This window comes from Choloepus didactylus, chromosome 14, assembly GCF_015220235.1.
Source record: "Choloepus didactylus isolate mChoDid1 chromosome 14, mChoDid1.pri, whole genome shotgun sequence".
NCBI lineage: Eukaryota > Metazoa > Chordata > Mammalia > Pilosa > Megalonychidae > Choloepus > Choloepus didactylus.
Genome location: NC_051320.1, coordinates 9,937,549 through 10,009,637, shown reverse-complemented (window position 1 = coordinate 10,009,637; position 72,089 = coordinate 9,937,549). Strand labels below are relative to the sequence as shown.

Genomic DNA, 72,089 nt, shown 5'->3' with positions numbered 1-72,089 from the left:
TGGAAAGAAAAAAAAAATCTGTCAACCCAGCAAAAACACCTGGGCAAAATATAAGGGCAAAATTATGAATTTTCAAAGAGGCTGGGGAAACATCAACAGTAGACTTGCACTACATGGAAATGTTAAGGGCAGGTCTTCATGCAGAAGTGTGCTTTCAGATGTAAATGTGGAAATAAAAGCACTGGAAATGGTAAAAATGTGAGTAAATATACTGAACATTGTTTCTTGTTTTTAATCTTTTAAAAAATAATTGACTAAAGGAAAAAATAGAAGCAACATATTATAGGGTTAATAACATATGTAAAATGATAAAACTAGCACTAAGTATAGAAGGGAGGATATGAAAATCTGTCATTGTAACTCTCTTAAACAATTTGCAAAGAGATACAATATTATTAAAAGTAGACTTTAATATTTTAAAGATGTGCATTGTAAATCATACAGTGACCACAAAAAAAGTAAAATGAAGGAAGGAAACATTAGTAAGGCAATAGCGGAGATAAAATTTAATGCTAAAAACAAACAAATATCTCAATTAATCCAAAAGAAGGTGGCAGGAAAATAGGGAAAAAGAAACAACAGATGAGACAAAGTAATAGAAAACAATTAAAAACATGGTAGATTTAAGTTCAACTATATCAATAATTATATAATATAATTATATAATAACTACATTATATTATATATAGAGAGAGACAGAGGGAGAGTCTAAACTCTGCAATTAAAAGGTAGTTATGGGAGAACCTAAGATGGCAGCTAGGAGAGACAGGGCAAAAAAACACCTCTGTGAAAAATACTAGATAAAAGCCAGGAAGTGACCCAGAACACCAGTTCGAGCAATGCACCAGCTGGACAAGGTCTGCTAAATCCATAGGGACCATGCACTTGGTAAAACTGGGAGTCTGCGTTCTGAAATGAGTGAGTAAGCCTGCTGAATGTCCAGCAGCCACACTGCAGTGTGGGGAAACCATGGGTTGGCATTGGGGGTGGACTAGTTCTTTTTAAACAAACACAAAAGCAGCTGCAGATACAGCAGCAAGAACCACACTGAAGCATGGCAGGAATGGGCTGTGTGAACACCTGAATATCTGGTGTGGAAGATAGCCTTTCTCACACTGGCTGCTAATGTCTCAGAGCAAGGCAGGCAGAGGTTAGCCAAAGGGGGAAAATAACCATGCCCCTTGAAGCCATCTTCCCAGTGGGGTGGGAACGCTCCTGCCTGGCACTGGAGCCACAGCCCAGAGCTGCACCAAAAAAACCAGTGCAACAGGAAGTGTTTCCAACAACACACATATGCCACAATATCGGGCATGGAAAGTAGCCTTTTGTGCACCCACAGCTAATTGTCCTGGAGCTGGGAAGGTGGAGCTATGTGAAAAGGGGGAAATTAACACGCCCCATACAGCCATCCTTAGAGCAGGCTGGGAACACACCCATGCAGCCTGGCAGCCCAGAACATCCCTTGAGGGATGGTGCGCACTTGTGATACAGCACAACCGTCCCTCAGCAGAGGCCCTAGAAGGGCATGGCTGGGAAGAGGGACCCACTCAAAAATCCCAGGGACCATACACCAATACCAAGGACTTGTGGATTAGTGGCAGAGACAACCTGTGGCGAGACTGAAATGAAGGTTTAGACTTTTACAATAGCCTTAAATCTCCAGGAACACCTGGGAGGTTTGATTATTAAAGCTGTCCTCCCCCTAATCACTCAATCACATGCCCCACATTCAGGGCAGACAACACCAAAAACACACCCAAACTTGGTGCACCAATTGGACCCCACAAGAATCAGACCCCCACACACCACAAAGACAAAGTTGGGGAGAACTGACTTGAGGGGAATAGGTGAATCGCAGACGCCATCAGCTGGTTAGTTAGAGAAAGTGTACTCCACCAAGCTGTAGATCTGACAAATTAGAGATTAGGCTTTGAATAATCCTAGATATCCTAAAACAACCCTATCAAGTAAAGCAAATGCCAAGATCCCCAAAACAACAGAAAATTTGAAAGCATATGAAAAAACCAGACAGTATGGATAACCCAAACCCAAACACCCAAATCAAAAGATCAGAGGAGACACAGTACTTGAGGCAATTAATCAAAGAACTAAAGACAAACAATGAGTGCATGGCACAGGATATAAAGGACATGAAGAAGAGCATGGCACAGGATATAAAGGACATGAAGAAGAGCATGACACAGGATATAAAGGACATGAAGAAGAACCTAGAAGAGCATAAAGAAGAAATTGCAAGAGTAAATAAAAAAGTAGAAGATCTTATGAAATAAAAGAAACTGTTGACTAAATTAAAAAGATTCTGGACACTCATAGTACAATACTAGAGAAAACTGAACAACAAATCAGTGACCTTGAGGGCCACAGAACAGAAAATGAGAAAACAAAAGAAAGAATGGGAAAAAAAAACAAAAATATCAAAACGGACCTCAGGGATATGATAGATAAAATAAAACATCCAAATATAAGGCTCATTGGTGTCCCAGAAGAGGAAGAGAAGGGTAAAGGTCTAAGAAGACTACTCAAAGAAATTGTTGGGGAAAACTTCCCAAAACTTCTACATAATATAAATACACAAATCATAAATGCCCAGAAAACTCCAAATAGAATAAATCCAAATAAACCCCTCCGAGACATATCCTGATCAGACTGTCAAATACTGAGGAGAAGGAGAAAGTTCTGAAACCAGCAAGAGAAAAGCAATTTACCACATACAAAGGAAACAACATAAGACTAAGTAGTGACTACTCAGTGGCCACCATGGAGGCAAGAAGGCAGTGGCATGACAAATTTCAAATTCTGAGAGAGAAAAATTTCCAACCAAGAATACTTTATCCAGCAAAGCTCTCCTTCAAATTTGAGGGAGAGCTTAAATTTTTCACAGACAAACAAATGCTGAGAGATTTTACTAATAAAAGTCCTGCCCTACTTCAGATACTAAAGGGAGCCCTACTGACAGAGAAACAAAGAAAGGAGAGAGAGGTATGGAAAGGTTCAGTACTAAAGAAATTCAATATTGGTTCCTTAAAGGACAAGAAGAGAGAGAGGGAAAAAATATATCTGACAAACATAAACCAAAGGATAGGATGGCTAGTTCAAGAAATGCCTTCACAGTAATAACATTGAATGTAAATGGATTAAACTCCCCAAATAAAAGATATAGATTAGCAGAATGGATAAAAAAAATGAACTATCAATATGTTGCCTACAAGAGACTCATCTTAGGCACAGGGACACAAAGCAATTGAAAGTGAAAGGATGTATATTAGTTAGGGTTCTCTAGCGAGACAGAACCAATGAGAGATGTAACAAACTGTCAACTCCAAGGAAGATGTCCGATGAACTCCTCGGGAAATGAACCGGCAACTTCGAAGAACTCCTCAGGAAATGAACTGGGATTTTCGACGAATGTGCTCGATGAACTCCTCAGGAAATGAACCGGCAACTTCGATGAGCTCCCCAGGAAATGCTTCACTGGGCAGCTGAAGAAGAAGTGAAGGTTCTCTAAACGTCCGCTTATAAGCCTCCAACTGATCACCCGGACCAAATCCAGCCAATTGCATTCTCTCATTGTAGAAGGTACACCCCTTGATGAGTCATCAGTCAGCTGCAGTCAATTGACTGATGATCCAACAAACCAGCCCGTTGGTTTATTACCCAGCCTCAAATATCCTCACAGCAATTGTCAGGCCAGTGCCCGCTTGACCAGACAGCTGGGTCACCTAGGCAAGTTGACACATGAACTCAACCATCACAGTCCACCCCTTGTCAACTTGGCAGTCGTACACATCACCTAAAACCATACCTTCAAAATGAACATTACAGCTTATGCCATATGATAAGGGGATAAGACAGAGAAGAAAGCAAAGATATTTGGTTTACAGACAAATACAAACATAATCATAACAAAATGAGGAGGAAATATTCATGTCATCATAGTCCTCGTTTCTGTAACTGGTCACGTGGCTGTAGTTCATATTTATCACGACCTTTTTCCACTACCCATTCCATGTTCCCTTTACCCTCAGCAAGCACTTCAGCTGGCCGTGGTTCTTTGCCTGGTGGGGTGACCCAAACCTTCATTCCTGAAGTTTCTTGGCCATTGGTAGTCCTGCCTGGATTGGGTTGTTGCAGTTTTCCATTGACTTGTATCACGGGGCATGGTAGTACTAAGAGACGCCCTAGGGGATCTCCTGTATTCCAGGAAAACTCTTCTTTACTTCCATTGTGTAGTTGCAGTGCTATTTCCCCTTGATAGTCAGGATCAATCACCCCAGCCAGTACAGTAATCCCCTTACTTGCCTGTTGATTCAGAGGCATAAGAAGCCCGAAGTGGCCAGGTGGCAGTCTTAACTTCCAGTTCAATGGGATTATTGTTGTGTTTCCTGGTGGAAGCACTCCTCCTTTTGGAACCAAGACCTGTAGACCAGCAGAGCTTAAACTTGCAGGGACAGGAAGCAAAAATTTCCCTAGTGGACCACTAGGAGTGATAGTGAGTGGTGCCACTCCTGTTTCCACCCCTTGATTCCTGGACCCATGAATCCTGGCTATGGGAGAAACAGCACCATAGAGTGGATGCTGATTCAGAGCATACACAGCCTCCTGGAGAACACTGCCCCAACCCTGCAAGGTATTGCCAACTAGTTGGCGCCGTAATTGAGTCTTCAATAGGCCATTCCACCCTTCTATCAACCCAGCTGCCTCTGGATGATGGGGAACATGGTAAGACCACAGAATTCCATGAGCATGTGCCCATCCCCTCACTTCATTTGCTGTGAAGTGGGTTCCTTGGTCCGAAGCAATTCTGTGTGGAATACCATGACAGTGGATGAGGCATTCTGTAAGTCCACAGATGATAGTTTTGGCAGAAGCATGTCATGCAGGGAAGGCAAACCCATATCTGGAGTATGTGTCTATTCCAGTAAGAACAAATCGCTGCCCTTTCCATGATGGAAGTGGTCCGATGTAATCAACCTGCCACCAGGTAGCAGGATGATCACCCCAAGGAATGGTGGAAGGAATATAAGGTTGGATCAGGCTGAATTTACTGATATGGGCCAACTAAGCAGAGATTCTGCATTCAATGTTGTAGCTCGAGGGGTTAGAAAAGGTGTTAACAGTTTGTTTGGGTGGCTGGCTAAAACATGGATCAAAAGGTGACCGGCATTAGGAGAGGTTGAAATTCCAGAACTGCCCTGGTACAATGTGGAGGAGGGGATTCAAAGGCTTAGAGAGATTGGAATATTAGAGTGGATTTATCATGGAAGACCTGCTCACACAGTCCTGGAATGTCCAGAGGACACACCTTTTACCAGGACTGTAAGGAATAAATTTGTGAGACTAGCTCCATCATCCCTGAAGAGCTCTGTAGTCGCCCTTCTTTATAGGTCAGATATTTCTGTAGGAACTGCTGTCACTGAGCTGGAATCCTTAAACACAATGGGGATAATCAGGTCCCGAGTCAGCAGAAGCCAAGTGGCTGCAGTCAATAGCCACAGACAAGGTGGACAGGGCTACCATAATGGAAAACAGGCTCAAAGCAGCAATCAAAATAATATGACTTACAGAGACTTATGGTGTTGGCTAGTGGATCATGGAGTACCAAGTAGTAAAATAGATGGGCAATCGTCTAAATTCTTGTTTGAACTATATAGGCAGAAGAATTCTAGGTCACGTGAACAAAAGTCTCCCTTGAATTACAAAAACAGAGAGTCACGGCCCCTTAATCAATTCCCAGACTTGAGACAGTTTACAGATCCAGAGCCCCTTGAATGAAGGGAAGGCCGGGTACCCTTGGGGAAGGACCCTGTTACACTGCCAAAACTTTATACTGTTAATCTTCCTCCCAGCCTTCCCCAGGGGGGGTCTACGGCCTTTTACCAGGGTGACTGTGCATTGGGGAAAAGGAAATGAGCAGATATTTCGTGGATTATTAGACACTGGGTGAGAAGTGACATTAATTCCCAGAGACCCAAAACATCACTCTGGTCCACCAGTCAGAGTTGGGACTTATGGGGGTCAGATGATTGATGGAGTTTTAGCCCAGGTCCATCTCACAGTGGGTCCAGTTGGTCCCTGGACCCATTCTGTGGTTATTTCCCCAGTGTCGGAATGCATAATTGGAATAGACATACTCAGCAACTGGCAGAATCCTCACATTGGTTCCCTGACTCCTGGAGTGAGGGCTATTATGGTGGGAAAGGCCAAGTGGATGCCACTAGAACTGCCCCTGCCTAGCAAAATAGTGAACCAGAAGCAATACCGGATTCCTGGAGGGATTGCAGAGATTAATGCCACTCTTAAGGACTTGAAGGATGCAGGGGTGGTGATTCCCACCACATCCCCATTCAACTCTCCTATTTGGTCTGTGCAGAAAACAGATGGGTCTTGGAGGATGACAGTGGATTATCATAAGCTTAACCAGGTAGTGACTCCAATTGCAGCTGCTGTTCCAGAAGTGGTATCATTGCTTGAGCAAATCAACACATCCCCTGGTACCTGGTATGCAGCTATTGATCTGGCAAATGTTTTTTTTTTCTCAATTGCTGTCAGCAAGGACCACCAGAAACAGTTTGCATTCAGCTGGCAAGGCCAGCAGTTTACATTCACTGTGCTACCCCAGGGTTATATCAACTCCCCAGCCCTATGTCATAATATTGTCCGCAGGGATCTTAATCGTTTCTCCCTCCCACAAGACATCACACTGGTCCATTATATTGATGATATCATGTTGATTGGACCTACTGAGCAAGAAATAGCAACTACTCTAGATTTGTTGGTGAGGTATTTGCGTGGCAGAGGATGGGAGATAAATCCAACAAAAATACAGGGGACTTCCACCTCAGTAAAATTTCTAGGTGTCCAGAGGTGTGGGGCCTGTCGAGATAGCCCTTCTAAGGTGAAGGATAAGCTGCTGCATCTGGCCCCTCCTACAACCAAAAAAGAGGCACAACGCTTAGTTGGCTTCTTTGGGTTTTGGAGACAACATATTCCTCATTTAGGTGTGCTACTCCGGCCCATTTACCGAGTGACCAGGAAAGCTTCTAGTTTTGAGTGGGGACCGGAACAAGATGAGGCTCTGCAACATGTCCAGGCTGCTGTGCAAGCTGCTCTGCCGCTTGGACCATATGATCCAGCTGATCCAATGGTGCTGGAAGTGTCAGTGGCAAATAGAGATGCTGTTTGGAGCTTTTGGCAGGCTCCTATAGGAGAATGACAATGCAGGCCCTTAGGATTTTGGAGTAAAGCTTTACCATCCTCTGCAGATAACTACTCTCCATTTGGGAAACAGCTGTTGGCCTGCTACTGGGCCTTAGTAGAGACAGAACGCTTAACCATGTGCCACCAAGTTACCATGAGACCCGAGTTACCTGTCATGAGCTGGGTGTTGTCTGACCCACCAAGCCATAAAGTTGGGCGTGCACAGCAGCACTCCATCATAAAATGGAAATGGTATACACGAGATAGAGCTCGAGCAGGTCCTGAAGGTACAAGTAAGTTACATGAGGAAGTGGCCCAAATGCCCATGGCCCCCACTCCTTCCACCTTACCTTCTCTTGCCCAGCCCACAGCTATGGCATCTTGAGGAGTTCCTTACAGTCAGTTGACTGAGGAAGAGAAGACTCAGGCCTGGTTTACAGATGGTTCTGCACAACATGCAGGCACCACCCTAGAGTGCACAGCTGCAGCACTGCAGCCGCTTTCTGGGATGTCCCTGAAGGACAGTGGTGAGGAGAAATCTTCCCAGTGGGCAGAACTTCGAGCAGTGCACCTGGTTGTTCACTTTGCTTGGAAGGAGAACTGGCCAGAGGTGCATCTGTATACTGATTCCTGGGCTGTTGCTAATGGTTTGGCTGGATGGTCAGGGACTTGGAAGGAACATGATTGGAAGATTGGTGACAAAGAAGTCTGGGGAAGGGGTATGTGGATAGATCTTTCTGAGAGGGCAAACAACATGGAGATATTTGTGTCCCATGTGAATGCTCACCAGAGGGTGACTTCAGCAGAAGAAGGTTTTCATAAACAAGTGGATAAAATGACCCGTTTGGTGGATACCAATCAGCCTCTTTCCCTAGCCACTCCTGTCATTGCCCAATGGGCTCATGAACAAAGTGGTCATGGTGGTAGGGATGGAGGTTATGCATGGGCTCAGCAACATGGACTTCCACTCACCAAGGCTGACCTGGCCACAGCCACTGCTGAGTGCCCAATCTGCCAGCAGCAGACACCCACACTCAGTCCCCGATATGGCACCATTCAGCCTGATCCAACCTTATATTCCTTCCACCATTATCCCACACTCTTAATATCCATTCCCACACATATTCCCCTGGTTTCTGTCTGTATAAGTTGGAAAACTCATACAGTTCTTTTGGAATATAGCGTACCTCCTCATGGGTCACACTTTGTACCTCACCCTTTGGGGCTTGTTGGGACTTGAGCCTAGTTATAGGTCTTGAAGCAAAAACTCGTGGTGGGGGTGGGTCATGAAAAGAGTTAGAATTATCTCTCAAGCCATTCACCTCAGGACATTCTGTTGCATTTTCATCTCTTAAAACAGGATTAATCTCTCCAGACAAAGGAGTGAGGGCTGCTTCCTCAGGGGAGGTGATTACAGGATTAGCAGGCACTGAAGGGTTAATCTCCTTAGGTGCGGGTTGGGTGGCAGGCTCCTTAGGGCAGACTGGAGGTAGGGAAGCTGTTTCCCCAGGACAGCCCTCTACAGGTAAATCTAACAATAACCCAGCAGAATCCAGGGTTCCAATGTCCTGACTGCCATTATTATCAATTCATATGTCCCCATCCCAAGTTTCCGGATCCCATTCTTTTCCAATCAATGCCTTTACTTTAACAGCAGACACCCTGAGAGGTTGAGATTTTAGTTTACGTTGTAAATGTGCTACTCGCACAATGAGAGACTGCGTCTGATTTTCAGAAACTTCCAGTCTGCGGGCACAGGAAATAAGATTTTCTTTCAGGGCACACATGGAAACCTTTACATCTGTCATACGGCATTTAAGTTTTGAATTTGAAGCCTTTAGCTCATCCCTTTCTCCTACAACTTTATCCAAAGTATCTAAGAGCAGCCAGCCAACATCATTATACCTCTTAATACTGCAAAACTCCGTGAAAGTGTCAAAAACACCGTCACCCAGAGCCTTGCTTCGTACTAGAGTATGATTAGGAGAATCAAATGGTGCTATTTTGTGTATTTCCTTTGCCAACTCATGCCATGGACTGTCAGTGCCCTCTTGATTACTGGAAATAGAGTCATTAGTGCCTCTGAATCTAATCAGAGTAGAAAACAAATCGTAAAAGCCACTCCTTCTCAAGAACCACTCCTGGTACCAAGTTGTATTAGTTAGGGTTCTCTAGGGAGACAGAATCAATGAGAAATGTAACAAACTGTCAACTCCAAGGAAGATGTCCGATGAACTCCTCAGGAAACGAACCGGCAACTTCGACAAGCTCCCCAGGAAATGAACTGGGACCCTCGATGAACATGCTCGATTAACTCCTCAGGAAACGAACTGGCAACTTTGATGAGCTCCCCAGGAAATGCTTCACTGGGCAGCCGAAGAAGAAGGGAAGGTTCTCTAACCGTCCCGCTTATAAGCCTTCAACTGATCACTCGGACCAAATACAGCCAATTGCATTCTCTCACTGTGGAATCACGCCCCTTGATGAGTCATCATTCAGCTGCAGTCAACTGACTGATGATCCAACAAACCAGCCTGTTGGTTTATTACCCAGCCTCAAATACCCTCACAGCAATCGTCAGGCCAGTGCCCACTTGACCAGACAGCTGGGTCACCTAGCCAAGTTGACACATGAACCCAACCATCACAGGATGGAAAAAATATTTCATGCAAGCTACAGCCAAAAGAAAGCAGGAGTAGCAATATCAATCTCAGATAAAATAGACTTTAAATGCAAGGATGTTATGAGAGACAAAGAAGGCCACTACATACTAAAAAAAGGGGCAATTCAACAAGTAGAAATAACAGTCATAAATGTTTATGCACCCAATGATGGTGCCACAAAATACATGAGACAAACACTGGCAAAACTAAAGGAAGCAAAGGATGTTTCCACAATAATTGTGGGAGACTTCAACACATCACTCTCTCCTATAGCTAGATCAACCAGACAGAAGACCAATAAGGAAATTGAAAACCTAAACAATCTGATAAATGAATTTGATTTAACAGACATATATAGAACATTAGATCCCAAATCACCAGGATACACATTCTTCTCTAGTGACCACGGAACTTTCTCCAGAATAGATCATATGCTGGGACATAAAACAAGCCTCAGTAAATTTAAAAAAATTGAAATTATTCAAAGCACATTCTCTGACCACAGTGAAATATAATTAGAGGTCAATAACCATAAGAGACTTAGAAAATTCACAAATACCTGAAGGTTAAACAACACACTCCTTAAATAAATGGTTTATAATGTAGAATGTAGGGGAACTAGTGATAGAGAGCAATTGGTGAAGGGAGAATGATAACCCAATAAGAACAAATAAGCTATCGTGGGTGAGTTTAACATTCTGGGAATGCCCAGGAATGACTATCGTTTGTTAATTTCTGGTGGGTATAGTGGGAATAAGTTCACAGAAATGTTACTATATTGGGTTATTTTCTTGGGGTAGAGTAGGAACATGTTAGACTCTCTTGTTATGGTTTGTTTGAAAGGTTTTTTTTGTATTGTATGTTTTAAAAAAATTTTTTTCATATAGTTGATTTAGAAAAAAAGAATTAATTGAAAAAAAATGAAAAAAATATGCAGCGCCCCCTTGAGGAGCTGGTGGAGAATGCAGGGGTGTTGGGCTTCCCCACCTCGATGGTTGCTGATGTGCTCACAGACATAGGGGACTGGTGGTTTGGTGGGCTGAGCCATCTCCCACAGGACTTGCCCTTGAGAAGACTGTTGCTGCAAAGGAGAGGCTAGGCCTCCCTATAATTGTGCCTAAGAGCCTCCTCCCGAATGCCTCTTTGCTGCTCACATGTGGCCCTCTCTCTCTAGCTAAGCCAACTTGAAAGGTGAAATCACTGCCCTCCCCCCTACGTGGGATCAGACACCCAGGGGAGTGAATCTCCCTGGCAACGTGGAATATGACTCCCGGGGAGGAATGTAGACCTCGCATCGTGGGATGGAAAACATCTTCTTGACCAAAAGGGGGATGTGAAAGGAAATGAAATAAGCTTCAGTGGCAGAGAGATTCCAAAAGGAGCCGAGAGATTCCAAAAGGAGCCGAGAGGTCACTCTGGTGGGCACTCTTATGCACAATATAGATAATCCTTTTTAGGTTCTAATGAATTCGAATAGCTAACAGTAAATACCCGAAACCATCAAACTACAACCCAGAACCCACGAATCTTGAAGACGATCGTATAAAAATGTAGCTTATGAGGGGTGACAATGTGATTGGGAAAGCCATATGGACCACACTCCCCTTTCTCTAGTTTATGGATGGATGAGTAGAAAAATGAAGGAAGAAAAAAAAAAGCAGAAAAAGGCACACAGTCTTCTTTTTTTACTTTAATTATTCTTTTCACTTTAATTTTTATTGTTATTATTTTTGTGTGTGTGGTAATGAAAATGTCAAAAATTAATTTTGGTGATGAATTCACAACTATATAATGGTACTGTAAACAACTGAATGTACATTTTCTTTTGTATGACTGCATGGTATGTGAATATATCTCAATAATATGAATAAAAAATAATACATTCAGAAAAAAAGGATTTTGGGGTCAATTTAAAGGTAGAACATCAATAAAGCAATAACTGAATCAATGAGTTCATAATGAATTACATATCCCAACACATTGGGTACCTTTGGAACTTACTATTTTGAAATCTGGCAAATAAAGGGGAAGAATCAAGAAAAAAAAAAAGGTAGTTGCGGTCAGATTGCCTTAAGAAAAATAAGACACAAGCAAAAACTGTCTAAAGAAATCTTGAAATATGAAGACAAAGATAGGTTAGAAGAAAAAATATGTATAAAAATAGCCCCTGCAATCAAATGAAACTTGAGTGACTATATTATTATCAGAGAAAGTCACTTCAGAATAAGAAATATTAACAGGGATAAAGAGAGACATTACATAATGGCAAATAGATCAATTCACCAAGAAGACATAACAATTTTAAATTTTTATCCACTTGATAATAAGCCTTCAAAATATGTAGAACAAAAATGACAGAAGTGAAAAATATAACAGATAAATCTACAATAATAGAAACTTCAACTTTCCTCTCTTACTATTTGATAGAGCAAGTAGCCAAAATAATCAGTAGTGATATAGAATACACTTATACAATACTCCAACAAACTACAGCTGAATACGTATTTTTCAAGTGCATTTGGAACGTTTAAATATCACTTTTAACAGATTCTGGGCATATGTCAATTCTCAACAAATTTAAAATGATTCAAATCATGCAAAGTATGTTTCCTTTCTACGGTGAATTTAAACTTAAAATCAGTAACCAAAAAGTATCTGAAGAAATTCCAAACTATTGAAATAAAAGAAAATACACTTCTAACTAATCTGCAGATCAAAGAAGGAATTTGAGGATAATTTAGAAAATATTTTTAAATGAATGAAAATGAAAGCACACCATATCAAAACTTGTGGTAAACAGCTAAAGCAATGCTTAGAAGAAAGTTTATAGCACACAATGCTTATATTGAAAAAGAAGAAAAGTTCTCAAATCAATAATATGTGCTCACTTTAAGAAACTAGAGAAAGAAAAGAAATCAAATCAAAGCAAGCAAAAGAAAAAGAAATAATAAAGATAAGGGAAGAAATAAAAAAATAGAAAGCAATAGAGAAAAATCAATGAAACAAAAGCTGCCTCTTCAAAAAGATAAAAAAATTGATAAACATCTAGTCAGATTTATGAAAAAACAAAAAGACATAAATTATTAATATTAGGAATGAAATACAAGATATTATTACAAATCCTAGGGACATTAAAGGAATAATAAAATTATTATGAAAACTTGATGAAATGGACAAATCTTCAAAAGGAATAAGCTCATTCAAGGAGAAAGAGATAGACCTATATCTATTAAGAATTGAATTAATAGTTACAAATGCTTCCATAATGAAAATCTGAGGCACAGATGACTTCACTGGTGAATTTTACCAAACATTTAAGGAAGAAATAACATCAACTTCACATAAACTTTTCCATAAAATAGAAGACAGAACACTTCTCAATTCATTGCATTAGTTCATCATTACCCCAATAACAATAGCAGACAAAAACACCACGAGAAAATATATAAAACTAGAGTTCAATATCCTCTTGTGAACATAGAAGCAAAAATCCTTATCAAAACATTAGCAAGCTTAATCCAAAATTAAATTAAAAGTTTAACATATCACACACACAAAAAATGTTTATACCAGGAATGCAATGTTGGTTCAACATTCAAAAATCACAAAATGCAATTTAATATAGAAAGAGAACTTCCTTAATCTGTTAACAGTCATCTACAAAAAAAACTTACAATTAACATCATATCTAATGGTTTTCCTCCTAAGATCAGGACAAGGCAAGGGTATCCTTTCTCACTGTCTCTGTTAAATACTTCCTAGAGGTTTTACTCTATGCAATAAGGCAAGGAAAAGAACAAAATCAGATAAATTGAAAAGAAAGAAAAAATGATAATTACTCACAGATGACATGGCATCTCTTGTGGTTTGCTAATGCTGCCAGAATGCAAAATACCAGAAATGGATTGACTTTTATAAAGGGGGTTTATTTGGTTACACAGTTACAGTCTTAAGGTCATAAAGTGTCCAAGGTAAGTCATCAACAATCGGGTAACTTCAATGGAGGATGGCCAGTGGCATCTGGAAAACCTCTGTTAGCTGGGAAGGCACATGACTGTCCTCTGCTCCAAGTTCTGGTTTCAAAATGGCTTTCTCCCAGGACATTCCTCTCTAGGCCACAGCTCCTCTTCAAACTGTCACTCTCAGTTGCTCTTGGGGTGTTTGTCCTCTCTTAGCTTCTCAGGAGCAAGAGTCTGCTTTCAACAGCCATCTTCAAAATGTCTCTCATCTGCAGCTACTCTCTCAGTAGCTGTGTGATCTTCAAAGTGTCCCTTTTGGTTGCAGCAAGCTCGCTTCTTCTGTCTGAGCTTACATAGTGCTCTAGTAAACTAATCAAGGCCCACGCTGAATGGGCAGGGCCACACCTCCATGGAAACCATGCAATCGGAGTTACCACCCACAGCTGGGTGGGTTGTGTCTCCACAGACAACCTAATCCAAAGGTTCCAACTTAATCAACACCAATATGTCTGCCCCAACAAGAATTCATTAAAGATAATCACATTTGTGGGGACATAACACATTCAAACTGGCACAGCATCTACATAGAAAATACCAAAGAAAGTACAAATAGATTGTTCATTCTACTGTGACACAATAGAGAGTACAAAGTACTAAAAAGGATGCAAAATCAATTGTATTTTTCCATATCAACAAAAAAAAAAACAGTTGGAAATTGAAATTAAAATACAAAATACCACTTAGAGTAGCAATATAAATATTGCAAATTTCTTTTTTCCTTTCAGAAAAACTGTCTTCAGGTATTTAGACAGGAACTGGAAAGATGATTAACAAGGAAAAATACATTTATATGAGGAGATTATGAGTGGCAAGGATGTATAGCTTGACAAAGAGACACTTGATTACATTTGATGACAGTTTACGGATTTGGACCAAGACCGTGTAAACACTGAAGACACAGCATCTATCAAGGAGGAAGTACAGGGCAGGTTGCAATGACTGTCTGCTTCCTCTGCTTCCTGCCAACCTCAGGCTCCACTGACTCTCCTTTGGCCAACCAGCATCACAGCTAGAGCCGTGCAAGTGCAGGGATCAGGAAGAGGAGAGAGGAGAGAAACAAGCTGGGAAGATACTGAGAATCATGCAAATTAACCTGACTTCCAGCAGATTCATTTCTGATAAGTCAGTGCTGCTCCTCTGTGTCTGAAATCCATTCCTGTTCAAAAGATCCTTATTAGGTACAAAAGAGTTCTTCATAATATCCTTGCAACTTCTCTGTAAATGTGAAGTTATTTCAAATTAAAACATTAAAAAAAGAAAAAAGGATCTTTGTTAGGGCATGTGTCCCAGGTGCTCAGCCCTCATGAGGAAAATATAGTCAGGTGTCCATTCAAAAGCAAAAATCAAACAAACCCACACAACTATCAGGTCTAAATTATAAGTACTGTGATGGTTAGGTTCCTGTGTCAACTTGGCCAGGTGATGTTGCCCAGGTGTCTAATCAAGCAAGCTCTGCAAGGACATTTGTGGCTGGTTTATTAAATCATCAGTCAATTGGCTGCAGCTGTGACTGATTACATCAATGAAGGGCATGTCTTCCACAATGAGAGAATTCAATCAGCTAGATTTAATCCAATCAGTTGAAGACTTTTAAGGGAGAGAAAGGACCTTCACTTCTTTTTTGGCTAGCCAATGTCTCCTGAGGAATTCATCGAACCCCTTCATCAGAGTTTTCAGTTTACTGCCTGCCCTACAGAATTTGGACTCATGCATTCCCACAGTTGTGTGAGACACTTTTATAAAATCTTATATTTACAGATATCTCTTGTTGGTTCTGTTCCCCTAAGGAGCCCTAAATAATACAAGTACAAATATAAATATAAATTTATATTTATAATTAATGTCAAATGGTTAAATTTTTTTCATAATATTTACCAATATTTAAAATTAGCTTGTTTTAGATTTCTTTTTATTTTTTTATTTTTTTACTTATTTTCTATTTCTCTTTCACCCAGAATATAAGCTCAGTGTGAGTTGGGTCCATAAATGTCTGGTCCTTTTGTGTATTGCCAGTGCCAAGAACAGAGCCCCTCCTTAGGCATAGTAAGTATTCAATAATATTGATCATTTGGTGTAAGTAGGAAGGGGTGAGTTGCTGAGTCAGGGTTTGTTTCAGTTTTCTTTCTTGCTTGTTTTTTGAGAATAGAGCTAGGTGGGGCAAGATGCTGGAGTGGTGAGATGTAGGTTTTAGTTACTCCTCCAGGGCAGCAGGTAGAAAGCCAGGAACTGCATGGACCAGACACCACAGAGTAATTTGACTCTGGGCATACTTCATACAACACTCACAAATGCATGGAACAGCTGAGATCAGTGAAGTCTGTAAGTTCTTGTGGCCAGAGGACCTGCTCCCCTCCCTGCCAGGCTCAGTCCTGTGGGAGGAGGGGCTGTTGGTGCTGGGAACGAGGAGGGAGAACTGCAATTGCAGCTTTTATTGAAAACTCAGACTGTTGTTCGAAACTCTAGACATAGATAGACTGAGACCAGACACCAGAGAATCCAGGAGCAGTCAGCTCAGTGGAGAGGAGATAGGGCTAGCAAAAACAGCAAAAAAAAAAAAAAAAAAAAAAAAACCTAAAAATAAAAACAGAGACTTTTTGGAGTTCTGGTGAACATAGAAGGGAGAAGGGCAGGGCTCAAACAGAATCAGGCTCTTATGCAAATCCAGAGGGTGAGGTCCCTTGTCTGAAGAGCCAGTTTCTTTGCTTTCTTGATTGTTCCTTAATGGCCCTAATATCCTTGTCTCTTAGCATTTCAATAGCCCATTAGATCTGCAAGGAGGGCCCTTCTTTTTCTTTTTTCGTTTTTTTATCTTTTTCTCTTTTTCTAAAACAATTACTCTAAGAAGCCTATTACAGAAAGGCTCAAAGACTTGCAATTTGGTCCCAGGCAAGAACAGAGCTAAGATAGTTCTGAGAGCCCAAGCAGTAAGTCCAGTGGCTGAGAAAATTTGCTAAACACCACAACTTCCAAAGAAAAAGGGGGCGTCCCCTTACAGCCATCTTCCTGAAGGGCTGGGAATGCTCCTGCCCCATGCCAGCACCACAGCCCAGAGCTGCCCCAAACAACCCAGTGTGAGAGGAAGTGTTTTCAACAACACACACACACACACACCACAATATCTGTCATGGACAATAGCCTTCTGTGTACCAGCAGCTAATTGTCCTGGAGCTGGGAAGGAGGAGCTGTGTAAAAAGGGGGAAACTAACATGCCCCATTCAGCCATCCTTTCAGCTGACTGGGAAAGCCCCTACACAGCCCTGAGGCCCAGAACTTCCCTTGGGGGATGGTGCTCACCTGTGACAGCACAGTGTTCCCTCAGCAGAGGACCTAGGAGGGCACAGCTTGGAAGAGGGACCCACTCTCAAGTCCCAGGGACCATAAGCCAATACCAAGGACTGTGGGTCAGTGGCAGAGACAAACTGTGGCAAGACTGAACCAAAGGATTAGACTATTGCAACAGCTTTAAATCTCCAGGAACACTGGGGAGATTTGATTATTAAAACCACACCCCATCCCTAACCACTCAGACACAAGCCCCACATTCAGGGTGGGCAACACCAACCACACATGCAAACCTGTTGCACCAATTGTACCCCACAAGACTCACACCCCCACTCACCACAAAGACAAAGTGGGGAAGAACTGGCTTGAGGTGAATAGGTGGCTAATGGATGCCACCTACTGGTTAGTTACAGAAAGTGTACTCCATGAAGCTGTAGATCTGACAAATTAGAGATTAGTGTTTGAATCAGTCTACATGTCCTAAAAGAACCCTATCAAGTTAAGCAAATGCCAAAAGGCCAAAAACAACAGAAAATTTTAAAGCATATGAAAAAAGCAGATGATATGGGTAACCCAAAACCAAACACCCAAATCAAAAAGATCAGAGGAGACACAGTACTTGGAGCAATTAATCAAAGACCTAAATACAAACAACAAGAGCATGGCACAGGATATAGCGGACATGAAGAAGACCCTAGAAGAGCATAAAGAAGAAATTGCAAGAGTAAATAAAAAAAATAGATGATCTTATAGAAAAAAAAGAAACTGTTGACCAAATTAAAAAGATTCTGGATACTCATAGTACAAGACTAGAGGAAGTTGAACAGTGAATCAGTGACCTAGAGGATGACAGAATGGAAAATGAAAGAACAAAAGAAAGAATGGGGAAAAATCAAAAAAATAGAAATGGACTTCAGGGATATGATAGATAATATAAAACATCCAAATAATAGACTTATTGGTGTTCCAGAAGGGGGAAAAAAGGGTAAAGGTCTAGAAAGTGGATTCAAAGAAATTGTTGGTGAAAACTTCCCAAATCTTCTAAGTCCCATAAATACACAAATCATAAATGCCCAGCAAACTCCAAATAGAATAAATCCAAATAAACCTACTCCAAGACATATTCTGATCAGATTGTCTAATGCTTAAGAGAAGGAGCAAGTTCTGAAAGCAGCAAGAGAAAAGCAATTCACCACTTGCAAAGGAAACAGTATAAGAATAAGTAGTGACTGCTTAGCAGCCACCATGGAGGCAACAAGGCAGTGGCATGACATATTTAAAATTCTGAAAGAGAAAAATTGCCAACCAAGAATTCTTTATCCAGCAAAGCTCTCCTTCAGATTTGAGGGTGAACTTAAATTTTTCACAGACAAACAAATTCTGAAAGAATTTTCTAACAAGAGACCTGCCCTGCTTGAGATACTAAAGGGAGCCCTACCAATAGAGAAACAAAGAAAGAAGAGAGAGATGTGGAGAAAGGTTCAGTACTAAAGAGATTCAGTATGGGTATGTTAAAGGACATTAAGAGAAAGAAGGAAAAAATATATCTGACAAACATAAACCAAAGGATAAGATGTCTGATTCAAGAAATCCCTTCACACTAATAACATTGAAGGTAAATGGATTAAACTCCCCAATCAAAAGATACAGATTTGCAGAATGGATCAAAAAAACATGGACCATCAATATGTTGCATACTAGAGACTCATCTTAGACACAGGGACACAAAGAAATTGAAAGTGAAAGGATGAAAAAAAAAAAACTTCATTCAAGCTATAGCCAAAAGAAAGCCAGAGTAGCAATATTAATCTCAGATAAAACAGACTTTAAATGCAAGGAGGCTATGAGAGACAAAGAAGGCCACTACATACTAATAAAAGGAGCAATTCAACAAGAAGAAATAACAATCATAAATGTTTATGCACCCAATCAAGGTGTCACAAAACACATGAGAAAAACACTGGCAAAACTAAAGGAAGCAATGGATATTTCCACAATAATTGTGGGAGAATTCAACACATCACTCTATCTTAAAGATAGATCAACCAGACAGGAGACCAATCAGGAAATTGAAAACCTAAACAATCTGATAAATGAATTGGATTCAACAGACATATGTAGAACATTACATTCCAAATCACCAGCATACACATTCTTCTCTAGTGATCATGGAACTTTCCCCAAAATAGATCATATGCTGGGACATAAAACAAGCCTCAATAAATTTAAAAAAATTGAAATTATTCAAAGCACATTCTCTGATCACAATGGAATACAATCAGAAGTCAATAACCATCAGAGTCTTAGAAAATTCACAAATACTTGGAAGTTAAACAACGCGCTCCTAACAATCAGTGGGTTGAAGAAGAAATAGCCAGAGAAATTGCTAAACATATAGAGACAAATGAAAATGAGAACATGACATATCAAAACCTATGGGATGCAGCAAAAATAGTACTCGGGGAAATTTATAGCACTAAATGCATACATTAAAAAGGAAGAAAGAGATAAAATCAAAGAACTAATGGATCAACTGAAGAAGCTAGAAAATGAACAGCAAACCAATCCTAAACTAAGTAGAAGAAAAGAAATAACAAGGATTAAAGCAGAAATAAATGACATAGAGAACAAAAAAGCAATAGAGAGAATAAATAACACCAAATGTTGGTTCTTTGAGAAGATTAACAAGATTTGCAAGCCCCTAGCTAGGCTGACAAAATCAAAAACAGAAGACCCATATAAACAAAATAATGAATGAAAAAGGTGACATTACTGCAGATCCTGAAAAATTTTTAAAAATTATAAGAGGTTACTATGAACAACTGTATGCCAACAAACTGGATAATGTAGAGGAAATGGACAATTTCCCAGAAACATATGAACAACCTAGACTGACCAGAGAAGAAACAGAGGACTTCAACCAACCAATCACAAGCAAAGAGATCCAATCAGTCATCAAAAAGCTTCCCTCAAGTAAATGCCCAGGGCCAGATGGCTCCACAGGAGAATTCTACCAAAATTTCCAAAAAGAACTGACACCAATTTTACTTAAACTGTTTCAAAATATAGAAGAAATTGGAACACTACCTAACTCATTTTATGAAGCTAACATCACTCTAATACCACAACCAGGCAAAGATGCTGCAAAAAAGGAAAACTACCAGCCAATCTCCCTAATGAATATAGATGCAAAAATTTTCAACAAAATACTTGCAAATTGCATCCAAAGACACATTAAAAAATCATACACCATGACCAAGTGGGGCTCATTCCAGGCATGCAAGGATGGTTCAACATAAGAAAATCAGTCAATGTATCACAACACATTAACAAGTCAAAAGGGAAAATTCAAATGATCATCTCAATAGATGCTGAAAAAGAATTCAACAAAATTCAACATCCTTTTTTGATAAAAACACTTCAAAAGGTAGGAATTGAAGGAAACTTCCTCAATATGATAAAGAGCATATATGAAAAACTCACAGCCAGCATAGTACTCAATGGTGAGAAACTGAAAGCCTTCCCTCTAAGATCAGGAATGAGACAAGGATGCTGTCACCACTGTTATTCAACATTGTGCTGGAAGTGCTAGCCAGGGCAATCTGGCAAGACAAAGAAATAAAAGGCATCCAAATTGGAAAGGAAAAAAGTAAAACTGTCATTATTTGCAGGTGATATGACCTTATATCTGAAAAACCCTCAGAAATCGATGATACAGCTACTACAGCTAATAAACAAATTTAGCAAAGTAGCGGGATACAAGATTAATGCACATAAGTCAGTAATGTCTCTGTATGCTAGAAATGAACAAATTGAAGAGACACTCAAGAAATAGATACCATTTTCAATAGCAACTAAAAAAATCAAGTACCTAGGAATAAACTTAACCAAAGATGTAAAAGACCTATACAAAGAAAACTACATAACTCTACTAAAAGAAATAGAAGGGGACCTTAGAAGATGGAAAAATATTCCATGTTCATGGATAGGAGGGCTAAATGTCATTAAGATGTCAATTCTACCCAAACTCATCTACAGATTCAATGCAATCCCAATCAAAATTCCAACAACCTACTTTGCAGACTTGGAAAAGTTACTTATCAAATTTATTTGGAAAGGGAAGTTGCCTCGAATTGCCAAAAGCACCCTGAAAGAGAAAAACGAAGTGGGAGGACTTACACTCCCTGACTTTGAAGCTTATTATAAAGCCACAGTTGTCAAAATGGCATGGTGCTGGCACAAATATAGACATATTGATCAATGGAATTGAATTGAGAATTCAGAGAGAGACCCCCAGATGTACAGCTGACTGATCTTTGATAAGGCCTCAAAGCCACTGAACTGGGACATAAAAGTCTTTTCAACAAATGCGGCTGGGAGAGCTGGATATCCATATCCAAAAGAATGAAAGAGGAACCCTACCTCACTCCCTACACAAAAAGTAACTCAAAGTAGATGAAAGATCTCAATATAAAAGACAGTACCATAAAATTCCTAGAACATAATGTAGGGAAACATCTTCAAGACCTTGTATTAGGCGGCCACTTCGTAGACTTTACACCCAAAGCACAAGCAACAAAAGAAAAAATAGATAAATGGGAACTCCTCAAGCTTAGAAGTTTCTGTACCTCAAACAAATTTGTCAAAAAGGTGAAGAGGCAGCCAACTCAATGGAAAAAATTTTTGGAAACCATGTATCTGACCAAAGATTGATATCTTGCATATATAAAGAAATCCTACAACTCAATGACAATAGTATAGACAGCCCAATTATAAAATGGGCAAAAGATATGAAAAGACAATTCTCTGAAGAGAAAATACAAATGGGCAAGAAACACATGAAAAAAGGTTCAGCTTCACTAGCTATTAGAGACATGCAAATTAAGACCAGAGTGAGATACCATCTCACACCAATTAGAATGGCTGCCATTAAACAAACAGGAAACTACAAATGCTGGAGAGAATGTGGAGAAATTGGAGCTCTTATTCATTGTTGGTGGGACTGTATAATGGTTCAGCCATCTGGAAGTCAGTCTGGCAGTTCCTTAGAAAACTAGATATAGTTACCCTTCGATCCAGTGATTGCACTTCTCGGTATATACCCAGATCAGAAAGCAGTGACACAAACAGATATCTGCACGCCAACGTTCATAGCAGCATTATTCTCAATTGTCAAGAGATGGAAACAACCCAAATGTCCTTCAACAGATGAGTGGATAAATAAAATGTGGTATATACACATAATGGAATGCTACACAGCAGTAAGAAGGAATGATGTCATGAAACATATGACAATATGGATGAAACTTTAAGACGTAATGCTGAGCAAAACAAGCCAGGCACAAAAAGAGAAATATATGTTACCACTAATGTGAACATTGAAAAATGTAAAATAAATGGTTTATAATTTAGAATGTAGGGCAACTAGCGATAGAGAGCAATTAAGGAATGGGGGAATGATACCCCAATAAGAACAGATAAGCTATTGTGAGTAAATTTAATGTTCTGGGAATGCCTAGGAATGACTATGCTTTGTTAATTTTTGATGGGTATGGTAGGAACAAGTTCACAGAAATGTTGCTATATTAGGTTATTTGCTTGGAGTAGAGTAGGAACATGTCAGAAGTAAAGTAGTTAGTTTTAGTTGTCTTTTTCTTACTCCCTTGTTATGGTTTGTTTGAAATGTTTTTTTATTATATGTTTTTTTTAATTTTTTTTGATATAGTTGATTTAAAAAAAAAGCTAATTAAAAAAATGAAAAAAGTATGCAGAGCCCCCTTGAGGAGCTGGTGGAGGAGTGTTGGGCTCCTCCACCTCGATGGTTGCTGATGTGCTCACAGACATAGGGGACTGGAGGTTTGATGGGTTGAGCCCTCTACCATAGGTTTTACCCTTGGGAAGACGGTTGCTGCAAAGGAGAGGCTAGGCCTCCCTATGGTTGTGCCTAAGAGCCTCCTCCCGAATGCCTCTTTGTTGCTCAGATGTGGCCCTGTTTCTCTAGATAAGCCAGCTTGGCAGATGAAATCACTGCCCTCCCCACTACGTGGGATCTGACACCAGGGGAGTGAATCTCCCTGTTAATGTGGAATATGACTCCCGGGGAGGAATCTAGACCCGGCATCATGGGATGGAGAACATCTTCTTGACCAAAAGGGAGATGTGAAAGGAAATGAAATAAGCTTCAGTGGCAAAGAGATTCCAGAGGGAGCCGAGAGGTCACTCTGGTGGGCACTCTTAATACACAATATAGACAACCTTTTTAAGGTTCTAATGAATTGTAATAGCTAGCCGTAAATACCTGAAACTATCAAACTACCACCCAGAACCCTTGAATCTTGAAGACGATTGTATAAAAATGTAGCTTATGAGGGGTGATAATGTGATTGGGAGAGCCATATGGACCACACTCCCCCTTGTCCAGTGTATGGATGGATGATTAGGAAAATGGGGGGAAAGAAAAGGCCCCCAGTATTCTTTTTTACTTTAATTGTTCTTTTTCGCTTTAATTTTTATTCTAATTATTTTTTTGTGTGTGGTAATGAAAATGTTAAAAAATTAATTTTGGTGATGAAAGCTCAACTATTTAATGGTACCGTGAACAACTGAATGTACGTTTTATATGACTGCATGGTATGTGAATATATCTCAATAAAATGGAATTTTAAAAAAAGAAGAAGAATAGAGGTAGACTTCCTTCCCCTTTTATAATCCTCTTCAATTTGTAATTGTTAGTTCAGAGCTGCCTTAACTGCTAGACTCTGAATTCCCAGGGAGCAGGGATGCTCTCAACCTGTTATCGTGGCATCCCAGCAGAGAGCACAGTGCTAGCGCAGAGTGGGACTCAATAAACACTTGAACAAAATAAAGTGTAGAAAATCCTTGGAAGCCAAATGGAGAGTTGTGACTGTGGCCACATAAACGAATTTCCAGGAAGGACTGAGCTCTCACCTTTGGAAGACCAGGAATATTTAGTTGTGCCAATCTAAAGCCCGATATTCCTAGGGTCTTACTATCTATGGAACCTCAGCCAAGCCACTAAAACTTTTGAATGGTGTTTTATCCTTTGTAAAGGGGCTAGTAAAACTTTATTCACATGGTTGCTACAAAGAAAAAATGCGATATTGCATGTGAAACTAAGCCCAGCACACAATACATATTAATTACTGATTGTACATATGTATCTTACTGTATTTTGATAATTTTGTCTACTGTACTAGAAAACACCAGAAGCAAGGAGCTAGTCTTTTTTAAAAAAAAAATTTTAACTGTAGTAACATATATACAAATTGAAATTTCCTGTATTAACCACTTTCAAGCATACAATTAAGTGACAGAAATTACACTCGATTTGTGCTACCATCACCAACATCCATTACCCAAATTTTTTCATCTCAGCTGCACCCATTAAGCAGTAACTTAACTCCCCCATTACATGCAAAACCCTGATAACCTGTAATATGCTTTATGTTGCTATGAAATTTGCTTATTCTAGGTATTTCATACAAGCAAGATCATACAATATTTGTTTTTGTGTGTGTCTGGCTTGTTTCATTCAATTTGATGTCTTCAAAGTTCATCCATGTTGTAGCATTTATCAGAACTTCATTCTCTCTTGTGACTGAATAATATTCCATTGTATGTATATCCAACATTTTCTTTATCCATTCACGTGTTGCTGGACTCTTGGGTTGCTTCCACCATTTGGCTATTGTGAATAATGCCAATATGATCACTGATGTACAATTATCAGTTTGAGTCCCTGCTTTCAATTCTTTGGGATTGCTGGGCCAAAATGTAATTCTATGTTCACCTTTCTGAGGAAATGCCACAATGGCTGCACCATTTTACAGTCCCATCAACAATATATGAGAGTTCCAGTTTCACAAGTAGCTAGTCTTAATCATCTCTATGTCCCTAATATCTGTACAGAGCTAGGCTCATGTGAGAAGTGTGGCAAACACTGCTAACTGCTCCTACGATCCATTTTCCCTCTGTGCTTACTAACAGAACACTGATTTTATTCCAAGGGACGAGGTGCATAGCTAAAATATGCACCTTACAGGGCTCCCCTTTAGCTAAGCATGGCCATGGGAAATGGATCTGAGATGTAAGTGAAAATTTGTTGGGGAATCTCCAGGAAAGCTCTTGCTTTCCTTACACAGGTTTCACCTTGACCTCTTTCTCCTTCCTTTCTTCCTGGAGGGAATACAGACAAGAGGCTGGAGATGGGGCAACTATCTTGTGACTAGAAGTGGCAAGGACAAAGACAAATTGCATCTGATAGGGATGGTAAAGTGAACAGCTTCATGGGTTTAATTTAACTTTGCAATTTTTGTTTTACTGTATCGGACATGTTTAAACAGTCACTAAAAAAAATTCCATTCTGATTGAAACCTGGTAAAATTACCTATATAAAAGACCTGACTGGAATAATTAATAATTCCAGGTATTTTTTTTCTTACAAAAATTGTCTCGGTGCTCCCTCTGTTGGCTTCTTGCAAAAACACACCTTTTATATGCTCTGAATTTAAGCTCTTTTCAAGGCTTCTTAAAGTTTCAAAGAAGAAAATTTGCCAAAACTCGAAATAGTTGGTATGAATTTTGAGAAAACATGCAGTGACGCTAGCCAAAACCTAAATGTTTAAAGATATCCATCCACTTATTCTTTTGTCCAAAGATATTCATCAAGTACCTATTCTGTGTCAGATTCTGTTGTAAAGTCAAGGATTCCTGGTAACCCAGGAGGACAGGGTCTGCCCTCGGGGAACTTACATTTCAAAGGGAAGAAAAGACAACAGTCAAGGAAGCAAGAAATAAAATACCTAGAAATTGTAATGGAAACAAACAAGGTGTTGAAATAGAGAACAGCAGTGAGTAGCTAGGAGGAATCTTCTCTCTAAGGAGATGGGATTTAAATTGACCTTGGGGATAAAACGAATCAGCCAAGTGCAAGCTGGGGAGCTTCGCTGGCCATGGAAAGAGCAGGTGCAAAGACTCCACGTGAAGGGGAGTTTAGCTGGGTGAAGGCTTCTCCACTGGGTGTGGAGAGCAAGGGGGAAGGTGGACAAGTAAGCAGGTGAGGAGGAGATAGTGAGGAGTTCAGACTTTATTCAAACTGTAATGAAACTATTCAAGAAACATGTTCAGGAAGCAGAATGAAGCAATTTAGACTTCAATAGGTCACTCTTGCTGCTATGTGGAGATGGAGTGGAAGGATGCAAGAATCTAAGTCAGAATGTCAACCCATTTAGTAGGGCTGGCAAGAAGTGGTAGGGGTTTTCTGTGGAGGAGGAGAGAGAGAAAGAGACTAGAGTACCAATTTAAGATCTATGTTGGAAGTAGAATCAAAAGCCCTGCTTATAAAACTGGATATAGTGGCAGAAAGAGGGAAAGAAACTGTAAACACACTTTTGGATGGGGCCATTTGTAGAAAAGGGAAAGTGGAGGGGCACTGGTTTGGGATGAGGCTGTAGATAGGCGACAAAATTTCTGTTTAGTGGTTTGTTACACTTGCGATACTTTTGAGACAGCCAAGTAAAGATGTTAAGTAGAAATCGGACATACAGGCCTAGAGATCAACGGAAGTGCCTGCTGGAGGGGAAAAGCGGTTACTTAAGGAAGACACCTCCAATTGGTTCAGATCACCAACAGAGAGTGTGGGAAGATTGCAAATCCAGAACTGAGGGACACTGACCCCCTGAGGTCAAGTAATATAGACTAAGAAGGGACAGTGGGTGAGCTGAGAGGAAGACATGTGATACCGTAGAAGACGCTGTCTCAAGAGGGACTGCAGAGAAATCAAGTAAGAAGAGGACAGTTTTTCATCTGGGCAGAAACACAGAGCTTGCTTCAATGGGTTGGTAGGTGGTGGGAGTGGGGTGTGTCCTGAAGAGTGGATAAGACTGGTGTGTCCTGAAGAGTGGATAAGAGGGAAGAAAGCAGAGACGAAATGTGCAACACCTTCTAGACTGGCCGCAAAGGAATGTAAACAAATGGATCTGTTCCTCAATATATTTAGGGAAACTTAGAGCCAAGGATTTTTTTTCTGTTTCAGTTTGTATTGTGTTTCTAAATTTTATTACGAACATACCCAAACATAGAGAAGAGATTAAAGGCAAGCGTAATGAGCACTGATATTTTGTTGCATTTGCTTTGATTTTGAAGATACACACTGATATTTTGCCAATTTGAAAGTAAGTTACAGAAGTCATGACACTCCCCCCCCCAATACTTATATCTCCACATTCTAAGAGTAGAGAAATTCTCCCATACAAACACAACATCCACATCACAATTTTTAAAATCCCTAATATTTCAAATGTCCTATCCATATTAAAATTTCCCCCAATTGTCCCTAACAGCTCTTTTAGAGTTGGTATTTCAAGATAGGATCCAGTCAAGTAGCATGCATTCATTTTGATTATTATTTTTCTTGAGTCTCTTTTAACATAGAGGATTTCCTACCACCTCTTCTGTGTGTTTGTATAACATTAACTTCTTGGAGAGTTCAGCGGGGTGACTGTTTTATAGAATTGCTCCACATTCTAGATTTGTATGATTGTTTCCTTATAGTACTCTTTTTCATATTTCTCTATCACTAGTTTTTTCCATTTTAACCAGAAGTTAGTCTAATGTTCGATTAGATTCAGGTTAAACACCATGGTCAAGAAAACATCATTGGTACCACACATGTTATAGGCATGTCGACAGATGGTACATGATGTCTGGCGGTCTTGTCATTAGTCTTGCTAACTTGGATCACTTGGAAATACAACCAGATGTCTTCTTTATAAAGGTCTATATTTCCTCATGTAATTAGCCAGTAATCTTGGAGGTGATTTTTTTGCATCAGGCAAATATCCTTATTCCCAAGAAATCTTTCACTGAATAGTTTTACCATTCATCAATAAGACTTGTTTGAATCAGTTATTACAAAATGGTTGATATCCTGATTCAAAATGGTGATTTTTCTAACTCTATCATTCTTTCTACATTTATTAGCTGGCACTCATCTGAAAAGTAGAGCATAAGGAAGTTTTTTTTAATCATTGAAGTTGAAGATATTAAAGAATATTTGAATGCCAATAAACAGTATGCAGTAGGATGTAGAAGAGGATAATTTAGAAGAGAATAGGATAGTCAAAAGAAGCCTTTGACAGCTGAACTCACTGCCCTCCCCCTTACATGGGACATGACTCATGGGGATGAGCCTGGACCTGGCATCACAGGATTGAGAAAATCTTCTTGACCAAAAGGGGGAAGCAAAATGAAACAAAATAAAGTTTCAGTAGCTGAGAGATCTCAAATGGAGTCGAGAGGTCATTCTGGAGGTTATTCTTATGCATTATATAGATATCCCTTTTTAGTTTTTAGTGTATTGGAATAGCTAGAAGGTAATACCTGAAACTGCTGAACTGCAATCCAGTAGGCTTGATTCTTGAAGACGATCATATAACTATACAGCTTATACGGTGTGACTGTGATTGTGAAAACCTTGTGGCTCACATTCCCTTTATCCAGTGTATAGACAGATGAATAATGGGGACACAAACTAAAGGAAAATTAGGGTGGAATGGGGGGTGGAGGGTGGAATGCTTTGGGTGTTCTTGTTTACTTTTATTTTTATTCTTATTCTTCTTATTATTTATTTATTTATTTGGAGTAAGGAAAATGTTCAAAAATTGAATGTGGTGATGGATGCACAACTATATGATGGTCCTGTGAACAGCTGACTTTACATTGTGGATGAATGTATGGTATATAAATATACTTCAATAAAACTGAATTTAAAAAAGGAAGCCTTTGAGAAGGTGAGAAGGAAAGGAGCCCAGAGCACGCGATGTAGCTGAGGTTTGATGTGAGAGATGCGTCTTTCATGTGGCAGGAGAGAGATGGGGAAAATGACAGGGCTTTAAGGCTTAGATGTGGGAAGGTGAAGAAGTAATTCTATTTCCAGGCATTCCCTAATGAAATGGTCCAAAAAGTGATAGAAAATGTGCATGAAGATGCCCATTCTATTAACAGAAAAAAAAAAAAATGATTTAAACTATTAATAGTAAAAGGGAAACAATAGAAAATTGGTAAAGGAAAGTGTTGTATTTTCACTCTGTGGAACACTATGCCACTAAAAATTGATAATTATGAAATCTATAGAAAGATAAGAGACTCAGCAAGTGAAAAAAATGAGTTTTTTTTTTGACATTTACTGAAAAACTAGCATAGCTGCAACTGCAAAGCCTGATTTTTCTGCATAAGTTGTCCTTAAGATGGCAGCCAAGTCCACTTTTTACAAATGCCTTAAACAAATGGAAAATAAATAGAATAGCTCCTGTAGTTTTATTTTGTCAATATGACTTCCCAATTGAGAACAGGAAATAGAATTAATTAAAATAGTTTTCATGTTCACTCACCAAAATCCCTAGAATCAAGGGGAGACCCTGGAAGTCTAAACAATCAATATTTTGATTTTTTAGACACTATTGTTTGTTGCTTAAAAAGTATTAGATTAATATCATAAAATATGCCTCAATGATCAGGCAAGAAAAAAGTGCCTGCATCTGAGTGAAATCAGTTAAAAGCAGATGCAAAATCAGCTCTTCATATAATAATAGGTGAGAAAATAAAATCTTATCAGGTAGCTCAGCTTTTGCCACAAAAATGTCACATAACTAAATATCCTGAATGCAGCAGCACACATGACAGGCATTTATTGTTCTGTTCACAGACACATCTTGTGGGTTGGCAGGAGTGGCTCTGCTTGTCCTGTTTTTGGGGGGACTTCCAGGTGGGGAGCTTTAAAAATGATGGTGCCTGGCTCCACCAGGAGAGCCAGACTTACTGGGCCTCCCAGGCAGGCTGGCCGTATCTGAGTAACACCATCCGTCTGCTGTGCCAGGCATGGGAGCAGCTCTGAGTTATACAGAGAAGTTGTTCTGCTGCAAGTCAGTTGTGTTTTCTTGATGGACTGAATGAAGATGTCTCCAAATATCAGAATGCTGTTGTCACAAAAACCAAATATATTAGAGTGTTTGAATTTATCATTTCATTCCCAGACATTTTATGACATTTGGCCGACTACCTTCACACACTAATCTTCCAAGTAACCGATTTTTTATGGGTTCTTCTAGGGCAATAAGAAGGTTTGCTAAAATTTCATCAAAAATGTTACACACACATATTACAGTTTTAAATGATGGAATGTATACAATATCTGTTTATTGTTATTTTCTCCTAAAACCCTAGATGATAACAGGAAAGACATTTTTTAAAAGGACAAAGGACTGAGCAAGAGATAATAGAGGTGAGAGAGAGCAGTAGAATGTGAGAAGATGGTAAGCAGAATGAAGGAATGTCTACAGAAGGATGCCCCAACTACATCCACCTTGATTTTGCCTCCAAAGAACCCCAGGAAGGCCACCACACCCACGAGAGGGGCCCTGAACTGCAGTGCTACAAAAAGGAAGGCCAGGTGAAAGTTTGCACAAGGACTGATTGCATTGCTCAGGCTGACCCAGTGGCGGGGGGACGCCACCCCGTCCCCACGGAAGACAGGAGGTTTCTTCCCCTGAGAAACTGGACCCAGAGCCGTGCTGACACAGGGAACCAGGCAGCACTGAAGAAGACAAGAAGACAGTGCAGGAATGAAAACAGGGGGATGGAGTAAAAATCTAAACAGAATGAGGATTGCAAGAATGCCAAGGGTCCAAATATATCCTCATGATCGTAATGTCTAAAATTAATGAATTAAAACCTCCATGGAAATATAAACCTATTATTTAGCAATCAAGAGGTACATCCCATAATAAACCGCTAAAATATTTCTGAGCAGGACAGAGGCAGAAGGACTGGGCAAGGCTGTGGGGAACTGAGTCTTCCATGTTGCCTGAGGCATATCTGGGGTGGTGGCTTGGAACGCTGAGCCGCAGGCCTGCATAGATGCCATGCAGGCCCACCCCGTAAAGATGTGTGTCTTGTGACTATGAAGACGGTGTTTACCATTGTCTTAAACCTAGATTGTATACACCTGATGTAAATTATCCCTTCTGGTATACACCTGAGGACCTTTAGCATATACACCCGATCTTCTGAAATAAATAGCTGGAGCAAGGCTGCATTGTCATCCACTTAGCACGAGATGCAAGTGGGCCCTCTGCTCCCTTAATTCTTAGCTTTGTGTCCGTGTCTCATTCCTGCGTCGCCCTGTCAGCAATACAAGGCACTGCTGTTTAAAAGTCTTTAGGACAACCAGAGTTTTAAAGTTTAAATTATGCATTCATGTCACTTCGATAAAACTATTTCAGAAATTAAAAAATTAAACATTCTTTGGACTCAAAATGTTTAAAAGCAAGTTTGAAACAATTCAATGGGATGTTTTTAATATCATTCCTGAACCATTCAGTATAAAGCTCTGTACATGCATTCCTCCTTTCCCACTGGAAGTATAAAAATCCCAGGAAACCTTATTACTTATATACTTGGTACATTTAAAATGTGCTTGTGTCGGGCAAGATGGCGGCATAGAGAGGCGTGGAAGCTAAGTAGTTTCCCTGGAACAACTACAAAAAACCAGAAACAACTAGTAAATAATCCAGAATAACTGCGGGGGGACAAACGAGACCATCCACTCATCATACACCAACCTGAATTGGGAGGAATGCCCGAGAACACAGCATAAAATCTGTAAGTAAAACCTGCAGAACCAAGTCGTGAGACCCCTCCCCCATAGCCCGAGCTGCAAAGCCTCGTGGTGCCAGAGAGAAGCTCTCTCCCAGCAAGCGAATACAGCTCAGCTGAGCTCCAACTGGGGTTTTAAGTAGCGAGTGTGAACTGCTCACTACAGGTACGCATCCCCAAAAAACAGACAGAGGCTTTGGGTGATGACTGACCTGGGAGAGCCAGAGGATCGCCTTGGACTGGGTCTGAAGGGGACTATCTGTTTCTTTTTCGGCTCAGTGGAGAAAGCCCCAGTCATTTTCAGTTTCCAGGGCTGTGACTCTGGGAAGGGTGGAGACAGCACAGGCAGAGAGCAAGACCATTGAAATGCTAATGACCTCCACCTGGGGGGTCTGTCTTCTCTAGGAGGAAAGGGGTGGGGCCCTTTCCATTCAGAACCAGACCCCAGAGCCTGGGGGAACACGGCCATACGGCCTCACACCAGTCAAGAATTATAGGCTAACAGGCATCACCTGCTGGGCAGAAAAGCACAGTGACCCGAGGCATCAAAGGGTGGAGCAATTTTCTAAGACACACCCGCAGGGAAACCAGATACTGAATATTTCTCCCCTCTGGGACCTGAGCCTGTTCTGGTCTGGGAAAACCTGATTTGGATAACCAAGGAAACCATGCCTAGACAACAGAAAATTGCAACCTACACTAAGAAGAACAAAGTTATGGCCCAGTCAAAGGAACAAACGTACACTTAACTGAGATACAGGAATTTAAACAACTAATGCTAAATAAATTCAAAAAGTTTAGAGAAGATATTGCAAAAGAGATAGAGGCTGTAAAGGAAGCACTGGGCATGTATACGGCAGAAATCAAAAGTTCAAAAAAACAACTAGTAGAATCTATGGAAATGAAAGGCACAACACAAGAGATGAAAGACACAATGGAAACATACAACAGCAGATCTCAAGAGGCAGAAGAAAACACTCAGGAACTGGAGAACAAAACACCTGAAAGCCTACACACAAAGGAGCAGATGGGGAAAAGAATGAAAAAATATGAGCAACGTCTCCGGGAACTCAAGGATGAAACAAAGTACAATAATGTATGTATCATTGGTGTCCCAGAAGGAGAAGAGAAGGGAAAGGGGGCAGAAGCAATAATAGAGGAAATAATTAATGAAAATTTCCCATCTCTTAAGAAAGACATAAAATTACAGTTCCAAGAAGCGCAGCTTACTCCAAACAGAAGAGATATGAATAGGCCTACGCCAAGACACTTAATAATCAGATTATCAAATGTCAAAGACAAAGAGAGAATCCTGAAAGCAGGAAGAGAAAAGCAATCCATTACATACAAAGGAAGCTTAATAAGGTGCGGATCTCTCAGCAGAAACCATGGAGGCAAGAAGGAAGTGGTGTGATATATTTAAGATACTGAAAGAGAAAAACCACCAACCAAGAATCCTGTATCCAGCAAAGCTGTCCTTCAAATATGAGGGAGAGCTCAAAATATTTTCTGACAAACAGACAATGAGAGACTTGTGAACAAGACACCTGCCCTACAGGAAATACTAAAGGGAGCACTACAGGGTGATAGAAGACAGGAGTGTGTGGTTTGGAACACAATTTTGGGAGATGGTAGCACAGCAATGTAAGTACACTGAACAAAGGTAACTATGAATACGGTTGAGAGAGGAAGATGGGGAGCATGTGAGACACCACAAGAAAGGAGGAAAGATAACGACTGGGACTGTGTAACTTGGTGAAATTTAGAGTATTCAACAATTGGGATAAAAGGTACAAATATGTTCTTTTACGAGCGAGAACAAGCAAATGTCAACCTTGCAAGGTGTTAAAAATGGGGAGGCATTGGGGGAGGGATGCAATCAGCATAAACTAGAGACTGTAACTAATAGAATCATTCTATTGTGCTTCCTTTCATGTAACAAGGGTGATATACCAAGGTGAATGCAGATAAGAGGGGGGGATAGGGGAGGCATGTTAGACACTTGACATTGGTGGTATTGTCTGATTCTTTATTCTACTTTGATTTAAGGTTATTTTTCCTTTTGCTGCTTCCTAGCTGTCATTTTTTTTCCCTCTTTCTTTTGCCTCTCTACCTTCTTTGACTCTCCCTCCTGCCTTGTGGAAGAAATGTAGATGCTCTTATATAGATAGTAGTGAAGGTGGTGAACACATAAATATATGACCATGCAGAAAACCATTGATTATTTACTTGGGATGGAATGTATGGTGAGTGAACAAAACCATATTAAAAAAAAAATGGGATGATGGCAAAACCTCGAGGGCAATATACTGAGTGAAATAAGCCAGACACATTAGGACAATTATTGCAGGGTCTCACTGATAGGAACTAATTACAATATGTAAACTCATAGACATGAAATATAAGGTATCAAGATGTAGGACGAGGCTTAAGAATGGGGAGTGGTTGCTTAGTATGAGCAGAATGTTTAATTAGGATGAACTTAAATGTTTGGAAATGAACAGGGGTGTTGGTAGCAAGATGTGAGAATAACTAACAGCGCCGAATGGTGTGTGAATGAGGTGGAAAGGGGAAGCTCAGAGTCATATATGTCACCAGAAGGAAAGTTGGAGGTCAAAAGATGGGAATGTATAAAACTGAATCCTATGGTGGGCAATGTCCATGATCAACTGTACAAATACTAGAAATCACTTCATGAACCAGAACAAATGTATGACAATACAATTAGAAGTTAATAATAGAGGGGCATATAGGGAAGAACTATATACCTATTACAAACTCTATACTACAGTTAGTAGTATTTCAACATTTTTTCATAAAAGTAACAAATGTACTGTATCAATACTAGGAGTCAACAATTGAGGGGGGTTGGTTAGGGATGGGGAGGATTAGAGTTTCCTTTTCTTTTTTTCTTTTTTCATTTTTCACTTTATTTCTTGTCTGGAGTAATGAAAAGTTTCTAAAAATTGAACAAAAATTAAGTGTGATGGATGCACAGCTTTATGAGGGTACCCAGGGGCAAGTGATTGTACACTTTGGATCTTTGGATAATTGTATGGTATCTGAACAATCTCAATAAAAATGAAAAAAAAGTGTGCTTGCATTTTACATACAAGTGTTTAATGTTATATTATAATTTTTAACCATAATAACAGATTGTAGTAGTAAACCCAGATGCAATTTCTTTAGGAAGTATGTGAGAAACTCCCTTTTCACTAGGACCCCTAGAATCCTTTTATAAAGAGATTAAGTAGAAAGTTGGCAATAAGGAGTGGCAGTTATACCAGAGGGAGGGTTACAAGAGTGCAAACAGTGCCCTGTAGGAAGATATGGACAATAAACTTGGCACTTTTACAGGTGTAAATATATACACCTTCTCTATGAATTTGATGGTTTTATTAAAAATACCATCATACTAGATAGAACTAGTCCTTTCTCCTCCAGCAGATAGTTCATTGCTGTCCAAGTAAGCTCATCTGTCAAATGGATGAAGCATTTAACTTACCTGTTTTCTTGTCAGTCTTTAGCATTCTTAAGTAAGTCCCTCGCCAGGGGAGCCACTCGCAATCTCTCCTGCATTCTGACCACACACCACCCCGCAGTGACGTGCCACCCACGCTTTCCACGGTGAGCTCTGGACACTGCTGCGGTGCCTGGCCAGAGTCCAGCCTCCTCCCCCTGCGTGACGTCTTCTGGGAAGTCTCCAGGACCCCCGGGGGCGGGGCGGTGCTCCCAGGGACGAACCGGCATTGAGGTGGGAGGGGCTTCTGTTCACTCCGGCGTTGGTGGGGGATCCAGTAGGACGCTGGATCTGTCCCCAGTCACTGCCCTCTCTGCATTCTCAGGGAAATGCAAGCCAAGGAGAAACCACATTCTGGAAGACTTTGGGAAGCATGCCAGGTTTCTAAAAGGTGTCCTTTAACTTGTCTGCCCCTCCCCATCCTTTTCTGTTAGTTGATGACATCCGGTGTCCTTAAGAAAACTTATGAGATACGGCATAAATAAATGCACCTCGCTCTAAATTCAAGGACAGTGCCATCCATTGCAAAATTCTATTCCATATAAAGAGGGGCCACTGATGTTCCATTCTACATAAATGGTGCAGCCTGGAGCAGGAGTGGAGATTTACCATGCAAAAGATGCCTTGCCATTCAGGCAAGGAATTGTTATTCTTATGTAATTTTTAGCAACCCCATATGCCTTCCAAGGATTGAAATTTTATTATTAAATTTTATTATTAATCCTATCACCCTTTATCTTACAGGACATGGTAAAAGATTTACCTTGCCTAATTCATTAAATATGTCAAAGATATCTGTTTTCTACAATCTAATGTTTCCAAAGTATACAATGCAACTAATTTCATCTATGTTGCAGTAAGATAAGTCAATTCCTTGAATAGGAATCAAAATGACTGTGATGAGTCTTTTGGGGCCCTAGCCAGGTTAACCACTTCCGTGTACCTCACTTTCTTTCCATGTAAAATGGGACCAAAGTGCTGGACCCAACTGATACCAATCAAAGGCAGGGGGTTCTCTGCTGCAGGAGTTTATATGGCCTATCAGCCTAAAAATCTGTCTCCCTGAACTGCAGTAACTTGGATAGTTTTCTAGTATCAAAAGATGGGTAGGTTTTAGGATGAGCACGAGGGCTCAAGGTGAGGAATTTAGAGATGATCTAATTATTGAGCATGTGCAGATTGATTACATGCTTGTCACAGAAGTTACGTAAGAAAATGGTGGCCTTAATATGATGATGGGCATGATTGTTAGTATTATAATGAGGTATAAGTCACTTATACATTAAAGTTTAAGCTACTGTGCATGTCAGGTGGACCAGTTTTGGTTAGATCCAGCTCTGCCTAGCAAGATAGCTTTGGAATTGGTGTGGGTTAGTTCTGGGCTGACTCGAGTTCTTCATTAATAAACATTAGGGGCTGTCTTTTGTAATCATGAGACTCTAACATTGAAAACCAGGATAAGAGGATACAAGTGAGAGTCAGTCACAAGGTTTTTATAATCACAAGATAAAGGTTATATAGTTATACAATCATTATCAAATATTGAGGCAGTTGGATTACAGTTCAGAGATTTCAAGTACATCCTTCTGGCTATTCTAATTTACTAGAAAGTAAGAAAAGCATCTATATAATGATTCAGTAGTCGTAATTATTTAATTCTTAATTTTTTGGTTATACAACCCTATCCTAATAAAGGACCATTACATGTAGCATTCTATGGTTTCTTCCTGAACATAAGCATTCCATGATGCTTATCACTCAAGGTGGGACATTGGTGGTAGTGGTGGGCCCAGTCTGTTGCCGAGGAGAGGAGGGTTTACACAAAGCCCACAGACATTCCCAGGTGAGACCATCCACTGTGCACATATTTGTGCCATGGCTGTGCACCTTGCTAGCTAAAAGAGCTACGTGGATGCTGACAATCCACACAGTTTCTCTCCCCTCCTCATCCTCCCACAAGCTGCTCAACTATTCAAGAAGGGAGGTTGGAGATTACATGAAAAGGTTTATCACCCTTTCTCTGCCGAGCATATGGTCTAGTCTTTATGTTAATCAGCAGCTCTGCATCATTTTCACAATCAACCAAAATAAAGCGAGGGGAGGATCTCATCCTTAATCTAGACCTGTCAAATACTTCTGTTTATTCATTGCTTATCCATTAGATAACTTTTCCATGACGGCAGTATTAATAAATTAATAATGTAAAAACCCTAAGGTGCCTGAGTATAGATTCCATGTTCTCAGTAAATAGAATACTCAGTTATTACACAGAATGTTTCAACTTTTATTTTAAACTGAACTGCTCTGCTATGGAAAAGTAAAGTTTCTGCACATCTCAAGAGAAAGCATGAGTGCATACATTACATAATTGTACTAAGTTAAGTAAAATCAAATAGACTTTTTTTAAATCTCAGAAATGGTAAAAAAGCAAACAACCTAGTTTACACAGAGACTGCAAGAATTCAGTAGTCAAAACCGTTGCAATATAATAATGCAAATCAATTCTATTTTCTGTAAACCGATTTGCATATTTATTCAACCTGTTACCTAAGGCATATAAAGGAAGTGTGAGACATATAATATGACCCTTACATGTTAATATGGTTCCAGGGCAACCACCTAGAAATAATGATACAGCAGTTTATCGGATGATTTGGAAAGCCAGTGTGAAATTTAACTAGAGTCCTGTTTAATCATACAAGAATTCTAGGATGCCCATCTGTGTCCTGGTGTGAACAACACAGCATGCCAGCCTGCATACTTTTCCAGCAGTCATCTCCATGGGCAGCTCCACAACTGATCAGGTACCATGCGGGGGACAGAAGGATCACTCTGCACCCCCAAATCTGTGCCCACAGGCTATCAAAGCACAGCTACTGAGTTCATGAAAACAGATGAGGTTTTGAATGTAGACAACCACACCTGGCTCTGTTTGTGGCCAATTGTCCAGTTTACTCCATCATCTTAGATAATCTGGAAATTACTCTAAACTTAAAACTTTAATGTTGAAAAATTACGAAGGATTCATAAAAGAATTTTGAGTCACAAAGAAAATCAATGGCATATTTCCAGAAATTTTAAAGGTACTAAAATGAATTGCAAGAGGCCTCTGAAACCCTCAAGCAGAGGACTTTTCAAATGCAATGATGTCCCTCAGTCAAAATGCACTTGAGTTGAAAAGCTTTATTTTGAACAATTTACTATGATTTGCCAATCAAGGCAGAAGCTTTCTAAATTTACATTTTTTTAAACTGATAGCTGTGAATTAATACAGAACTAAGGAAGCCATTCTCATTCACCAAAATTAGAGAGGAAAGTTTTTCCCTTCCACATAGTTTAAAAGGTATTTTGAACCTAAATAATTGATAAATTGATTTCGAACCCAATCAAACTAAGTAAACAAGACCTGCTGGCAACACTCCCACTCTTTCTCACACATCACTTTGAGTCTCACCATAGCAACGAAACGTTTTCATGAATTTTTACTCCTGTTTGGAAGTATATAGCAAAGAAAAATATCTCTCAGAACACTGTAGTGATCAATGCATTTATCTTTATTTCATTTGATTCTCACAGCCACGTGGGAGATTAGAACATAGAGATTATAGTATTTTCAAAGTTCACAGTCCTGAAAAACAATACACATATAATTACAACCAACTGGTCCAGGTCGTATGGGAGGTCAGTTGGGGCAAAGGGGGTGGGGTAACGAGTATTTGTCGAAAGAAGCTAGGACTGGTAACCCTGGAGATGCCAAGGGGGAGTCAGCCAGTTGCCCTCACTGCGCACACAGCGTTTATCCACCAGCACTCCGCGCGGGACTCTGGCTCCTGCAGGGGGCACCCGAGCCACGCGTGCGGCGACTCTGCCCGGCTTCGGGTCCCTGCGGGGTCTGAGAGTGCTGGGGCAATTTCAGGTGAGCGCAGAGGTAGGAATGGAAAAAGCAAAGTAAGAAGGCGGCACTGGGCAAGGAGCGGGGATTCCTTATCACTATTGTGAGCAGTCAGAATAGACACACACGCGCACACACACACATCCCTCCACTAGACGCACGCGCGCGCACACACGCGCCCTCTGACCCACCCTGCTTCCCCCAGTAGTTGTTCTGCTTTCCCCGGGAGCCCTGGGCAACCGGCCCTCTCCGCCAGCTTGGCTGAGCCCAGAGCACCTCCGAGCGGCGGCCGCGGAACCCAGGCGCCTTGATCTCCGTCTCTAGTGGGCAGAGCAGAGGCGCCGGGTCAGACTCGCTGAGAGCTTGAGAAGCACAAGACAGAGGCTGGCGGCAGCCGGAGCTGCAAAACTGCAGAGGCTAGAGCCCGGCAGACGGCCGCTGGTGCAGAAGGGACCCTGCGGTCGGGTCGGGCTCGTCCCCTGTGTCGCGCTCAGCCGGCCGCAGGCCACACCTAGAGCCCGACTGAGAAGCTCGGACGGGGTCCCGGCAACTTTGCCCTCCTTCCCTCCCCCTACTCCCCTCGGGGGCCCCGGCGGCGCCGTCAGCCTGGTGTTCTCAGAGGTCCTCATCTATGGCCCGTATCAGCCTCCCCGAAGGGCCTGTTAAAATACTGCGCGGACTCAGCCCCGTTTCTGATACACCAGGTCTGGGGTGCACCTGCAGCAGGTTTCCAAGGTCGGGGACCGCCCTCTGAGATGTGCGGTTCTTCTGGAGCTCGGAGCTCAGGGCTTTGGAGAGCGGCGCTGCCCCTCCGGCGTCCCCGGACCCCGGGCCGCAGGGGGAGGGCGGCGGGCTCAGGCCGAGGCGCGGCAGGTCAGCACCTGGCGTAGGCTCCTGCGGAAGTTCTCGTCCAGGAAGGCGTAGAGGAAGGGGTTGAGACAGCTGTTGGCGTAACTGAGGCTGGTGATGAAGTAGGAGAGGGCCACGACGAGCGGCGTCTGCGGCAGGTCGGTGGTGAGCGCCACCACGGTGCTCAGATGATAGGGCGTCCAGCAGAGCAGGCAGACGGCCAGGATAGCCGCCACCAGCACCGTCACCCGCTTCTTGGCGCGGTCCAGGGCCTTGGCCTGGCTGTCCAGGCGTATGGCGCGCAGCCGGCACAGCAGGCTGGTGTAGAGGCCGCAGATGGCGGACACCGGGATGGCGAAGCCCAGCACCAGCGTGTAGAGGCGGCTGGCCCGCCACCAGACGACCTCGGGCTGCGGGAAGACCAGCACGCACTGGCGCCGGCCCTGCTCGTCGTCGAGCCGCGCGAAGACGACGAAGGGCAGCACAACGAGCGTGGCGAAGCCCCACACGGCCAGGCTGACCGCGCGCGCGGCGCCGTAAGTGCGGCAGGCCAGCTGGCGCGACTCGGCCGTGGCGAGCACTACCAGGTAGCGGTCGGCGCTCATGACAGTGAGGAAGTAGAGGCTGGAGAAGGTGTTGTACTGGTCGATGGCCACCATCAGCTTGCACATGAGCTCCCCGAAGGGCCACTGGCGCAGCAGGAAGTCGGCGATGTTGATGGGGAGCACGAGCGTGAAGAGCTCGTCGGCGATGGCCAGGTTGAGGATGAAGAGGTTGGTGACGCTCTTCATGCGCGGCCTCCGCAGCAGCACGTACAGCACCGCGGAGTTGCCCGCCAGTCCCACGGCGCAGATGGCCGCATACACCACGGGGACCGCCACGACTAGTGGCTGCGGCAGTGGCTGCGGGCTCGACGCGTTGGCCGGGCTCGGCTGGGAGAACGACGCGTTGGGCATCTCTCCGGGGGTAGACGTCGGGCCCCCGGTTGCAGCCCGGCGTAGGAACCTGAGCGGGGTGCTTGCCGCTGCGCCCGCGGCGCTTCTCCAGCCTTCGCGCGGAGGCGCGTTGCCCGCCACCCCGCAGTCCGCCCCTCGCGGTCACTCCGGAGGCTGGAAAGTGGGATGGAAAGCACAGGTTAGGCTCATCGACGTGCAGCTTTGGGAAGAGGGGCCGTCCCCAACGGGGCAGGGGCGCGTCACCCCAAACCCGCCCCACCCGAACGCTCTCGGCTACCTGTCGAAATCTCATTCCAACCCGTGGCATGCATCAAACGAAGTTCCAGAGAGATGAGTCCTTACCTTTTTTACGACAAATGCAAGCCTATTTCCCTGGCTTTGGGACACGCCTGGCAGACCCGTTCACCCCAGCGAATTCGCGGCAGGAAGCTTCGGACACCCTGGGTTCTGCGCGCCCTAGCGAACAGCAAACTTAGCAACGATCTTGGATTTTCCTGGCTGGCCCAGGGAAACCGTCTGCCCTTCCTGCAGCGTCAGGAGCGGAGTCCGCCGGTGGCGGAGAGACACGCCACCCGCAGCCGAGGGACACGCCACCCGCCTGGCTTCTGCCTCCCGCGTGCGCTCGGGGCGACTGCTCGCGCCTCCGCGGATCCCGCCCGCGCTCCTGGAGGAGCTGGGTTGGCGCAGCCGCGACTGCTCTGAGCTGACCTCCGCCTGTGTCCACCCCAAGGAGAGTAGCGGTGGAACTGACTGCGAACAGCATTCCTCAAAACATAAGGGTTTTTCCTTCCTTACCGTGGTGTAACCTCACTCCATCTGAAACAATGAAAAAGCTCTCTTAAGGATTGAATTTAAGAAATACAAAGTTAGGGTTTATCGGTCTATTTAAACAAGAGAAGAATGCAGTTGAGGCTCTCATTTCATTTTTTAAACATCGTACCCCAAATGGTGAAACGTTTTTAAAGCTGAAATTACATACATACCCGATTGCTACACAGATGGAAAATGTGAATGCAATTTTAAAATGTGTATCACACGTTTGCTGATAGTTTGGCCTGAACAGTTATAAGATTGCAGGTGTCAAATAATGGTTCATAACTTGAGACACTTTCATCCTTCCTAAAAATATATGCAAGCTATGGCTTGACTAGTAAAGATAAACTGCTTCTGAAAGCCTTTTGGGGAACCATGACAACTTATGTGTCATAGAATGTTGCAAATTGGTGGACATGTTTTCCTGATTCTCTGCCTAACAAGTCGCTGAACTGCAGGCCAGAGTGTGGTTGCCAGGAGCACGGTGCTGACCAGATAGTGTCACTAACTCACTGAATTTTGATTTCTTCTTCTATACAAAGATATTAATTTTAGTCTCCTCTCCAGCTGCTTTGAAGACAGAATAAAATAAACTAAATGTTAGTTCTTTCCATTTCCTGTTTACTTCCTCCACCTTCCCTCTGGGAGAGCCAGCAAATTATTAAAACACCTGATTCTATCCTGCTTCCCTCTAATAACTGTCCACAGGGGCATCCAAAAACCCAAATAAACTGCATTTTTTTTGGCCCCTTATGGTGCATTTTCGAAGGAAGAGCCTGAGATCTGAGAGAGACTAGAAGTAGCCAGGAAAAGAAACCTGTAGAGCAGAACTACAACGCCTTTCCTTTACCCTGTTTTTATTAAGATCTACGTAAATTTGGCTGCCCTTCCATCTCATGCTTTGTGGGAAGGAGATGACAGGAGAGTCTTAGGCTGTGTCCAGATGGAAAAGTATATGGAAAAACACCATATAATGTTAAGTGAAACAAAACGTGTGTGTGTGTGCACCTAAATGTATTTAGTTGCTTAATTTTCAAACATTTGGAGATTTTCTAGCTTTTTGATGATTGATTTCTAGCTCACTGTGGACGGAGGACATAATATTATTTCAAATTTTTGTCATTTGTTGAAACTTGTTGCCCAATATATAGTTATCTTTCTAATTGTTCCATGTACACTTGAGTAGAATGTGTTCTGCATGGTGCAAAACTTTATATATGGCTGTTAGGTTCGGAGCTGTTCAAGAATTCACACAACGCAGCGAGTCAAAGTTTAAGTATAAAGTTTAAGATTTATTAGAGAAAGAAAGCAGGTGGGAGCCAGCAGAAAAGAAAAAGATAATGGCTCCCGCTCTCTATCTGAGAGCAGCATTCTTTAACGAAAAAAGGAACCCATGTTGGGTAGGGTGTCCGCTGTGATGTTCTGTGCCTCGATTGGGTGAGTGCCTATCTAGTTGTGGGCTGATTGGTTGGTAGAATTCTGAGACAATATTCTTTTTAGGAAAGCAGCTGCATTATCTAACTAGGGAGAGCAGGCCTTTTTGGTTGTTTATTTTTACGGGTACATCTGATCTTGCCTTACCCGCCTTTGAGACACCACTGTGACTGAGACAGCCTTGACCAGCCTTGAACGGCCCCATTCTTTAGTTTATGGGGCACCTGTTTTCTTTGAGATAAGCTTCAGGGCCCCTGGGTTTGAAACTCCTTCTACATGTTAAGTTTCTTCTTCTGGGATCTAACAATGGCAACAAAATTTATCTGATTGTTTTACCAGTTATTGAGGGAGAGATGCTTAAAACCTCAATCAGTGACACTGAATTTGTCCACATATTTTAGTTCTCTCAATTTTTGCTATGTTATCTGATGCTGTTTTTCTAGGTTCACACAAATTTAAGATTGTTATATTTTCCTGTTGAACTGATCTCTTTTATGTTTATAAAAATATCCCTGTTTACCCTGAGTGCTACTTCTTGCTATAAATGCCTTTCTTTGGTATTGATTCATCAATATCAATTGTGTTTACCTTAATATTGTCGTGGAATATCTTTTTAAAAAAAATCCTTTCACTTCAAACCTTTCCATGTCCTCATATTTAATTATAAATTTTTTAATCTAGTCTAATGATATTTGTCTTTGAATTGGAGCATTTCACTTATAATATGTTAAATGTAATTACAGATAATATTTGGGTATGCATCTACTCTATTACTACTTGTTCTCCATTTCTCCTGTCTTATTTCCAATCCCTCTTTCCTTTCCTGCATTCTTTTGGATTATGTTTAAATTTTATCATTATTCAATTTCCCCTACCCCATTAATTAGTTTTATATGATTTTATCATTCTTTCTGATGTATCCTAGAGATTACAATATGCATCCTTGACTTTTTAACATCTACCTTAAATTGTTACTTTTACAACTTCCGAGACAATGCAAAGACTTTTAGACACTTAAATTCCATTTATTGCCCTCTTCTTTTGTGCTACCATTAAAATGTATTCTAAATGCACATATATTTAAAATCCCACAAAGCATTATTGTTATTGTTTTAAATAGATAATTGTGCTGGTTTGGATGTATTATGTCCCCCAAAATGACATTATCTTTGATGCAGTCTTGTGTGGGCAGGAAATGTATTGGTGTTGATTGGGTTGGAGACTTTTGATCAGATGTTTCCATGGAGATGTGATCACTCAACTATGGGTGAGATCTTTCACTGGATAATTTCCATGGAGGTGTGGTCCCACCCATTCAGCATGGGCTTTGATTAGTTTACTGAAGCCCTATAAAAGCTGAGACAGAAAGAGCGAGCTGCTACAGCCAAGCGGGGCACTTTTAAGAAAGCACAGGAGCCTAGAGAGGAGCTGCAGATGAGAGACAGTTTGAAGACGGCCATTAAAAGCAGACTCTTGCCCCGGAGAAGCTAAGAAGGGACAAACACCTCAAGAGCAACTGAGAGTGACATTCTTGAGGAACTACAGCCTAGAGAGGAATGTCCTGGGAGAAAGCCATTTTGAAACCAGAACTTTGGAGCAGATGCCAGCCACGTGCCTTCCCAGCTAACAGAGGTTTTCCAGACACCATTGGCCATCCTCCAGTGAAGGTACCCGATTGCTGATGTGTTACCTTGGACACTCTATGGCCTTAAGACTGTAACTGTGTAACCAAATAAACCCCCTTTATAAAAGCCGTTCCACTTTTGGTGTTTTGCAAAAAGGCAGCATTAGCAAACTGGAGCAACAATATACCTTTATATTCACTCACACATTTCTCCTTGTGATCTCCTGATTCCTTACCAGATAACTAGGCTTCCATCTGGCACCCTTTTCCTTTTAATTAAAGAAGACTCCTAATATTTTGTTAAGCGAAGTTCTGCTGGTGACAAACTCGTTGATGCTGCTCTAGTCTGTGATTTATTTATCTCTCTCTAATTTTTTAAGGGATGTTTCACTGTATATAAAACTCTAGTTTGTCAGTTGTTTTCCTTCAATGCTTTAAAGATGACATTCCATTTTCTTTTAACTCCCATTGTTTCTCCTGAAAAAGTGGTTGTGTGTCTCATTCTAGCTCTTTTGAAGGTAATTTGCCTTTTTGCTATGGCTACATTTAGAATTATGTCTTTGATTTTATGTTTCAGAAGCTAAACTATGATGAGCTGGGAGTAATTTTCCTTCTATGAAGTTTTGTAGAGCTTCTTAAATCTTTGACTTGATTTTTTTTTTTTTTTTTTCAAATTTAGAAAATTCTCAACCATTTTCTTTTCAAGTACTACTTCAGCCCCATTCTCTTTCTTTGCTCCTGCTGGGACTCCATTACATTGGTCTTAGAATTTTATGCTGTCTTCTATATTTCCCACCTTTTTTACCATCTATACTTCGGTCTGGTCCCCCAAGTCTTGGTTTTCTTGATTGCTCTCCAGAGCCTTCAAACACTTGTTTTAGTTTTACTTCTTCCAATTCTTATGTTAGGTCATAGTAGGAAAGTTTTACGATACAAGCTGCTTCCTTATAGCCAGAAGCAGAAGTTAATGTGTAAAGTTGTCTATACAATACAATACTAATTGAAAACTAGAGTATATGTCTATATGTATGTTTCCAAATACGCAAAAATAATTATGTATAATTATGGGAGAATATACATCAAAATATTAAAAATATTTCTGTAGGACATAGATATGGCTGTGATTTTCATTTTATTTATACTTTTCTGAACTTCCAAAACCTTTTTATACTATGAAGATGTACTTTTATAATAGTAAGAAATGATATTTATAAAAAGCACCATAATAATACTTTGTGGTCATGGGATACTGATCATTGAGAAGGAATTAAGAATATATTGAAAAGATATTTCTCCAACACTTGTGGATGGTTATAATCACAATTAAATGGCTACTAAATAGATATGTAAAAATATACATTTATATATATAACATACCTTAGTTACCCTGAAGCACACTCATAATATTAATAAAAAATACAAAATTTCCAATAGCAATTTGTACTGTTTGAATGAATAGTTTTTCATTAATAAAAATTTAAGTCTTATTTTGAAGAATATGCAGTCAGATATTTGAAGACTGAGTTCCAAGCAAATTAAAATCTAGAGTAATCACTGTTTCTTAGTTTGGTGCTGCTATAAATTTTGAAAATTATTTTTCCTTGGGCTGGAAGGAAATTTATAGAAGGAAGAAATCAAAAAATGGAAATATAAAACTTATGTTACTTGTCATGGGGAAAAATAAGCCAATTATTTGGGCTTTCAGTTACAAAATCCTTTTGATTTGTTAATTCTTACATCTCAGTGATCATTAAGTAGATTACAAAGTTCTCAAAATAAGTAGAAAAGCCACTTCCCACTCCTACCCTTTACCCCCAGGAACCCACAGGGTAGTACAGAAGAATTTAGCCTCCTGCAGAAATGCCTCTTTCTAGTTACTAATTCTTTATCCATTTGTGTGCCAGGCTCTATGTTTTATAACCATGGCCCAGTGGCATTGTTTAATGGTGGTTAAATGCATGGACTCTGAAGACGAATTGCCTTAGCTCAGACTCTTAGTGTGTTACACGTACTATTTGTGTGACCCTTGACAAGCTTGTTTTTTTTTTTATTATTCATTTTATTGAGATATATTCACATACCACACAGTCATACAAAACAAATCGCACATTCGATTGTTCACAGTACCATTCCATAGTTGTGCATTCATCGCCAAAATCAATCCCTGACACCTTCATTACTACACACACAAAAATAACAAGAATAATAATTAAAGTGAAAAAGAGCAATTAAAGTAAAAAAGACCACTGGGTGCCTTTGTCTGTTTGTTTGTTTGTTTCCTTCCCCTATTTTTCTACTCATCCATCCATAAACTAGACCAAGGGGAGTGTGGTCCTTATGGCTTTCCCAATCCCATTGTCACCCCTCATATACTACATTTTTATACAACTGTCTTCAAGACTCATGGGTTCTGGGTTGTAGTTTGATAGTTTCAGGTATCCACCACCAGCTACCCCAATTCTTTAGAACCTAAAAAGGGTTGTCTGTATTGTGCCTAAGAGTGCCCACCAGAGTGACCTCTCGGCTCCTTTCGGAATCTCTCTGCCACTGAAGCTTATTTCATTTCCTTTCACATCCCCCTTTTGGTCAAGAAGATGTTCTCCATCCCATGATGCCGGGTCTACATTCCTCCCCAGGAGTCATATTCCATGTTGCCAGGGAGATTCACTCCCCTGGGTTTGACAAGCTTCTTAATCTCTCTGTACCTGTTTCCTCATTTATACTCTAATTTTCATTGAAAATCATAATACACTCCTTTAACACTTTTATTTATAATGTAAAAAGTACAGTAAGTAGTAGTGGGGACCCAGGACCCAGGATCCCACTCGCTAATTGGGAATGAGGCGCCTGTGTGACCGGGACAGAAATTGAAGGCCATCAGACCTCCTCAAGGAAGAAAGTGTGTGTAGATGGAATCAGAAATAAAGCGTTGAAACTCCCCTCCCCTGACCACTGTTGATAACAAACCTGCAGACCCCTGAAGTGTCACAAGGCTTTGCTGAAACTCTGTTCTCATACCCTATGTACTGTCTTTGTCCTAAACTCTTATAAGCTCCCCTTTCCACTCCCCATCCTTGTAGAATGTGAATTCCATTTTCCAGCCAGCCATTGCCAGGAAGAACTCTCCTGTCCGTAAGTCTTAATAAACCCACGTCTTGTGCTGTGCCTGGTGTGTTTTATGGTCTTAGGCTATGCTGACCCAAGCCCTTCAAGAGCTGGGATGGAACAGTAGTAAATGATCTTGTGCTTTTTTATGTTTCCAATTGAAATGAGGAATGCATCTGCATGTCTTTGTATTGAATTTTCAGGGATGGTATTAAAAGCAATAGTCCACTCCAGAGTCTGCTCAGCCAAGCTCTGAGTCATTGATCACCCTGTCACTGATCACCCTGGCTCTCAAGCATGCACTCCTTTCACTGGTGGATCCACCCACCATTGTAGGCCAATATTCCAATATGGAGCATGTCTTTACCCTGTTGGAACCCCTACTTCCCACTGGAAATTTGAAGTACTGCCTTTTGATTCTGAACCAGCCTTTGGATGACTGTTTTTGTCTTCTTTGGAGCAAAGGTCTTTTAAAAGTCTGTGCTGATGGAGGTGCCAACCACTTATATGATATCATCAAAGGAGAGTGGGAAAGCTTTTTGCCTGAATTCATCAACGGAGATTTTTATTTTATTAGGCCTGAAGTCAGAGTGTACTATAGTATTAAGTGTTGTGAGCTGATTTCAACTCCTGATCAAGACCGCACTGACTTTACCAAGTGCCTCTAAGGGCTCCAAAAGAACACAGGAGAAAAAGACCCATGGTTGATATGATTGTGACACTGGGAGGACTTGGTGGATGTTTTGATCAGACTATGGCACCTGTGAGCCCTGTTTCAAACAATTGATATCACTCCTTTGCTAATTATAATAATTCAAGAGAAATCTCTCATCTACCTGCTCCAACACCAGGAAAGCACAAGGTGCATGTAAACACTGGAATGGAAGGTGATTGGTGTAGCCTCATATCTGTTGGACAGCCTTGCAATCAGGTTAGCACAGCAGCCTAAAGTGGAGCCTCACCGATCACGTGCTTAGTTCTGAAATACTGGTCAGTACTTCTAATACCTACGATGGATCTGGGGTATGACTCTGGAAACTGATGAGCCGCCCCTCTGGACCACAGCCATTAAAGACTAACCTGTCCACCAGCATCCACGGGACTGCCTCTATCCTACCTCACTGCCAATGATTTATTGCTCAGTAAGAACAGTTCACCTGGGTTTACCAGAATCTACACTTCCCCAGGAAGCCCACTAGCTCAGATAACACAGGCAACATTATAAATGACAGAACTGAAAGGCAAAATCATTATTTGTTAAGAAAGTAAATAAGCTCTACTGTTTTCCATCAGAAACTCACATGAATCATTCCATTATAAAATTCAGTACTGGTTTTAAAAAATAAAAAGCAATAGTCCATTCTATTTTTTGAACTTTCATTTACAATTCTTTCTTCCTTATATTGATGCGATCTTGGTGTCCTTAGGAGCTGTGGTTTACATAAATAAATAAATAAATAAATAAATAAATAAATAAAATAAACAAATGAAGAGATTAACAAGCTATGTCTAATTTCATGGACATCAGTTACACAATCCCCAGAGGTACCACTGACAGTTTATCTATATAAATAGAGCACTCTGGAGCACAACTCCTTGTGCAGAAAATATAACAGACAAATTACAATGTGAATTGGATAGTGTAATAAGCCCTCTTCAAGGACTAGCTGTTATTTAGATCACCTTCAACCACTTTTATTTCCTGTAGATACCCAACCCTTATACATCTTACAAGGCAAGCATTGGCAAACCTTTTCTAAAGGGTCAAGAGGCAGAATCTAGGATATGATGTAGGATGTCCTTATATCACCATTTAAAATATAACCAATTAAAAATGTAATAATTCTTCTTTGCTTGCAGGCCATGGCTGGATTTGGCCTGGGGACCATAATTTTCTGGCCCTTGTACTGAAATGTTATGTCAAGCATCTGAGCCCTCTAACTCACTAGGGTAAAGCATTCTTATTATCATATGTAGGTAGATTTTTTAATTTTCTCAGAATGGGGGAAAAGGTTTTTTGTTGGCCCAGGGTTCCTTTCAGGTAGATTCTATCTTGCACTTGTTTGATCCTCTAATACTAATAGAGAGCAGTGACTCACATGTGCTGTCCATTCCCTTCCTTTCCCACACTCCTATAGGCTACACTTATATTATGAATATAAGGGCTATGATTATATAACAAAGGAGGGTTTGCCAATCACCCTCCCTCTGTCTGGCAAAGGCCCTATCATGTGTAGAATAATATATTGTAAAATGGAGTAAATAAAAATCTAAGAAACTTCAAAAAAAGAATTGTGTCTAAAATAATGAGATAATCCAAAGGAAGGAAGAAACAGAAAATAATAAAAAGGAAACAATAAGCAGATGGGCCAAACAGGAAAAAAAAATAGCAAGTATATTCTCTGACCACAACGGAATTATATTCAAAACCAGTAACAGAAATATATCTCAAAAATCCTCAAACATTTGGAAAGTAAATGACATACTTCTGAGTACCTCATCGATCAAAGAAGAAATCAAAGGGGAAATTAGAAAGTGTTTTTGAAATACTTTTGAATGAAAATGAAAACATAATATGCCAAAATTTGTGGGATGATGCTAAAGCAGTAATAGGTAGAAATTTATAGTACTAAATACTACAATCAAAAAGAAGAAAGTTCTTAATTCAATGGCCTCATCTTCCACCTTAAGAAAGTAGAAAAAGAAGAAAATTAAACTCTGTGTATGTAAAAGAAAGAAAATAAAGATCAGAGTGGAGGATAATAGAATAGAAAACAACAGCAAAGAACAATAGAGAAAATTAATTAAACCAAAACTGGTTCTTTAAGATGATAAACCTCTAGGCAAACTGTCATAAATGAAAGATGTTGACACAATTTCCCAATGGTAGAAATTAGAGAAGTGATAGCCCTAAAGAGTCTACAGATATTATGGATAGTAAACTTACACAAATCATTCCAGATAATTAAAAAGGAACTACTACCTCCTAACTGTCTCTGAGGTAAGCATTTCCAAAACTAGCCAAAGACATTACAAGAAAACAAAATACAGACCAATATCCCACAGGAATATAGATACAAAATTCTAAACAGGATTTTAGCTAATTGAATCCAACACTATACAAAAGAATAATACTTCAGACCAAATGCATTTATTCTTAGAATGCAAAGTTGGTATAACATTCTAAAATCAATCAATCAATGCAATTTACAACATTATAAAGCAACAAATAAAAGCAAAGCCATCTCAATAAATGCAGAAAAAGCATTGGACACAATTCATAATCCGTTTCAGATAAAATTACTCAGCAAAGTAGGAATATAAGTGAACTTTCTCAACCTAATAAAGGACATTTTCAAAACCCGATAGTTAACACTATACTTACCGGGGAAGAGACTGAAGGCTTTCTCCCTAAAATCAGCAACAAGACAAGGATGTCTTTTCTCAATGCTTCTATTCAACATTTTACAGGCTGTTTTAGTTGGTGCAATAAGGAAAGAAGACATAAAAGACATTCAGATTGAGAATAAAGAAGCAAAACTGGCTTCATTTGGAGATACCTTAATTGTTTATGAAGAAACTCCAATGGAAACTTCACATTTGCTACTAGAACTAATAAGTGTTTTTAGCAAGTTTGTGGGATACAAGGTAAATTTTTAAAATCAATTGCATTTCTATATATTAACAATGCATGATCAGAAAATGAATTTTCAAAATGCCATTTTCAAGAGCATTAAACAATATGAACTAGGAGAAAACCTGAGAAAAGATGTAAAAGACCTGTACACTGAAAATTACAGCATATGGCCTAAAGAAATTAAAGAAGACCTAAATAAATGGAGAAATATGTCGTGTCCCTGGGTATAAAGACTCAATACTTTTAAAATGTCAGTTCATCCCAAATTGATTTATAGAATCAATACAATCTTGCTCAAGATCTTAGCAGACTTTTTTTTTGGGGGGGGTGTAGAAATTGACATCCTGATTTTAAAATTCGTTGGAAAGGTAAAGGACCAAAAAAAAAAAAAAAAAAAGAATAAAATTGGAGACTAACACTACCAGATTTCAAAAACTATTATAAATCTACAGTAACCAAGGCAGCATGGTATTGGTGTAAAATAAATAGATCAATAGAACAGAATGGAGAATTCAAAATAAACCCATTGACAACTGCTTTTCAACAAAAATTAAAGGTAATTCAGTGGGAAATGGATAGTCTTTTTAACAAATTATGCTGGAACATTTGGATATGAATTTGCAAAAAACAATGCACTTTAATCCATATTTTGTACTATATATAAAAATTAACTTTAAAATGAACCATAGACTTAAATGTAAAAATCTAAAATTATACAAGATGAAAACAGAAAAAAATCTTTGTGACCTTAGCTTAGGCTGATTTCTTAGATGCAATACCAAAAAGCACAATCCATAAAAGAAAAAATTGATAAATTGGACTTCATCAAAACTAAAACCTTTGCTCTTCCAAAAAAAAAAAAAAATCCAAACATAATAACACTTTTAAACAGAATGAAAAAATAAGCAACAGACTGGGAGAAAATATTTGTAAACCTAATATATGATAAAGGATTTTTATCCAGAATATGTAAAGAAATCTCAAAACTTAACGATACAAAAACAAACAACCCAAGTAAAAAACAATGGGCAAAACATTTAAATGGATGCTTCACCAAAGAAGATAACTGGATGGCAAATAAGCACATGAAAAGATACTCAATATCATTGATCATCAGGCAAATTTAAACCTCTACAAGATACTAAAATACCTATTACAATGGCTAAAATTAAAAAGGCTGATGACACCAAGCATTGGCAAGATGGGGGAAACTGAACTCTAGTAAACTGCTGGTAGGAATGCAAAATGGTACTGATACTTTGGAAAACAGTTTGGTGGTTTCTTAAAAGGTTAAATATACATCAACCATGTGATCCAGCTCTTCTACTCCTAGACGTTTCTTTAAAAGAAAAGGAAACATATGCCTGCACCAATGCTCATAGCAATTTTATCTTCTACCGTGTTTCCCCTTGCAATCTTATCTTCTACCATTTCCCCCCTTGCTTAACAAAAGTGAATTTCTATATTGTCCTTTTTTCTGTACTTCAAAAATTTAAAACTTATTTCTGCCCCCAGGCCTTTGCACCTACTTATCTGCCTAGGATACTCTTCTGTCTGGCCATAATGTAGTTTTTTTTCCCTTGGTTGATAGGTAGGGATTTAAAGTTTTTCTTCACCATTTACTAGCTGAGAAATCCTGCATAAATTACTTAACCACTTTGACCTCGGGTTTTTCACCTCACAGGTTACTCTGAGGATTTAAAAATAATATATGTAAAATGTTCAGAATAGTGCTTTGGAAATACTAAGCATTCAATAAATGTTTGGTCTTATTAATCTTAGGAGAAACGGAGACAAGCTTGAATGACTTTTCCAGAGTAACATGTTAGTGTTAGACCCAGAACTGGAAAGTGTGCCTTTCATCTCCAGTCAATCTGCCACGCTGTTTTTGGGGGAAGATTCAATGAGAATTATCTTTGCCCTGCTGTTCCTTCATACACAGAAGTAAAGCACTGAGTCCAGCTGTGGATTTTACCCTTTACCTAGATATGCTGTGTTTGATGACTACTGATTTTAGGAGACATAGGCAGGCCACGCTGCTAGCGGAGCTCCCTTTCGCTGAGAAAGATGTTACTGGAACTCCCTTCCAGGCTCAGGGTTTTATTGCAAGAAGGAATTCAAGGATGAGATGCGTAGGTATAAGCCACCGAGAAAAGTTTATGAGAAAAGTGAAAGCACACGCTCTAAGGGCTGAGCTCCAGGTGTGCTCAGGACAGACACACACAGCACCTGGTTGGGCACAAGGGTTTTTTTAATCAAATCAAACAAAGGGAGATGGGGTGTGAGACATTAGTATATTTGGCACATTGTGATTGGTGAGTAATCATTCCAATTAAGCAGTGTAAGTAGGCTATTGCTTTGGTTGTCTATACATTCTTGTGATTGGTTAATAAACGTGCAACCCAAGGTTTGTAAGTAAACTATTGCAATAGGCTGAATTAACATTCACACCAGGGATTGTGAATGGGTTATTGCGATTGGTCCATGCCGTGTGGTTGAACAATGTACCTTACTTTGTTCTACCTCCTCCAGTTTCAGGGGCCTAACCTCACCAGAGACAAACTCTCCCTGCACTGAGTCCAAAAGGTGCTTCTGGGTTTGCAAGATGTTTTTCCTGCATCTAACCTGCCACAATATTAGAAGACTGTTTATAGTAATGCTTATAGGAAAATTCAGGAAAAGCAGTACATTTCAAGTCCAATACAGACATTTTGTCAAGGCATTGAAGTTCTGCTTCATGGAAAATGCACAGTAAAACACAATTGAAAACCCTTTGTAGAAATGTGTAAGTGTGATTAAGTTAATGAGTTGTTATAAAATACGGTGAATTTATACGGAGATGTATGAGAAGACAGGGCAGACCATTGATGTTGTCATTTTTTCCCATTGATTTTACTATACTGGGATTATAAACCAAGGAATAAATTCTAACAGAAATGTCTTAAATTAAATGATCAATCAAGAATTGTCCAAGTTAAATCTCTCTCATTGCTTTATTATCTTCCATTTCACGGCCAAGTCAGCATTCAGGTTCAAATATAAAACACTCCTGTGTAGTTGTTGCAATTTTCATTAGAATCTAAACCATTTCTTTTATGAGAGCCCAACGAAAGAGAAGTCCATTAAGTAATCAGCCGATCAGATGCCTTCCTTGAGAAGTTTGACAGTCCTATTGATAGCTAATCTCCTATGTTCACCGTAACATTTTGAACCCAATAGCAAACTTCAGCCAAAAGTGTCAGCATGAAAAAGCTTCTCAATTATAAAGAAATGATCTTTTCCAGCCTTCATGAATTTGTTTCTGCTTTTGATATTTTTGAGAAATTAGTTCCATATTGTCAACAGTTATTTTTCTCTAATATTAATAAATCATGTTTCACTTAGAGAGTGTAAGTTTGAGAGTGAAAAAGAGGAAAGAAACAACTCTGATACTAGTTTATTTTTACAGCTTAGAAAGACAAAATGATGAACACAAATTGGTCAAAATACCACTAAATACGTCTTCACGTTGGAACCCTGTTTGCAGAGAACATCATTAAGACTCGAGAAACAGGAAATGAAGATACTGTTGGCCCCAAAGTGACAGGGCAAAAGTTATGCATAATGCTGCTTTGTTTACACAGATGTTCTTTGGAAGACATTTCACATAATAAAGAAGTTGCAACATTTATCTGTGTTCATTTGTAGGGGGAATAAAGCCACTTAGAGCAGCTTGGTTATTACTGTTTCAAAATGAAATGCTTTGGATGGCACTGAACAGCTGACAGTACTTTCTGATTTCTGCACGCTGTACTTCTGAGGGATGTACTGAAGGAAAACATGATCAGAGCAAAGTGGTCATTGAGTTTATTCATCATATTTTGGGAAGAAACTGAGTTCCTCTACCCATATTAGAAGGTAGATTAGTAGCTCACAGACTCACATAACAGTAGAATTAAACTCCTAGAATATAGTACCTACGTGTACTATGCAACTGCCAACCAAGACAGGACAGATTCTCTATAATTACAAGTTGGTATGTGACTGGACTGTCTTTGGACATTCAATGCTCCTCTGATAGGGCTGCTCATCAATAAAGATTCAGTAGAACTAATACTGCTCATCAATAAAGATTCTGTAGAACTAATACTCTATTTTAAATTTGAATATTCAAATTAATTTGAATATTCTAATACTCTATTTTAATTTGAATATTCTAATACTCTATTTAATTTGAATATTGGGTTTCTTATCAATTGTATGTCTATTTCATCAAACCAGTGAGAATACTTGCAGGAGTTTATAATGGTCCCGTTGAAAATCCAGAGGTATAATTGATTCATCTTCCTCATTTCTTCGGCTAATAGGAGCCTCAAGCAGTTCTCATTTCTCAGTCAGCTCCCTCGGGTGGTGGTTTGATACTTTATTCCTTTAGTTCCCAATGGCCTGGTTAAAGTTCTAGCAGAGCTGTCTAGAGGAAGATATCACCAATGCCTTTTTTCTTTTTTTTTTTTTTTTGAGAATCACTGTCTTGTCTATGAAGGAAGGTGGAGCACATCCAGCAATCATCAAACACCTATAACACGTAAGCAAGGAATAAGGTATCAAGAAGTGTGATAGAGAGAAAGCAGGTGTTGTATAGGACAAGGTAATAGGAGACGAAAAGGGGAAAACTGTAAAACAGTTTTCTTCTCCTGTTGGCAATACACAAAGATATGGGAATGGATAAATTAAGCCTGAGTCAGTTTGTTATGCAGGTTCTCTCAGAATGTTCAGTGTGTTCATATTTATCAGGAAACTCCAAGACAAGTAACAGCAGGCAACATTTTCTAGACTTACTTTACCTGAGAACTCTTCTTTATACAGATGCTTTCAAGGGCCTGGTTTTCTTCAGAACATACTTTAGAAAATGCAAAGCAGAATAAACTGCTATAATAAAGGCAAAGTACTGTTCATAGAAGTCCATTAAAAGGGATTTTTCTGGCCAATCGGGGGAATTTAAGGAAGGCTTCATTGAGGAGGTAGCATTTTAGCTAGTCTTTGAAGCATGTATAAAATGAGGATAAAGACAGTCCAGTTAAGGGAGAGCATCAGCGAAGGAATGAAGTCATAAGGATGCACAGTTTTCTGCAAGCAGTGATCAGCCCACTGATGTTGGGACTTGGGTCCATGATCAATGCAGTAGGAGAAGAGACTGGAATGAGACTGGAAGTTCATAGGCAGCCTTGAATTTGCAATGCTGGGGTGTTTGAATTGAAGCTAATGGGTTGTGGGAGCCTACTGAACAAACCTGGTTTAAAAAAATAGCTCTAGGAGTTGTAAGAAGGATGAATTCAGAGATGGGGACAATTGTACTCATCTAAGAGAAAGATGAGTGGGTCAGAACCAAAGCTTGAAGTAGAATATCAATAGTAAAGATTTATTGATTCTCCTTCCATTCCAACCTGATGACTGATCACATATGCAGGATGAAAGAGTAATTTTGACATTTCTGCACTAAAGGACCAGGAGGACGATGGTGCTATTTATTAATGATAGGAAAAAAGAGAAAGAAAGGAACTATGTGACCAGAAAGAGCTGGAAGATGAAGGGAGTGGATAGTGGGTAGATGGTGTGCAGAAGTGAGAAGTCTATTACTTTGTACTTGTTAAATTTGTGATGGGGAAGTTCCCGGTGAAGTTTTCAAAAGAAGATTGGAAATTTGAGCCTGAAGGTTAGAAGAGAGTTCTGAAGAGAAGATAAAGATTTGGAGGATCTCCTCCTGTAGGCAATACCCAAAGATATGGGAATGGATAAAGTAACCTGTCAGAGATCAATGCTTGGTAGCATTAATTACATATCTCAGAAAGCAAATTAGCAGGTAAAGGAATCAAAAGCATGTCCATCTGTATAGTGCCAGAGAATTAGATTTTTGATCCTGGTATAAATAAGCTTTTTAGAGATAAAGTGACTATTTTTATCCCATAACATAAATCATGGTCAAGTAGTAAGCCCTTAAAATATGATAGTGAAATTTAATCCTAGCTCTCTTATTTCTCAGCCATCTCTCAAAATAAGCTTAGACAGTGAAGATGTTCATGTCAGTAGTAGTTACCTATTGCTGTGAAACAAATTAACCCCTCACCCCAATTTAGTGGCTTAAAACAATCAAGTAATGGCTTAGCTGCATCCTCTGCTTCTCGGTCTCTCCCAAGACAAGGCTGTAATCAGGGCGCCGGCCAGGGCTTTGTCTCAAACGAAGTGTTGACGGGGAAGGATCCACTCGGGCTCACTCACCTGATTGTTGGCAGAATTCAGTTTCTCAAGAGCTGTTTGTCTTCATTTCCTTAGAGGAAGCCCCACCCTTCTGGGCAAGCATGGAGGAAGAGGCAGAGAGAATACCAGCAAGACAGAAATCACAGTGTTTAATAAGCTGGTCTTGGACATGATATACTTTGGTGGTTTGGAAGCTGTTGTGTACCCCAAAAAAGGCCATGTCCTTTGAATTTATTCCTATGGGTACAGACCTGTTGTAGCTGGGACCTTTTGGTTAGGTTATGCAACTGAGATGTGACCCATCCCATTCAAGGTGGGTCTTAATCCTTTTACTGGAGTCCTTTATGAAGGGATAAAACACATACCAAAGCAGAGAGATGAAATTCTGATACGCTCATAAAGAAAAGCCCAAGAGAAGCTACAAGAGGACCCACAGAAGCTCAGAGAGGAAGGCACTGGAATCAGAAGCTGAAGGCAATGAAACCTGGGAGCAAAGGACCAGCAAACGCCAGCCATGTGCCTTCCCATGTGACAGAGGTGTCCCGGATGCCAGCAGTCTGTATTCAGAGTCCAGGTATCATCCTGTTGATGCCTTGAGTTGGACATTTTCATGACCTAAGAACTGTAAATTGTGAGTTAGTAACTCTCCACTGTAAAAGCCAACCCATTTCTGGTATGTTGCATTCCAGCAGCTTTAGCAAACCAAAACATGCACCAACACTTTTTCCATGTTTATTTGCTAGGTGCATGTCACCAGGTCCAGCTCACACTCAGGGGGTGGGGACTACACAAGCCATGAATGCCAGGTGGCAGGGATCAACAAGAGTCATCTTAGAAGGCTGCCTACCATGATGTCTTCCACTGCCTGCCTTTGTAGAGGAGGCTGGCAATAGACGGGTGGACAAATGATGTGGTCTGTGCATGTCAGTCAGCTCTTTCCCCAGCACCACAATACTTCTTCATGGACCCATGAGCAGAGTGGCCTTGGTGATTGAGATAGAGGCCTTGCTGGAGAAAACAATATGGGCTTCTCCATGCCAAGGCTGACATACACACCTTGACTCCTGAGTGCCTAAGCTGCTGACAGCAGGGACAAATGCTTGGCCTCCAAAATGGCCCAATTCTCCATGAGGAACAACCAGCTACCTGGTTGCAGGTTGATTACATCAGACCTCTTCCATCATGGAGGAGAAAAAGATTCATCCTCAACGGAGGTTAACTGTAAAAATTCACCTTTAAGTAACAGAATTTTCAGTGGAACGACTGAATACGGTCAATAAGAGATACAAAGACTAGTGGAACTGTGTTTGTTCTCATTTGAGAGGAAGAGAAAGAACTTACATCTTGTTAGGTGAAAACATAAAGGTGTTTAACTGTTGTTTGGAAGTTTACAGGTAGGAAGAAGGGTGCATACAGCTTTTGAATAACCAAGGTAGATGGTGCCAGTTATCGATTCATTGCCTCTCAGCATCAGATCTCCTCTTCTTTGCCCTGCTTTGTTGTGATATTATAACTGGACCCTGTAAATATTTCTCCTTTGCCTGATGACACAATGTTAGGCTTTGTCAATAGAAGGCCATGGCAAGAAAGGACTTTTCTTTCAGGTTCTACTAGGTTGTTTTTCCCTGGTGCGGCTGCCACACTCATTTTGGTGATCCATAAGGCCATCTCTTGTCTGTGAGCACCTTCCACTGAGTTTCTCTGCCACCAGGAGTTCACTTCCTGCGGATCAGCTGCAGCCTGTGCTCTCCAGTGAGCATTTTCATCACTGAAGGCTGCTGTACTTGAGGCAGCCACTTCTTAGCTAATGAGGTCTGAATACAGCCTTGAGAGGGGCCCTCTTCCAAGTTGTTAGCTTTTTCCTTATTTAATCCCTCTTAGGCTTCCTTTCTTAATTTTCTATTTCTGTATTCCTGAGGGTCCTCTTACCTTTTTAGTTAGTGACCATATTTTTCTAGTTAATAAATCTTAATACTGATTTTTCTCTATTTGACTTATGGCTGTGGATTCTATCCTGATTGAACCCTGAGTGATACAGTTTCTCAACATTTAATCTGCTTTTTCATCCACTGATTGGATTCTTACAACCTTAAGCTTGCTAATGTTCCATATGTTGTATTAAATATTCTCATTAAGCAAAGCACAAATTCAGGAAAATAGCCCTATATACTCCCTGAAGAGCATCACATGTTTGTCAAAGTGGGATAGGAAAGAAAAGATGATGATTTTGTGTTTTATATGTTACTTCCAGGACTCCTTCATTCTGCTGGCTGGCATTTTCTTCCATTTACTTTGGGTTATTTGGTAGCATGATACAAGAGTCACTTCATGAAAAATCATGTATTAAAGAACAAATTTTGCATTTTGGTGATAAAATTCTCCTATTTAATTACCTCATGTGAACAAATTAGCACTTTACAAACGTGCATTGATTTTTACAAAAATGAATGCTCATATAATGATAAATACATCAAGGTTTTCTATTTTAATGTTTTCTCTTAATATTATATGATAATTTTCCATGTTGCTGTATATTTTTCATTATTATAACTTCTAATGGATGCATAATATTCTATGTGAAGGAATTCAGAATTTAGTTGACCCCCACCCTGCTTTTTTTTTTTTTTTTTTTTAATATGTTGCTGGAGATTTTACACAGTGATAGAAAGTACTTTAGATCAGTGTTAATGAGAATCAGAAAAGAATTAAGAGGCAATCTTTTTAACTTCTCACTGAGGAAAATGTGCTGAGAGCTCAAGAGGAATATTGCATCAAAGTATACTCAGAATCTTGCAAATTCATGGTTGCTGAATTAAATAGTAAAATAGTAATAATAATAGTAAAAATTTAATCACATAGCTTCTTCTAAAGTACCTGTCCAACTCATGAGGGTAATTAAATTTAGCCTTTCTGACAATTTTGAGTCTGCAGGATAAAACACACACACACACACATTAAAAGAGAAAACCTTGAAGTTCAAAATTTAGACTAATAAGCCAACAAATCAGTATGCAGAATAAAAATTGCTAAACCCATAGAGAAAGGGGCTTCCAGTTGAGCAAGGCAGTGGCACAAGACATTCCAGGGAACTGTTCCCCTAAAAAATTTTGAGCAATAAGCAAAAACTGGCAGAAACATCTTCCTCAAAACTTGGGAAAAATAGTCAAAGAGTTGCAGTAGCTGGGCAAAGGCTGAATCAAGGAAAAGCAGCTTTTAAAATGGAAGAAGTGTGTGGAGCCCCAGTGTGGTGTAGAGCCTGCCTGCTGCCAGTGTGGGGTCCTGCTCCATAGGGAGCAGCTAACCCCTATTCTCGTACGGGGTGCCTGTATGTCAGTGTCAATGTAGCAGGTGGCAGACTGAAGGACCAAAACAGGAAACTCATCTCGGGCTTGTCCTCCCAGGCAGAGGCAGCTGGCAGGCAGCTAATGCAGCATAAGAAAATAATTAGGACAAAGCAGCCTGGGGCAGAGGATTGCCTGCTTTAAGCATACAATAGAGCATGGGAAGGGTTCTTTTTCATAGGGAGTAGAGGTGGCATTTGGATTCCTGTAAATGGGAGAATTCCTAAGGCCATAAGCAAGCCCAAGACCAGGACATGAGCCAGGCTCAGAAAAGACAGAGAAGACTCTGTGCTTCATATTCCCTTTGGGGTGATTTTTTGACCAGAGAGATAAACTCTGAAAGATAGCAACAGCCAACAACACAGAGCCAATTTGCAAGAACTGTGAAAGGTAATTTTTACACTGTTTTTTTTGTTCTTGCTTTTGTCAGCTCCTGACTCTCAAGGAAATCTCTGTCATAGCACTAGCTGGATACAACTTAGGAAGGAATGGGCAGTTCAAGGACTCAACCCCAGTGTTAACACTTTAAAATATTAAAATGTACTGTGTGCAAAAAAGAGAGAACAAGATAAACAAATAAACATGAAAAGATGACCCATCCAAATGAACAGATTAAAAACCAGAAACCACAAAGACAAGAATTTAGACCTACCAGATAAATAATTTAAAAATATGATTCTTATACTCAGGGAGATAAAGGAAAACAGAGAGTAAGAACTAAAAGATATCAGGAAATCAATGAATGAACAATATGAGAATCTCAGTAAAGAGAACTTTTAAAAAGGAACCAAACGGAAATATTGGAGTTGAAGACCAAAATAACTGAAATGAAAATTTCCCTAGGGGGTTTGTTTCAACAGCAGATTGGAGCTGGTAGAAGAAAGAAACAGTGATCTTAGGGACATGACAAGTGAAAGGATTCAAGTTGATTATTGGAAAGAAAAAAGAATGAGAAAAAGTGAACAGAGGTGAAGAGACTTAAGGAACACCATCAAGCATGCCAATGTACGTGTAATGGGAGTCCTAGAAACAAAAGTAAAGAGAAAGAGGCAGAAGGGATATTCAAAAAATAACTTTAGAAAATATCCCAAATTTAATGAAAAACATGAGTATGCATATTCAAGAACCCCAATGCACCCCAAACAGGATACACGTGAAGAAAACCACACCCAGAAATATAGTCAAACTGTCTAGTGCCAACGACAAATAGAACCGCAAAAGAAAAGCAATGTGTTCCATACAAGGGATCCCAACAATATTTAGTGGTGATTTCTCATCAGAAACCATGGAGCCAAGAAGGCAATGGGATGAAATACATAAAGTGCTAAACGAAAACAATTGCTAACCAAGAATTTTATATTTGGTGAGAAAGTCTTTCAAAAATGAGGGTGAGATTAAGACATTTCCTAGATAAACAAAAGCTTAGGGAGTTTATCACCCCTAACTGGCCCTATAAGCAATGTTATAGGGAGTTTTTCAGACTGAAAGGAAAGGACACTGGACAAAAGATGGAGGAGCATAAGAAATAAAGACCTCTGGTTAAGGTAATCTATGGCTAATTTTAAATGCCAGACTATTGTATTATATATTTTGGTATATAATACCACTTTTTACTTCTTAAAGTTTCTAAAACATAAATATATATAAAGATATACATTGTATATATATATATATCTTTATACAATGTATAAAGATATAATTTGTAACAAGTACAACAAAAGGGTGTGGAGACAAAAGGGTATGTGTATGCTATTGAAGTTAAGCTGGTATCAACTTGATTGTGAGAGTTATAGGTATAGGATGTTAAATTTTATCATCATGGTATCCACAAAGTAAATATATGAAAAATATATGCATAAAGAAATAAAAGGGACTCAAGATGAAACAATACAAAAAATCAAGTAAATATGTAAGTAGCTATTCATGGAAGAATTGAGGAACAAAAAAAGTGTAAGAATTACAAAGACCAAATAACAAAATGATAGCACAAAGTCCAGCATTGTCAGTAGTTCCTTTAATGTAATGGATAAACTCTTCATTCAAAAGGTAGAGATTGGTAGAATGGATTAAAAATGCATGACTCAACTATATGTTCTTTATTAAAGACTCAATTTGAATTCAAGCACAGGGGTAAAAAAGTGAAAGTGAAAGGATGGGAAAAAATATGCCATTCAAATAGTAACCAAAAGACCATAAACATTGGTGTTTATGGTGCCATTATTGATAATTTGCAGTGGGTGGAGGTGGCCTAAGATTACACGGACTGGTAAACAGAATGGTGAACTGTGGCATATATATGCAATGGAATATTGAAAGGCTACAAGAAGGAATGAAGTTGTGAGGTTTGCAAATAGGTGAATGGACATTGAGTTCAGTATGTTGAGTGAAATAAGCCAGAAATGAAAAAATAAACATTATAATGCCTCACTAATATGGACTAACTATAATGTGCAAACTGAGAATTGAATCTGATGACATAGGTTGTCAGGGGAAGGCTTATTGTAAATGTCCCTAGATTGCAACATTTTACAGCAGTCACAACTATTTCTGGTTTTAATGGTTATTTTTAAATTCTGAAATGCTGAGCTCTTTGGGTATAGCCTGGTAGTTCCCAGAACTTTGGGTATCTGTCACCTGAGACACAGAGCTAGAATTCTGCAGCTCTGTAAGTCAGCATTACTCCATTACAGCAGCTGCTAAAGAAGCTGAAAAGATCAGACTCCAATTAGAGATATGAATGAAATGGACTTGGTTAGGACTAAGGTAAATCAGAACCCAGAGTAAAAGATGATATTGACTGCATTTTTAAATTCCAAGTTCTGTGTAAGATCAAAGGAAGAGATGCTTATTTGGTAAAAAATTTAAATTTTCTCTAGCACATTACCTAATTTAACCTGTATGGTCAGTTTCCTTAAACAACATAATTACCTGGAACATAAAATAGGGTACGAGATCCTGTTATTCTGTACAGGTTAATGTAATATGCTGACACATTCCAGAGTTTTTGGGGTAGAAAATAAAAAAGTATTTGCAAAGTCCCTCGAGGGACTAAGGGGAAATGTGGAAGTATTAAACTTCCTCACCTGAGGAACTCTGAATATTCTCTCAAGCATTAGGAACTCCCAATTTATTAAGCCATGCCCTTGATCTTGGGACTTGCCTTTATGAAACTAATTCCTACAAAAGAGAAGCTAAGTCTACCTATCAGTATGCCTAAGAGTCACCCCCAGAGAGCCTCTTTTTTTTGCTTAGATGTGGCCTCTCTCTCTAAGCCAACTCTGCAAATAAACTCACTGCCCTCCCCTCTACAAGGGACATAACTCCCAGGGCTGTAAGTCTCCTTGGCAATGTGGAACAACCGCCAGCGATGGGCCTGGCCATGGCATCATGGGATTGAAAATGACTTCTTGACCAAAAGGGGGATAGAAATGGAACAAAATAAAATCTCAGTGGCTAAGAGATTTCAAATAGAGTCAAGAGGTCATTCTGGAGGTTATTCTTATGCATTACATAGATACTCCTTTTTAGTTTCAAGTGTATTAGAATAGATAGACAGAAATACCTGAATCTGTTGAACTGTAATCCAGTAGCCTTGATTCTTGATAATGACAGTATAACTATATAGCTTTTATTGGGTGACCATGTGATTGTGAAAAACTTGTGACTGACACTCCTTTTATCCAGTGTATGGGCAGATGAGTTATAAAATAAAGATAGATAGATAGATAGATAGATAAAGGGGGATAAAGGGTATGGGATGCTTTGGTGTTCTTTTTATTTTTATTATTTTTCTTTTTCTTTTTTTCCCTTTTCTTGAGCTATGAAAATGCTCTAAAATTGATTTTGGTGATGAATGCAGAGCTATGTGGTGATACTGTGAGCCACTGATTGTATTCCTTGGGTGAATTATTTGGTGTGCAAATATCTCAATAAAACTGCATTCTAAAAAGGATTTGTTGATGAAGTAAAGGTTAATGAATAAACAAACATGAACTTTAAAAAAGGAGAAATTGGCAGCTATATTAATATCATATAAAATGGACTTTATGTCAAAAACTTCTACTAGGCACAAGGAAGTCAGTATATACTGATAAAGGCGTAAATTCAATAAGAAGACATAAGAATTAGAAATATGTGTACCTAATGGCAGGGCTCCCAATGTGAAGCAAACATTGACAGATTTGAAGGGAAAAATAGAAGGTTCTACAGTAATAATGGGAGACCTCAGCGCACTACTTTTTTTAATGTAATTTTATTGTGATATACTCACACACTGTATGATCAACCCAAAGTATACAATCAGTGACTCACAGTATCATCATATAGTTGTGTATTCATTGTGACAATCAATTTTAGAACATTTTCATTACTACTCCAAAATAAAAAAATATATATATATAAAATAAAAAAGAAATAAACACTCAAACCATCCCATACCCCTTATCCTTCCATAATATATATATATATATTTCAACATGTGAATTTTATTGCATCTTTAAAATCACAAATAGGTCTGGCATCTTGTTCCCATTTGCTGTACAACTCCTAGACCTTATTCATCAGCCTGCTGAACTGATCCTTTCTCAGAGACATATATATCATCCCCAAATTTTCTTATCTACTTGTTTTTAACCGTTGTTACTTGCTGAATCAAAACAGCTAAATTTGATACAAGTTCAATGTCATTTCCTTCATGAATTAATTCATCTTTCTGGGCTTGAGACACTGAACAAGCAACGTCTGTTTTATATATACAGTTTTTGGGGTGGGTGGGATGTAGCTGGCATAGGAGTTCTCTGAAGGACTTAAGATTCTAAAGAATAAACTTAGTGAGTGAAACTTTTATAGAGTCTCAGATAGGGGACCAGGTATTCTTTTTAAGGTTTTCAGGATTGCTGTTGAAGTGGGCTTATCATACTGTGGTCATTTGGCATATCTAGGTGAAGCTTGCATAGGAGTACCCTCCAGGACAGACTCTTGACTGTATTTCAATTCTTTTAGCCACCAAAACCTATTTTGTTGCCTTTCTTTTCCCCCTTTTGGTCAAAAAAGGCATTCTCAACCCCTCATTCCCAGAATCCATGACCCACATCGCCAGGAAGACTCATTCATCTGGGAAGTCCTGTCCCATTTTGCTGGGAGGGTGATGAATTTATTTGCAGAGTAGTGCTTAGAGAGAGAAAGTCCACATCTGAGCAACAAAAGAGGGTCTCTGGAGGTGACTCCTAGGCATAATTATAAGTGGGCCTAGCCTCCCCTTAACAACCATAGTTTCACCCAAACAAGCCTGAAGATCAGGGGCTTGACTTGTAAAGTACAGGGTTCCTAAGTCCATATAGCATATGTTATGTCTACAATAATCCAAATAATTAAAGGCTGACAAGAGCCATGAGGTGTTTGGGATCATGAGAATTGTTTAAAATGGAGAGTGATAAGGATTGTACAACTAAGTGATGATAATGTGATTTATGGAAGGGTCATATATTTTTATATATGAAATATTTATATATATAAATTTATATATTTTTGTCATTATTTTATTACTCTTCTGCCCATATGCTCCTTAAAGGGAGTGTCAACCACCAGGTTTTAGCTATCACACAGTCACAGGATAAAAGCTATATATTTATACAATCATCAATAAAGAATCAAGCCTTCAAGAATCAATCAACAGATTCAGGTATTTCCTTCTAGCTACTCTAATACATTGGGAACTAAAAATATCTATATAATTTGTAAGAATAACCTCCAAATTGACCTTTTGACCCTATTTGAGATCTCTCAGCCACTGAAACTTTATTTTGTTTCATTTCTCTTCCTCCTTTTGATCAAAAAGTCTTTTCTCAATCCCATGATGCCAGGGCCAGGTTCATCCCTAGGAGTCAAGTCCTATGTTGCCAGGGAGACTTACACCCCTGGGAGTCATGTCCATGTGGGGGAGGGGTGCAGTGTAGTGAGTTTATTTGCAGATTTGACTTAGAGGAGAGGCCACATCTGAGCAACAAAAGAGGTTTTCCAAGGGTGACTCTTAGGTATAATTATTAGTAGGCATAGCTTCTCCTTTGCAGGAATAAGTTTCATAAGGGCATGTCCCAAGATCAATGGCTTGACTTATTAAATTGGGATTCCCTAATGCTTGCAGCAATATCAGGAATTCTGTGGGTGGGGAAGTTTAATATTTCCACATTTTTCCTCAGTCCCTCAAAGGGACCTTTCAAACACTTTTTATTTTCTGCCCAAAATACTCTGGGGTGCATCAGGGTATCATATGAACCTGCACAGAATAACAAGATCTCATTCCCCATTCTAGATTCCATACAATCATGTTGATTAAATAAACTGACCATATAGGTTATATTAGAAAGCATCATAGCACTACTTTTAATAATGGATAGAACATCTAGACAGAAAATCAATAGGGAAATAAAAGACTTGAATGATACTCTAAACCAACCAGACAAACAGACATCTACAGAACTCTTCATCCAACAAAAGCAGAATACCCATTTTTCTATGGTGCACAAGGATCATTCTCTAGTATAGATCATATGTTAGATAACCAAATAGATCTCAATAAATAAAAGAATATTGAAATCATACAAAGTATTTTCTGCAACCACAATGGAATGAAGATAGAAATCAAAAACAGAGGGAGAACTGGAAATTTCACAAATAATGTCAAGGTATAAACAATACCTTCTTAAATAATCAATGGGTCAAAGAAGAAATTAGGAAATATCTTTGGGTGCATGAAAATGAAAATACAGCATACCAAAACCCATGTGATGCAGTAAAGAGAGAAATGTATGGCTCTAAATGCTTACATTAAAAAAGATGAAAGATTTGAAATCAGAGACCTAACCTTACAAATGGAGGATATAAAAAAGAAGAGCAAACTAAACCCAAAACACAGAAGGAAGGAAATAAAAAGATCAGAGTGGAGTAAAAAGAAACAGAGAATTAAAAAAAATAGAGATAGAATCAAGGATAAAAGTTTACTTCTTTGAAAAGATCAATAAAATTGACAAATCTTTAGCTAGACTGGCAAAGAAGAAAGAGAACACAAACATTTAAAATCAGAAATGAAAGGGAGAATATTACTACCAACCCTACAAAATAAAAAGGATTATGATGAGGGTACCATGGACAACTGTATACCAACAAATTAGATAACATAGATGAAATGGGCAAATTACTAAAAACACACGAACTACCTACACTGACCCAAGAAATATAAGACTCAACAGAACAATAACAAGTAGAGAGTTTTGCTCAGTAATAAAACCCTTCCAACAAAGGAAAGCTCAGGACCAGATGGCTTCACTGGTGAATTTTACTAAACTTTCCAAGAAGATTTAATAACAATCCTGTTCAACATCTTCCAAAAAATTGAAAAAGAGGGAAAGCTCTGTAACTCATTCTACGAGGCCAACATCACACTAATGCCAAGGCCAGATAATGATACAACAAGGAAAGAAAATAACAGACCAATATGCCTTGTGAATATAAATGCAAATATTCTCAACAAAATATTAGCAAAATGAATCTCACAGCACATTAAAAGATGGATACATAATAATCAAGTGGGATTTATCCCAGGATGCAAGGGTGGTTCAATGTAATAAAAGCAGTCAGTGTAATACACAACATTATTAGTACAAAGCTAAAAAACCACATGATCATCTCAATTGATGCAGAAAAGGATTTTGACAAAATCCGGAACATCATCACAATAAAAATGCTTAGAAAACTATGAATAAAAGGAAACTTCCTCAACATGATAAACGGCATATATGAAAAGCCCACAACTAATGTGGTACTCAATGATGAAAGAATGAAAGCTTTCCCTCTGAGATTGGGAACAAGACAAGGATTCCCACTGTCACCACTGTTATTCAACACCGTAATGGAAGTTTTGGCCAGAACAATTAGGCAATAAAAAGAAATAAAAGGCATCCAAACTGTAAAGGAAGAAATATAATTTTCTCTATTTGCAGATTACATGATTCTATATACAGAAAATCCTGAAAACGCCAGAACAAAGCTCCTAGAACTAATAAATGAATTCAGTAAAGTAGCGGGGTACAAGATAAACATGCAACCATCAGTAATGTTTCTATGCAGTCGTAATGAACAACCTGAAGAGGAAATCAAGAAAAAATTCCATTTATAGCAGCAACCAAAAGAATCAAATATCTAGGAATGTTTAACTAAGAATGTAAAGGACTTATACACAGAAAACTACAAAACACTGCTAAAAGTAATCAAAGACCTAAATAAATGCAAGGATATTCTGTGGTCATGGATTGGGAGACTATAAATTCTACCCAAAGTGATTTACAGATTCAATGCAATCCCAATCAAAATTCCAACAGCCTTCTTTGCAGAAATGGAAAAGCAAATCATCAAATTTATAAGGAAAGATAAGGGACCCCAAATAGCTAATACCGTCTTTAAAAAGAACAAACTTGGAGGACTCATAATTCCTGATCTTAAATCCTCATATCTTTGGCCAAATGATTTTTAACAAGGGTGCCAAGGACACTCAATGGAGAAAGAATAGTGTCTTCAACAAATAGTGCCGGGAAAACTGGACATCCATGTGAAAAAAGAAAGAAGGTAGACCCCTTCCTCACTCCATTACAAAAATTAACTCAAAATGGACCAAAGACCTAAATATAAGAATGAAATCTATAAAATTCCTAGGGAAGCATCTTTAGGACCTTGTGTTAGGTAATGGTTTCTTAGACTTTACAGCAAAAGCAGGAAAAAGAACAAAGAAAAACTAGATAAATGGTACTTCATCAAAATTTAAACCTTTTGTGCATCAGAAAACTTCAAGAAAGTAAAAGACAGCCTACAGAATGGGAGAAAATATTTGGGAGCCACATATCCAATAAGTGTTTAATAACTAGCATACATTTTAAAAGTACACAACTTCATAACAAAAAGACAAACAACCCAATTTTGAAAATGGACAAAAGATTCGAACAAGCACTTCTCCAAAAAATGTATACAAATTGCCAAAGGCATATGAAATGATGCTCAATATCATAAGCCATTAGCAAAATATAAGTCAAAACCACAATAAGGTACTATTAATGGAAAATAATAAATTTTGGAGAAAATGTGGAGAAATAGGAGCACTCCTCCACTATAGTAGAGAATATAAAATGGTGAAGCCAATACGGAAAACAGTTTGGCAGTTCCTCAGTAAGTTAAGTATAGAATTACCATATGACCTGACAATCCCACTTCTGGATATATGCCCCAAAGAATTGAAAGCAGAATTCAAACAGAACTCTTCTGGAAAAAAGCTCTCTCTGATGTTCATGGTGGCATTATTCACAATTACCAAAAGATGGAAGCAACCCAAGTGTCTGTTGGCAGATGAGTGGATGGCCAAAACGTGTACAATGGAATATTGTTCAGCTGTAAGGAAGAATGAAGTTCTGATACCTGTGACAACATGGATGGACCTTGGAGACACCATGTTGAGTGAAACAAGCCTAACACAATAGGACAAATGTATGATCACCCTGTTAGGAAACAGAATAAGCGAAATCATAGAGTCAGAGACTAGAATACAGAATACAGGTTACCAGGGGCCAGTGTGAGAGTGGGGAATGGGTAGATAATGTTTATTTGTGCTATAATTTCTGTTAGAGGTGATGGAAAGGTATTGGTAATGGATGGTGGTGATGGTAGCACAACATTGTGTATGTGATTGACACCACAGATTGTATATTTGCATGTGGTTAAATGGGGAAATTTGGGGTTGTATATATGGTAGTAGAGTAAAAATGTTTTAAAGAATTCCTTCTGACTAAACAACATGAACAGTGAAGCCTAATGTAAACTATGGACTATAGTTAACAGTACAATTATAATAATTGACCTTCAATTTTAACAGTTACCACACTAACAGAAACTGTAAGTAATAGGACAGTTTATGGGAACTCTGTATTTTCTGCATGATTTTTCTGTAAAACTACAACTTTTCTAATAAAAAAAATTTAGAAAAGTTTAAACATATATACACACATAAAAAACCATGAAGGAGGCGGCTGCGGCTTTTACCGTTGCTGGGAGGAGGCTGGAACGGCAGCCGCCGGGGCCGAGATGACGCCTGCCAGAGGGAGGTTTCCTGGGCAGCAGAGGCCGCTAGGGCTGGGATGAAAGAAGCGGGGCAGATGCAACATCTGGAGAACACGGGGACAAGGCGGTCAGTCAGCTCCCGGACGGGCAGTATGACCGGTGAAACACCAAGGCTTTCTAAAGTCAAGCTTTTCACTCTCCTCAGCCTCTGGATGGAGCTCTTTCCAGCCACAGAAGCCCAAAGGCAAAAATCTCAGAAAAAGGAAGAGAGAAAGCATGGAGCCTTAGGAGATAATGAAGACATGGCTAGAGGACCTACTGACAAAGAACAGGTGAAGAGGACTGGCCTTGTGATGGTGAAAAACATGAAAATTGTTGGTCTCCTTTGTTCTAGTGAAGATTTATATGCTGGGCAAATTTCTGTTATTAAACATGGGTCAAGACTGAAAAGCTGTCACCTTTACTTTTCCAGAAAACCGTGTTCTGCTTGTTTGAAAATGATTGTAAATCGTAAGTATATTAGTTTCCTAGGGCTGCCATAATCAAGTGCCACAAACTGCATGACTTAAAACAACAAAAGGTCATCCTCTCACAGTTCTGGAGACCAGAAGTCCAAAATCAAGGTGTCAGCAGGGCCGTGTTCTCTGAGACCTTCCTTACCTCCTCCTCGTTTCTGGTGGTTCCTGAAAATCCTTGGTGTGCCCTTGGCTTGCAGATGCCTCACTCCAATC

General features: G+C 39.7%; 1 protein-coding gene and 1 pseudogene across 1 annotated transcript; one reads left to right on the top strand and one right to left on the bottom strand.

Moving 5' to 3' along the window:
* Positions 1 to 40,121: 40,121 nt before the first annotated feature.
* Positions 40,122 to 41,383, bottom strand: NPBWR1 (neuropeptides B and W receptor 1). The gene is made up of 2 exons (XM_037803573.1): positions 41,332 to 41,383; positions 40,122 to 41,206 (listed from the first exon to the last, which is right to left on the bottom strand). Exons 1-2 carry the CDS (start codon positions 41,381 to 41,383, stop codon positions 40,122 to 40,124), a joined length of 1,137 nt encoding a protein of 378 aa, XP_037659501.1.
* Positions 41,384 to 48,398: 7,015 nt separating this feature from the next.
* LOC119509607 lies at positions 48,399 to 49,127 on the top strand (annotated as a pseudogene).
* The last annotated feature ends 22,962 nt before the right edge of the window (positions 49,128 to 72,089 follow it).

What these genes read in the sequence shown, in the direction of transcription:
- NPBWR1 (XM_037803573.1), bottom strand. Translation starts at nt 41,383, where the DNA reads ATGCATGCCACGGGTTGGAATGAGATTTCGACAGGTAGCCGAGAGCGT. An exon ending in AGGTAGCCGAGAGCGTTCGG is followed by an intron (nt 41,207 to 41,331) that starts GTGGGGCGGGTT and finishes AGTGACCGCGAG; the next exon opens with GGGCGGACTGCGGGGTGGCG.